The sequence below is a fragment of the Sapajus apella genome, unplaced genomic scaffold, assembly GCF_009761245.1.
Source record: "Sapajus apella isolate SASKATOON/1434 unplaced genomic scaffold, GSC_monkey_1.0 scaffold1, whole genome shotgun sequence".
NCBI lineage: Eukaryota > Metazoa > Chordata > Mammalia > Primates > Cebidae > Sapajus > Sapajus apella.
In genome coordinates, this window is record NW_022436941.1 from 10,104,532 (window position 1) to 10,176,620 (window position 72,089).

Sequence of the window (72,089 nt, forward strand, 5' to 3'; positions counted from 1 at the left end):
AGATAATGTCCTTTGCAGGGACACGGATGAAGCTGGAGGTCATTATCCTTAGCAAACTAACGCAGGAGCAGAAAACCAAATACCACATGTTCTCCCTTATAAGTTGAAGCAAAATTATGAGAACACAGGGACACATAGAGGGGAACAACACACACTGGGACTTTTCAAAGGGTAGAGGTTAGGAGGAGGGAGAGGATCAGGAAAAATAACTAACGCGTACTAGGCGTTGGTTATTTTTGGGTGATAAAATTATCTGTACAAGCCCCCATGACACAAGTTTACCTATGTGACAAACCTGCACATGTACCCCTAAACTTAAAATAAAAGTTTAAACACTTATATTTCAATAGCACACCCTTGAGTTATCAGATCCTGGTCCTACTTACTGTCTTTTTGGTATTTTTCTCCCCTCTGTAAATTGCATAGCTTTGTTACTACTTGTCATTTGGCACAATTGCCAATCCTTACCAAATTTTAAATTTTTGAAGTTTCCTTCAATATCTGGTTACCTCCTCCAAAGTAGTGTTTCCAGTTTTTCTCCCACTCTCCTGACTTGGCATTATTGAGAACTAAAACCTGACTGCCAAGATTCTTATTGGGACTCTAGGTTGTTTCATAACTGGCTTTTTCCACCAAGATCAAAGAAGCCTCTGAGCTAAAGCTAGATGACTTGAAGTTTATATCACAGAAAATCCAATATGAGAAAACTTTGTGCCTGGAACTGCTGCTGTGTAGGTCACTTAGGCAGTTCTTTGGAATGCCTGCATCTTCCATACTGTGTTGCTGGAAACAACCACAATGGTGACAACCTTACTAAAGCCTCTCTGATTCTATTCCATCACTGAAAACATTCAGACTGCAAAGGGGGAAATACATTGGATTGCCACTGCCATCTTCATCCCAACATCTAACTATGCTTCAAGCTCAATTTCCAGGAATCTCACCTGACTGCTCTCTCATCTCAGAAACTGAGCTGAAAGTTGGCTCCTACCAAGAGCCTTTGCTTTTTAAACTTTTCTATAGGAATTCCTCATACCGAATGCCTGATTGCTTGTATTATTCATCAGATATATTCTATTGCCGTCTTGGCAGAAGGTGCAACTAGTCTTTCCATGACAGAAATCTACTGAAATAAACTATATGGATGAACTTGGTTTCCCTTGATCAAAAGGGGATCTGATCAAGGTGGCCTAAACATTCCCTTCAGCTTAACTAAATTTTAGACTAGCTTCTTTCTGCCTTTAATTCTATGACCTTCCTTTTCCTTAGAGCATTTACTTTAGAAAACTTGTAATTTAAAAATATTTCTCTACCTTTTTGAGATGTAAATCTTTTTTAGTTTTTAAAGTCTCTTGTCGGTTTTACACAATCCAGCACTCTTTCTCAAAAGCCTGAGAGACATTCCTTTGAAATGCATCAACAGTAAAGATAGAGCCCCTACCTTCTAGTTTCTGTGGAAGTGTAGGAACAAAGTTTAGTGGGTGACTTGATCCAAGTGTAAAGCTACTTCCCTTCAAACAGATAAGGGAAGATTTATTTTCCCTTTTTGTAAAGCCAATTAGCTTATTGATGACCTGTGGTCTCTGCTCCTCCCAGCATTTAAAAATCCTCCTGCTCTTTGTTTCAGTGGAGTTGAATTCACTATATTCTTGTCTCCCTCCCCAATTGGCAATAGCCTTAAATAAAGTTTTCTTCAATGGTCCGTAACATAAATATTGGCATTTTTGCTTTGATAATATGAAACCCACAAGAACTTTCAATTGTCTTCAGATATCCTTAGATTATATCAAATATATAAATTATTTTGGACTCACAAATCTAGAGTTTAAAATTAAGCAGACTTTAGGCAATACACTTTTTAAATCCAAATTAAAAATGTATACAACAATGCAGCCATTTAAAAAATTCATTGGTAGCTTTATATTACCAGATGGATTGCTGTTTTGTTTGTTCGTTTGTTTCAACCCAAACAAGATTCTTTGTAATTTGGCCAAGATATTAGTGGTTTATTTGTGATGCATTTTTTCCCTGAAGAGATAAATTTAGGATTTCTGAAAACCTGAATGCTGTTTCCTCCTGTTAGTATTAGCACCTACCTGAGTTCCTCAAAGCCTTATTAAAGATAAAGCTTTTATTGCAAACCGGGATACCTTGGCTAGCTGCAAAGGCATGCATGTGAGCCCTAAATTTTCCATTTAGCCTTTATTTTTACTCTTAACCTAGAGACAAGCTCATGAAGTTGGCTTCATGGGTTAGCATCAACAAAATACTTTTTAAAAAGGGGACAGAGCAGGTGGAATGATGCAAGGGAGAGCAGGGAGAGGACGTATACCCTAGAGACGAGTATGCCTGCGTCAGCTCAGTTCAATTTTTAATTCTTATCCACTTCCCAATAAAAGTTCTATGCCTTTTCCCCTTAACAACCTGGCATAATTTCTTTTCCTTAGGGGTGGACCTTCAGCAGTGTAGAAAGTGTCATGAATAAAATCTGAACAATTTTCCATAAGAAATTTCTTCTAAGAATCCCATAGTAATATTCATTTCCTGTTTTTAGTGTTTTTGCTGTTCTCCAATGTTTGATTTTCTCCAATGTTTGATTTTCTACCCCAGCTCTTACTTTTTTTTTTAACTTGTTCTAGGTCATCCTCTGAGTGTAAGATTTTTTACTTTTCTTTAGCTACCTTAATTTAATTCTAAAATTCAAAATGCTTTTTTCTAAATGTTATCTAGCATAAACATATATTTTGTATTTCCACAGGTTTTCAAAGGAAAGATCACATGATCAATGCTTTATGCATGAATCTCAACATAATCAGACTAAAATGCCAGACAATGCGAGTCTAGTAAGACAGAAACTTGGTCACAGTTATTTATTCCCCTGGAGCTAGACTGGCAGTACTCCCCTTGGCCCTGTGGTGATGGTAGTCATTGGATGAAGCTTCTCTGCCTATGGAAAAGGAAGGAAGTGTGGGAAAGACTGTTTTGTGGTTTGATTGCCAGCTTAGCCACAGTAGTAGCGAGTACCAGGTAGACTTTTAAGGTTTTTTTTACTCCAGTTTCTAGCTTCTGGAAAGCCTCTCTGTTGCTGCTAAGGGCCTGGGGGAACTTGCTGCCTTGAAAGGAAGGACACAAGGCTGTCTAGCATCACCACCTGCTGACTGGGAACCATGAGGACCTTGAGTGAACATAGGCAGTAACCAGAAAGTGGTTACAGTGTTCCAGAACAGCAAGACCCAGTGCTGAACTGGCTTCAGGTCTGATCCAGCACAGCCTCAGTGGTGGCAGCCACAGGGTTGCTTTGTTGCCCACTCCCAGCCCCAGGCAGCTCGGGAGAGAGAGGGGAGAGAGAGAGAAAAAGAAAGGCGGGGAGAGGAGAGAGAGAGAGAGAGAGACTGTTTGGTAAGGGACAAGAAAAAGAGTCTCTGCCTAGTAATTCATAGATATCTTTCAGATCTTATACGAGACCACCAAGGTGGTACCTCTATGTGTATGTAAGAACTACAGCATTACTGGGATTGGGATATCTCCTAATACAGACATAGCTTAGAACACAACATGTAAGTTGTTCCAAATATCTAGAAAGCCTTCCCAAGAAAGATGGGTGCAAACAAGCCCAGACTGCAAAGATTACAATAAATATTTAACTTTCAATGCCCAGATACCAATAAGCTATAGTATGCATCAAGACCATTCAGGAAAGCATGACCTCACTAAATGAACCAATAAGGGACCAGGAACCAATCCCAGGGAAACAGAGATATATGACCTTTCAGACAGAAAATTCAAAAAAGCTATTTTGAGGAAATTCAAGATAATGCAGAGAAGAATTAAGAATCATATCAGATAAATTTAACAGAGAGATTGAAATAATTAAAAAGAGTCCAGTAGAAATTCTGGAGTTGAAAAATAGAATTGGCATGCTGAAGAATGCATCAAAATCAGATAGTAGAATTAATCAAGCAGAAGAGAGAATTAGTGAGCTTGATGACAAATTATTTGAAAGTATACACTTAGAGAAGACAAAAGAATAAAAGGAATGAAGCATGTCTATAGGATCTGGAAAATAGCTTCAAAAGGGCAAATATAGGAGTTATTGACCTTAATAGGAGGTCAAGAAAGAGAGAGGGGTAGAAAATTTATTCAAAGGGATAATATCAGAGAACTTTCCAAAGCTAGAGAAAGCTATCAATATTCAAATAGGAGAATGTTATAGAACACCAAGAAGATTTAGCCCAAAGAAAACTATCTCAAGGAATTAAAGACTCAAAATTTCAAAGATTAACAATAAAGAAAAGATCCTAAAAGCAGCAAGATAAAAGAAGCAAATAAAACACAATGAAGTTCCAGTATGTCTGGCAGCAGAATTTTTAGTGGAAACCTGACAAGCCAGGAGACAGTGTCATGGGACATTTAAAGTGCTGAAGGAAACAAAAAAAACCCCTTTTACCCTAGAATAGTGTATCTGGTAAAAATATTCTTCAAACATGAAGGAGACATAAAGACTTTTTAGACAAACAAAAGCTGAAGGATTTCACCAATACCAAACCTATCCTACAAGGAATGCTAAAGGAAGTATGTGAATCAGAAAGAAAAGAACATTAATGAGCAATAACATCACTGGAAGGTATGAAACTTACAATAGTAAGTATACAGAAGAATACAGAATATTATAACACTGTAAGTGTGATGTGTAAACTACTGTCACCTTAAGTAGAAAGAATAAATGATGAACCAATCAAAAATAATAACCACAACAATTTTTCAAGACACAGACAGTACAATGATACATAAATTGAAACAATGAAAAGCTGAAAGGTGGGCACACGAGTTAAAGTGTAGAGTTTTTATTGGTTTTCTTTTTGCTTGTTAATTTGTTTATGCAAAGAGTGTTAAGTTGTTATCAGCCTAAAATAATGGATTATAAGATAGTATTTGCAAGTCTCATGGTAACCTCAAATAGAAAAACATACAATGAATACACAAAAAATAAAAATCAAGAAATTAAATAATACCACAAGAGAAAATAACCTTTGCTAAAAGGAAGACAGGATAGAAACAAGAAGGAAAAGACCACAAAAACACCAGAAAACAGATAACAAAACGGCATGCGTAAGACCTTACTTATCAATAATAACATTAAATGTAAAAGGACAAAACTACTTCACCTATAAAAACATACATAGACTGAAAATAAAGAAATGGAAAAAGATATTCTGTGCCAATGGAAAAGAAGTTGCTGTATTTAGACAAAAGAGATTTTAAAACATAAACTATAAGAAAAGACAAATAAAGTCATTGCTTAATGTTAAAGGAGTCAAATCATCAAGAGGATGTAACAATCATAAATATACATGGACCCAACACAGGAATATCTGGATATATAAAGCAAATCATAGTACCATAGAAAGAGATAGACTCCAATACAATAATAACTGGAGACTTTAGGCTGTCATTTTCAGCATTGAACAAATCTTCCAGACAGAAAATAAACAAAGAAACATCAGATTTAATCTGCACTATAGATTAAATGAATCCAATAGATACTTATAGAATATTTCATCAGTTGGTTGCAAAAACACACATTCTTTTTCTCAGCATGTGGATAATTCTTAAGGACTGATGATATGTTAAGTACAAGACAAATCTTAAAACATCAAAAATATTGAAATAATATTAACCATTATCTCTGACCACAAGATTTTTAGTTTTCTGAAAAAACTAGAAATTAATACCAAAAGGAATTTTGGAAACTATACAAACACATGGAAATTAAACAGTATGTTTTTGAATGACTGGTGGGTCAATTAAGAAATTAAGAAGGAAATTGAAAAAATTCTTGTAATAATAATGGAAACACAACATACCAAAAACTATGGAATACAGTGAAAGTACTATTAAGAGAGAAGTTTATAGCTATAAGTGGATACAACAAAAAAGAGGAAAAACTACAAATAAACCAGTGATGCATTTTAAAGAACTAGAAATATTAGGGCAAACCAAACCCAAAATTAATAGGAAAAAAGAAATAATAAAGATCACAGCAGAGATAAATGAAATTGAAATGAAAAAATACAAAAGACCAATGAAACAAAAAATTGATTTTTTTGAAAAGAAAAACAATTGACCAACCATTAGTCAGACTAAGAAAAAAGAGCAAAGACCTGAGTAAATAAATTCAGAGATTAAAAAAGAAGACATTACAACCGATACTGCAGAAACTCAGAAGATCATTAGTAGCTACTGTAAGTAACTGTATGGCAACAAATTGGAAAATCTAGAAGAAACAGATAAATTTATAGACATACACAACCTATCAAGATTGCACCAGGAAGAATCCAAACCAGAAGGGACCAATAACAAGTAATGAAATTGAAGCTACGATAAAATGTCTCCCAGCAAAGAAAAGCACAGGACCTAATGGCTTCACTGCTGAATTCTACCAAACATATAAAGAAAAACGAATACAAATCCTATTCAAACTATTTCAAAAAATAGAGAATACTTCCAAACTCATTCTACAAGGCCATTATTACCCTGATACCAAACCAGAGAAAGGCACACCGAAGAAAGAAAACTCTAGGCCAACATTACTAATAAATATTGATGCAAAAGCCCTCAACAAAATCCTAGCAAGCCACATTCAACAACACAGTAAAAAGATTATGCATCATGAACAAGTGGAATTTATCCTAGAAATGCAAGAATGATTCGAAGATACAAATCAATCAATGTGCTGCATCATATTGGCAGACTGCAAAGCAAAAACCAGATGTCATTTCAATTGATGCTGGAAAAGCTTTTTATGAAATAAACATCCCTTAAAGATAAAAACCTTCAATAAACTGGATATAGGGGGAACATACTTCAACATAATAAAAGCCATATATGACAGACTCTTAGCTAGTATCACACCAAATGAGGAAAAATGTAAAGCCTTTCCCACAGATGTGGAACATGACAATGATGCCCACTTTCACCACTATTATTCAACATAATGCTGGAAGTCCTTGGTAAAGTAATGAAACAAGAGAAAGAAATAAAGGGCATCCACACTGGAAGGAAGAAATCAAATTATCCTTGTTTGAAAAGATATGATCTTATATTTGAAAATACCTAAAGACTCCACAAGAAACTATTGGAACTGATAAACAACTCCATAAAAGTTGTAGGATACAAAACCAACATACAAAAATCTGTATTATTTTTGTATGCCACCAGGAAAGAATCTGCAAAAGAAATCAAGAAAGTATCCCATTTAGGGCCAGGTGTGGTGGCTCATGCCTGTAATCCCAGCATTTTGGGAGGCTAAGGCAGGTAGATCATGAGGTCAGGAAATCAAGACCATCCTTGCTAATGGTGAAATCCTGTCTGTACTGAAAATACAAAAAAAATAAAAAAATAAAAAAAAAATTAGCTGGACATGGTGGCACATGCCTGTAGTCCCAGCTACTTGGGAGGCTGAGGCACAAGAATCCCTTGAAACTGGGCGACAGAGGTTGCAGTGAGACGAGATTGTGCCATTGCACTCCAGCATGGGTAACAGCAAGACTCTGTCTCAAAATAATAATAATAATAATAAAAGAAAATATCCAATGGCTACAAATAAAATAAAATACCTAAGAATTAACCCAAGATTTGAAAAATATCAACAATGAAAACTATAAAACATTGGTGCAAGAAATTGAAGAAGACACAAAAAATTAGAATAATATTCCATGTTCATGGATTAGAAGAATCAATATTGTTAAAATGCCCATACTACCCAAAACAATATACAGGTTCAATGCAGTCCCTTTTAAAATACCAATTACATTTTTCCAGACATAGAAAGAAGAACCCTAAAATTTATATGGAACCACAAAAGATCCAGAATAGCCAAAGCTATCCTAAGAAAAAATAACAAAACTGGAGAAATTATATTACCTGACTTCAAATTATGCCACAGAGCTCTAGTAGCCAAAATGGCATGGCATTGGTAGAAAAAGAGATTCATACCAATGGAACAGAATACAAAATGCAGGTGTAAATCTATACATGTACAGTGAAGTCATTTTTTACAAAGTTGTTCAGAACATATATTGGGGAAAAGACAGTCTTTTCAATAAATGATGGTGAGAAAACTGGTTTATCCATATGCAGAAGAATGAAACTGGGTAACTATCTCTCATCATATACAAAAATCAAAAAGGACCTCAAACAACTATGTAGGAAAACATCTAATAATCCAATTTAAAAATGAGTAAGAGATCTGAATAGACATTTCCCCAAAGAAGACATGTAAATGGCAAACATGTATATACAAATGTGCTTAACATCATTGATTATAAAAAAAAAATACAAATCATCTCATGCCAATTAACATGGCTTTTTTTCCAAAAGACAGGCAATAACAAATGCTGGTAAAGATATGGAGAAAGAGAACCCTTGTACACTGTTGGTGGGAATGTAAATTTGTACAACCAATATGAAGAATAGTTTGGAGGTTTCTCAGAAACTAAAAATGGAGCTACCACATGATACAGCAATCCCACTGCTGAGTATATACCCCACAGAAAGGAAATCAGTAGGGCAGGCATGGTCATTCACGGCCTTTGGGAGGCTAGGGTAAGGGGATCACAAGGTCAAGAGATTGAGGCCAACCTGGTTAGCATGGTGAAACCCCATCTCTACTAAAAATACAAAAATTAGCTGGGCATGGTGGCATGTTCTTGCAGTCCCTGCTATTTGGGAAGCTGAGACAAGAGAATCACTTGAAGCTGGGAGGTACAGGTTGCAGTGAGCGGAGACTGGCCACTGCACTCCAGCCTGGTGACAGAGCAAGACTCCCTCCAAAAAAAAAAAAAAAAAAAAAAAAAGAAAGAGAGAAAGGAAGGGAGGGAGGGAGGGAGGGAGGAAGGAAGGAAGGAAATCAGTATATGAAAGGGAGGGATATCTGTATTCCTATGTTTATTGCAGTGGTATACACAATAGCCACGATTTGGAAGCTACCCAAATGTTCATCACCAAATGAATAGGTAAAGAAAATGTGATACATATACGCAATGAAGTACTATTGAGTCATAAAAACAAATGAGGATCCTGTCATTTGCTACCTCATAGATGGAACTGGAGGTCTTTATGTTAAGTGAAGTAAGCCAGACACAGAAAGACAAATATCACATGCTCTCACTTATCTGCGGGAGCTAAAAATTAAAACAGCTGAACTCATGGACATAGGGAGTAGTAGGATGGTTTCTAGAGCCTGGGAAGAACAGTTGGTGATAGGTGGAGGGAAATGGGGATGGTTAGTGTGTACAAAAAGTGGGAAGAATGTATAAGATCTAGCATTTGCTAGAACATCAGGGTGACTATAGTCAAAAATAATTTTATTGCCCATTTAAAAATAACTAAGAACATAATTTGATTGTTTGTAACACAAAGGATAAATGCTTGAGGTGATAGGTACCACATTTATCCTGATGTCATTATTAAGCATTGCATCCCTGTATCTAAATATCTCATGTAATTCCAAAATATATTCACCTAATATGTGCCCACAAAAATTAAAAATTAATTTAAAAATGCATCACAGGACTGAACTCATGAGAAGCTCAATTTATAAAATGATTTATTTATTCATAAGTGATGACATTCTTTTAGTTAAATATAATTTATATAATGTAATTTTTTATTATACTTTAAGTTCTGGGGTACATGTACAGAATGTAGAGATTTGTTACATAGGTATACGTGTGCCATGTGGTTTGCTGCATCCATCTCCCTGTCATCAACATTAGGTATTTCTCCTAATGTTATCCCTCCCCAGTCTTCCAAACTGCTATCCCTCCCCTACACCGCCCACCCCCTGACAGGCCCCAGTGTGTGATGTTCCCCTCCCTGTGTCCATGTGTACTCATTGTTCAACACCCGCTTATGAGTTAGAACATGTGGTGTTTGGTTTTCTGTTCTTGTGTCAGCTTGCTGAAAATGATGGTTTCCAGCTTTATCCATGTCCCTGCAAAGGACATGAACTCATCCTTTTTTATGACTGAATGGTATTCCACTGTGTATATGTGCCACATTTTCTTTATCCAGTCTATCATTGATGGGCATTTACTTCCAAGTCTGCTATTGTAAACAGTGCCACAATAAACATATGTGTGCATGTTTCTTTATAATAGAATGTTTTATAATCCTTTGGGTATATATCCAGTAATGGGATTGCTGGATCAAATAGCATTTCTAGTTCTAGATCCTTAAAGAATTGCCACAGTGTCTTCTACAATGGTTGAACTAATTTACACAAACACCACCAGGGTAAAAGTGTTCCCATTTCTCCACATCCTCTCCAGCATCTGTTGTCTCCTGATTTTTTAAATGATCACCATTCTAGCCATTCTAACTGGTGTGAAATGGTATCTCAATGTGGTTTTGATTTGCATTTCTCTAATGACCAGTGATGATGAGCATTTTTTCATATTTTTGTTGGCTGCATAAATGTCTTCTTTTGAGAAGTGTCCATTCCTTTGCCCCTTTTTGATGGGGTTGTTTGTTTTTTCCTTGTAAATTTGTTGAAGTTCTTTGTAGATTCTGGTTAAAGTCAGAGAATTTATTTCATTAATTGAACTGTGGTAAGGAATGTGAGAGACTGCTAACAAAATAGACAATGGCCAGGCTATATATGAAAATAGAACTCTGACCATCATCTCTGTAGCAACTAACCTGGGAAGAAAAACCACTGCTTCCATAGCTTTTGGCCTGACTCTTTAAGGGTAAAAGAGAGAGAGAGATTGAAAGGAAACTACAGGAGTTTTTTCTGGGGTGTGGGTGGGTAGTCTAAAAGGTACCTCTGATGACATTTGAGAATTAAAGAAGGCACCAGTGTAACATCAGGCTTTCTTCTCATTTTGTTAATAATTAAAGCTGAAATTAGAAAATAGAAATTAGAATGGAAAATCGTCATTCACCTGAACTACAAAACCTAGAACATTCTTTGATATTTCCAGAACAAAGCAAGACAGATCCCCAAATAAATTTATGGACCTACAAAACAAAAAGTGAGTGGCCCACTTCCTTATAGGCCACCTATTAGCAAGACACATGTAGATATTATAAACAAAAAATAGAGAAAAAAAGAATCGATCCATCTTAGAAAACCAAAGCAAAAAAAAAAAAATCCCTCAATTTAGATCAGTGAAGATGCTTATCACAAACTCTGGCAGAAGTTATTGATGATACTGGTTAATAATGATTTTAGATGAAGTACAGATCATCCTCATCTTGTTGGCATCAGTAGCTCTAGATTTCTTGCTGGCTGGTCATGGTGGTGTCCATGCCATTGTGAATATTTATTGCTGTATTTGGATGAATAAAACAAGCAAAATAGAATACGCTATACATCATCTTAAGGACAAAGCAATTTGCCTGTCTAAGTTTGGTTGATCCCGATGGCATAAGGGATTTATTCTTTTGATCTAAGTTGTACAATTGGGGTCCTCAGTTCTGAAGTATTTTACAAGGATTACTAATTGTTCTTCTTTTTGTCACAATGGTCATGATGCTTGTACATCATATTCTACCCAAAGTTGCAAATGTTTCTGTACTGCCACTCTCATCATAAGATGATCTACATGATGACATAACAACAAAAAAGGCCAAGAAGATTTCACAATTCAGCTGACTTTGGAAATAACTGGGTAACCCCGAGTGCTGTTTTAGCAACCAACTTAATTAGACTGCAAGCAACGTTTTTTCTTTAGTGGATGCCAGCTCACATCTCAGTTCAGTTTTTTTATTCTTCACTGGGTTGCTTATATTCCCCTTTCTATATTCAAGTTTCAAAGGTCAACTAAGGACTTACACAGAGTTTATATAAAGTACTATGGCTTACCTTCTCAGATTCTTTCATTTTTGGGGATTCCCCTCTCACTTTCAGTAGGCTGTGGTTGCCCTAGACACGGTCCTTTGAATGATCACATCACCGAAAAATATAGTTTCTCTGAGTTTTAGCAGTCCAATGCCATGCTGGGACTGTGCCCTGTCCTCAATCTAGTACTGTAAAAATGAGAATTTACTGCATGACCGCCTTTTTTCTATGATTCAATCCTCTCCAAAATCTGCTGGCTTTTCTTTTCTCTCCAGAAGCTTCATGTAGTTGCTTTTTATACTTTTTCTTCAGAGTTTACTGCCAGAACAGATACATATAGTATGATTAGAGAGGTCTAAATTTATTATCTTTCCATATGGTTGTCAATTATATATCTGAAATTTGGAGAAAAGGCCATTCTTTCTTCACTGCACTGGAATGACACTGCATGTAAAGTGGCTCTATGCATGTATCTGTATTTTAGTTTTTTATTTACCACTTTATTCTGTTCTATTGGTCTATTTATCAATCTTTGTTTAATATTATGCTGTCATTACTGTATCTTTGCAATAAGTCTTGATATTTGATAACCTTGATATTTCAAGTTTTATTCTCCTTCTTTAGGGTTATCTTTGCTATTTATTTTACCCACTGATTTTCCATATAAATTTTTGAATTGGCTCATCAATTTTTATTTAAATTTCTACTTGGATTTTGATTAGGATTATGTTGACTCTATAGATTGATTTGGGGATTATTGACATGTTTTCATTGTTGAGTCTCTCAATTCATGCTAGTCATCTAAGATTTCTGAAGTTTAATTTTTTTAACTACTTAGCTCTCTGTCTCCACCAACTTGCTCTTATCTTCCTTATTGTTGATTGATTTTTACATTTGTCCTCTATTGAGAGTTTAAAAAGCTGATTACAACTTCTGAACAAATGGGTTGACTTTTCGACTTTAGCCTATTTTGGTAGAGTGATCAGGTAGGTTTTGTTGAGGCACTCCAATTTCCAGTATCTTTAGATATTTTATTTCAGCTGATTGGTTTTCAAAAACATAAGGCTTTATTTTCTCTTCAGAGGTTAAAATTTTGTTTGTCAGCATTCTGAGAAGTGAGTAAAAGTAGGAAGTAGGGTGTCTCAGTATACAATCTGCATAAGGTCACTTAACTCACCTATTTTTGTAAATTAATAAATAACCTTAACTTTACCTTGTATTCCCCAGACTAGATATCCTATTATTTTATTCTATCCACTCCTGAGTTATTATAGGAAGGGTAGAATCAATTGCCTAGAAACATATGATAGTAAGGGGGGTTAGAAATAGGCTTTTCATACAATTTTCATCATATCAGTATTACTTAGCATTCCCTTTGAGCTACATTCCAAAGGTATTTGGCACTGCCAGTTTCTAAGCCTTTTAATACCCTCAGTAAAAATTAGGTTGTTCTAAGTTTTCACCCTTATTTGCTTAGTGTTCAGCTCTGTACTCTGCTAAGTTGTTTATCATTTATCTTTTTCCTTTCCAACTGCCAACATTTTGTGTGTTGTCTGTTTTCTGTTCTTACTCTTCCCAAAAATTAACTTTAAAAAATCCCTTTTTAAAATCCCTTACTGTAGCTTTAGTTGCATTTGGGAAGGAGTGAACTTGATGATTTTGTTCAATCGATCATGTTAATTTTGAATATGGTATCTCCAATTTCAGAAATGTTCCTACAACTCCTTACTAAGATATATTTAACATCATAGTTATGATAACATCATGCTTACAAATAAACAGTTAAATTAGCTATGTTTCAAAAATGTGCTATACACTGTCCATCTTATAGTAATTTTATGCTATATTGAAAGGAACAATTTATGATATTTTTCTAGAATTTCAGATATATAAGAATTAGATCATGTTTCCCTCAGCACTGTCTCCCCACCCCCCGCCCCGGCAACACATGTACACAAACACACACTGCATTTTTTAGTTTTGATTTATAATATTAGTATTGTTTTGGATTACAAAAAAACATTTCAGAGGTCACCTAAGTTTTTTTTTTTACTTTAATATTTTTATCATTATTATTATTTTTAATTGCATTTTAGGTTTCAGGGTGCATGTGAAGAACATGCAAGATTGTTGCATACGTATACATGTGGCAGTGTGATTTGCTGCCTTCCTCCCCCTCACCTATATCTGGCATTTCTCCCCATGCCATCCCCCTCAACACACCCCAGTGTGTAGTGCTCCCCTCCCTGTGTCCATGTGTTCTCATAGTTCAACACCTGTCTATGAGTGAGAACATGTGGTGTTTGATTTTCTATTCCTGTGTCAGCTTGCTGAGAATGATTGCTTCCAAGTTCATCCATGTCCCAACAAAGGACACAAACTCATCATTTTTGATGGCTGCATAATATTCCATGGTGTATATGTGCCACATTTTCCCTGTCCAGTATATCATCGATGGACATTTGGGTTGGTTCCAGGTCTTTGCTATTGTAAACTGTGCTGCAATGAACATTCGTGTGCATGTGTCCTTATAGTAGAATAATTTATAATCCTTTGGATATATACCCAGTATTGGGATTGCTGGGTCAAATGGAATTTCTATTTCTAGGTCCTTGAGGAATCGCCACACTGTCTTTCACAATGGTTGAAGACTCCCACCAACACTGTAAAAGTGTTCCTATTTCTCCACATCCTCTCCAGCATCTGTTGCCTCCAGATTTGTTAATGATCGCCATTCTAACTGGCGGGAGATGTTATCTCAATGTAGTTTTGTATTTGCATTTCTCTGATGACCAGTGATGATGAGCATTTTTTCATATGTTTATTGGCCTCATGTATGTCTTCTTTTGTAAAGTGTCTGTTCATATCCTTTACCCACTTTTGAATGGGTTTGTTTGTTTTTTTCTTGTAAATCTGTTTTAGTTCTTTGTAAATTCTGGATATCAGCCCATTGTCAGATGGGTAAACTGCAAAATTTTTTTCCCATTCTGTTGGTTGCCGATTCACTCTAATGACTGTTTCTTTTGCCATGCAGAAGCTGTGGAGTTTTATTAGGTCCCATTTGTCTATTTTGGCTTTTGTTGCCAATGCTTTTGGTGTTTTGGTAATGAAGTCCTTGCCTACGCCTATGCCCTGAATGGTTTTGCCTAGATTTTCTTCTAGGGTTTTTATGGCGTTAGGTCTTATGTTTAAGTCCTTAATCCATTTGGAGTTAATTTTAGTGTAAGGTGTCAGGAAGGGGTCCAGTTTCTGCTTTCTGCACATGGCTAGCCAGTTTTCCCAACACCATTTATTAAATAGGGAATTCTTTCCCCATTGCTTGTTTTTGTGAGGTTTGTCAAAGATCAGATGGTTGTAGATATGTTGTGTTGCCTCCAAGACCTCTGTTCTGTTCCATGGGTCTATATCTCTGTTTTGGTACCAGTACCATGCTGTTTTGATTACTGTAGCCTTGTAGTATAGTTTGAAGTCTGGTAGTGTGATGCCTCCCGCTTTGTTCTTTTTGCTTAGAATTGACTAGGCTATGTGGGCTCTCTTTTGGTTCCATATGAAGTTTAAGGTGTTTTTTTCCAGTTCTGTGAAGAAGGTCATTGTAGCTTGATGGGGATAGCATTGAATCTGTAAATTACTTTGGGCAGTATGGCCATTTTCAGGATATTGATTCTTCCTAACCATGAACATGGAATGTTTCTCCATCTGTTTGTGTCCTCTCTTATTTCGTTGAGCAGTGGTTTGTAGTTCTCCTTGAAGAGGTCCTTTACATCCTTTGTTAGTTGTATTCCTAGGCATTTTATTCTTTTTGTGGCAATTGTGAATGGCAGTTCATTCTTGATTTGGCTCTCTTTAAGTCTGTTATTGGTGTATAGGAATGCATGTGATTTTTGCACATTGATTTTGTATCCTGAGACTTTGCTGAAGTTGCTTATCAGTTTCAGGAGACTTTGGGCTGAGACGATGGGGTCTTCTAGATATACAATCATGTGGTCTGTAAATAGAGACAATTTGATTTCCTCCTTTCCTATTTGAATATCCTTTATTTCTTTTTCTTGCCTGATTGCTCTGGCTAGAACTTCCAGTACTACATTGAATAGGAGTGGTGAGAGAGGGCATCCTTGTCTAGTTCCAGATTTCAAAGGGAATGCTTCCAGTTTTTGCCCAATCAGTATGATATTGGCTGTGGGTTTGTCATAAATAGCTTTTATTATTTTGAGATACGTTCCGTCAATACCTAGTTTATTGAGGATTTTTAGCATAAAGGCTGTTGAATTTTGTCAAAGGCCTTCTCTGCATCAATTGAGACAATCATGTGGTTTTTATCTTTGGTTCTGTTTATGTGGTGAATTATGTTTATGGACATGCATATGTTAAACCAGTCTTGCATCCCTGGGATTAATCTTACTTGATCATGGTGGATAAGCTTTTTGATGTGCTGTTGCAATCGGCTTGCCAGTATTTTATTGAAGATTTTTGCATCTATGTTCATCATGGATGTTGATATGAAGTTTTCTTTTCCTGTTGAGTCTCTGCCGGGTTTTGGTATCAGGATGATGTTTGTCTCATGAAATGATTTGGGAAGGATTCCCTTTTTTTGGATTATTTGGAATAGTTTCAGAAAGAATGGTACCAGCTCCTCTTTGTATGTCTGGTAGAATTCGGCTGTGAATCTCTCTGGACCTGAGGTTTTTTTGGGTGTTAGGCTCTTAATTGCTGCCTCAACTTCAGACCTTTTTATTGGTCTATTCAGGTTTTCAACTTCTTCCTGGTTTAGGCTTGGGAGGAGGCAAATGTCCAGGAATTTATCCATTTCTTCCAGGTTTACTAGTTTATGTTCCTAGAGTTGTTTGTAATAATCTCTGATGATGGTTTGAATTTCTGTGGAATCTGTGGTGATATCTGCTTTATCATTTTTTATTGCATCAATTTGGTTATTTTCTCTTTTCTTTTTTATTAGTCTGGCTAGTGGTCTGTCTATTTTGTTGATCTTTTCGAAAAAGCAGCTCCTGGATTTATTGATTTTTTGAAGGGTTTTTTGTATCTCTTTCTTCTTCAGTTCTGCTCTGATCTTAGTTGTTTCCTGTCTTCTGCTAGGTTTTGAGTTTTTTTTATCTTGCTCCTCTGGCTCTTTCAATTTTGATGATGGAGTGTCAATTTTAGATCTCTCCTTTCTTCTCATAGGGCACTCATTGCTATATATTTTCCTCTAGAGACTGCTTTAAATGTGTCCCAGAGGTTTTGGTATGTGGTATCTTCATTCTCGTTGGTTTCGAAAAACATCTTTATTTCTGCCTTCATTTCATTATTTATCCAGTCAACATTCAAGAGCATGTTGTTAAGTTTCCATGAGGCTGTGCGGTTCTGAGTTAATTAGTTGATATAGATTCTTCATTGTGTTGATGCTCTTTACCATTTGGTTTATTTTTGGAGTGGCTGGTACTACTTGTTCCTCTTTATGTGTAAAGCCTCTTTCAGTAGCTCCTGTAAAGCAGGCCCGGTGGTGATGAAATGTCTGAGTACTTGCTTGTTCAGAAAGGATTTTATTTTTCCTTCAATTATGAAGCTTAGTTTGGCTGGATAGGAGATTCTGGGTTGAAAGTTCTTTTGTTTAAGGATTTGAATATTGGCCCCCACTCTCTTCTGACTTATAGGGTTTCTGCTGAGAGATCTGCTGTAAGTCTGATGGGCTTCCCTTTGTGGGTTACCTGACCTTTCTCTCTGGCTGCCCTTAGCATTTTCCCCTTCATTTCAGCCCTGGTGAATCTGATGGTTATGTGCCTTGGGGTCGCTCTTCTTAAGGAATATCTTTGTGGTGTTCTCTGTATTTCCTGGAGTTGAATATTGGCCTGCATTGCTAGTTTGGGGAAGTTTTCCTGGATAATATCCTGAAGAGTATTTTCCAGCTTGGATTCATTCTCTTCATCACATTCAGGTACATCTATCAAATGTAGATTAGGCCTTTTCACGTAGTGCCACATTTCTTGGAGACTTTGTTCATTCCTTTTTACCCTTTTTTCTCTAATCTTGCCTTCTTGTTTAATTCGTTGAGTTGATCTTCGACCTCTGATATTTTTTCTTCTGCATGGTCAATTCGGCTGTTGAAACTTGTGCATGCTTCACGAAGTTCTTGTGTTGTTTTTTTCAGCTCCATCAATTCACTTATATTCCTCTCTAAGTTGTCCATTCTCATTAGCATTTCGTCAAATCTTTTTTCAAGGGTCTTAGTTTCTTTGCATTGGGTTAGAACATGTTCTGTTAGCTCATGGAAGTTCCTTATTACCCACCTTCTGAAGTCTGATTCTGTCATTTCATCACACTCATTCTCCATCCAGCCTTGTTCCCTTGCTGGTGAGGAGTTGTGATCTCTTGTAGGAGGAGAGGTGTTCTGATTTCGGGTGTTTTCATCCTTTTTGCACTGGTTTGTTCCCATCTTTGTGGATTTATCCACCTGCCATCTTTGTACTTGATGACTTTCAGTTTGGGTCTCTGAGTGGATGTCCAATTTGTTGATAATGAAGTTATTTCTGTTTCTTAGTTTTCCTTCTAACAGTCTGGCCCCTCTGGTGTAGGACTGCTAGGTCCCCTCCAGGTCCTGCTTGCCTGGGGATCACCTGCAGCTGCAGAACAGTAAGGCTTGCTACCAGTTTCTTCTTCTGCTATCTTTGTCCCAGAAGGATGCCTGCTAAATGTATACCTGATCTCTCCTTTATGAGGTGACTCTTTGGATATACGGGGGTTAGAGAGCTACTTGAAGAGACAGTCTGTCCTTTACATGAGCTCAAGTGCTGAGTTGTGAGCTCAGTTTTTCATTCAGGGCTGCTGGGCAGGTACGTTTAGGTCTGCTGCAGCAGAACTCATAAACACCTTTTTTTTTTCCCCCGGTGCCCTGTCTCAGGTAATTAGGGCTTTATGAGTTTCCATTGTGCTGCTACCTTTTTTTCAGGGCTGCCCTGCACAGAAAGGAGGCAGCCTAGTCACTATCTGCCTGCAGAGGCTTTGCTGCCTGTTGTGGGCTCTGCCCAGCTGTTGTGTGAACTTCCCTGCAGTCCTGTTTATATGGGTTTAGTTAGAACCGTCTCATCATTGGTGGCCCACCTCTGTAATGGCGCATTCTTGCTGTAATGGCAGGTTGCCTTGGCAACGGCGGGCTGCCTCAGCAATGGCAGACTACCCCTGAAGTGGTGGAGTGCCTCGGCAATTGCGGACGCCCCTCCCCTACAGAGCTGGACCGTCCCAGGTTCAGCTGTGCTAGCTGTGAAACTCTCAATCTAAAGAGTTTCTGATTGCTGTTCTTTATGGGGGTGGGACCAGCCGAGCCTGATCACCTGGCTCTCTGCCTCGCAGCCTTTTGGTTTTTCGTTGAACGGTCGACTCTCTCCCAGGTGTTCCAGTCACCTGTTGAAAAGGCATTGGGGTCTTTGTGATTTCCCTATCGGCGACTCACTGCGCCGGCTTAAACAACGGCGTCGGGCTTTTTTTTTTTTTTTTTTTGCCTGGGAATCTCCTGGCTCTGTTTCAGACCCCTTTTTAGACAAATGAAGGGCGACTGCACCTTCCCAGGGTTCCAATCGCCTGCTAAAAGAGCACCCAGGCCAGTGTATTTTGTACGGAGAACTGCCGTGCCGGGGTGCCGCAAAGCAGCCGTGCAGGCCAAAATAGCCCCGGGACCGAATCGCCGGCGCCGGCCAAAACAGCCATGCTGGCGACCCATGTGGCTCCTCCGCCTGGGAATCTCCTGGTCTGTGGGCAATAAAAATCCGTCTGGAAATGCAGCGTGCACTCAGCCTCTGCACTTCCACTGGGAGCTGCAATCCTGAGCTGTTCCTAAATGGCCCCTAAGTTTTAATAGTACTAAAATAGCATTATTTTTGAAGTAAATGAGCAATTGATCAAATTCTCATTATTTATATTTATACCCAATGAGAGTACATAACATTGGGCTTTTATTGTTCCTAAAGTGATATTGTCTTGTTTTATAAGATAATTTTATCTTGGTTTTAAAAATTGATAGTATATTTACATAATAGGATCCTCTTGCCTTTTAGTCAGCAGTTCTCTATCCATATTCTCTATGCCATTTTTTCTGCTTAGAATCATATCATATCAGAGTTAAGGAATATTTTTAAAAAATGATCATATAGAGGTTCACATGGGGATATAACTTGAGCCAGGTTAGATGTTTATTTGCTTAGTAGAAAGGAGCCTTGAGTTTTGGGACCCAATTCAGGACTTTTTTCATTATACCAAAACCACCTCATCTAAGTCAGTCTCATGAGAGTTTTGTGCACTTAATTTTGTGTTCTCATCTCTATGGGGAAGGATGTATATAACACATAAAATCTTTTGCCTGTCTGAGGGACTGAACTTATTCATTCAAGAAATCATCCATTCATATAAATTATCGATTTGCCTTCTAGACAGTTTCCTAGGTACTGAGGCAATGGCAATGAATAAGATAGCTAAGACCTCTGTTTTTCTAACATGTATGTACTACTTGTACAATCAGAAAGTATATAAGAAACAAATAGGTAAGGTACTTTCAGATGAAGATAAGATATGGGAATTTTCATATTCAGGATGATCATCATGGCCTCTGTTAGGAAGGAAGGAAAATTTGATAGGTGTAGTGGTTGCTATGGAGCATCACCTCCATTCCTGCAGCCCCTTCTATTAGGACTGAAGCATTTATCTTCTAGCTTCTGGGAGCCTTGCCTGCTGACAGCCTTTAGAGAATGTTCATAGCTGAAAAGGACTGTCTCCTTTCAAATTTCAGCCTGTATTGATTGACTGGTTTATATGGAAGGATAAAGACTAAGCCACCTGCTCCACTTCAGTGATACCTTCATTCCAGAGCTCTTCATAGGCTTGTTTGAGGCCTTTGCTGCAACTGTTGCAGTTCCACTTCTCTCTCTGTATACTCCTGCTTGTTTTACTTCAACAGATATTGGTCCCAATACCACCCATATACCATGTACACACAAATCTCCATCTCAGAGTCAATTTCTTGGGAAAACTGACATCCACAAATGGTGACCATTTTCTTCTATGGGTACAGAAGAAAAGCACTGTCAGAATAGTGAGGATAAAGGTGGGTTGGAGTGGCTGGAGCATGATATGTGAGGGTTATGATGGTATGATTTGAGGTTAGAAGGAATGGCAAGAACATAGTGTCATTCAGAACAAGGTATAAAGTGTGGATTTTCTTTTAAATATTAGAGAAAATATTTAAAGGTTTTTAAAAAAGAATGTATTGATTGAAAGGTTGAAGAGTCCTTTCTTTTTGTATAGAATGAATTGTTTCAAGGGTGAGGTGGAGGGTGAAAATAAAACCAGGAAGATAAATTAGGCAGCTATTACAGAGATCTGGTAAAAGGGTGATTTTTGATAGATTATGATGATAGCTTTGGACCTAGAGAGAAGTGAACAAATTATAAAGTATTTTAGAGGTGGACACCGTGGGATTTGCTGATGGATTAAATGCAGAGGATGTTAGAACAAAATGATTCCTTGTTCTAAAAAGACACATGCACTTGCATGTTCACTGCCACACTATCATCATAATCAAGACATGGAATCAACCTAGGTGCCCACCAACAGTGGATTGGATAAAGAAAATGTGGCGCATTTACACCATGAAATACTATGCAGCCATTAAAAAATCAAAATTATGTTCTTTGCAGCAACATGAATGCAGCTATAGGCCACTATCTTAAGTGAATTAACACAGGAACAGTAAGCCAAATACCACATGTTCTGACTTATAAGTGGGAGCCAAACATTGGGTACTCATGAAAATAAATATGGCAACAATAGACACTAGAGACTACTAGAGCAGGGGAGTAGTGGGGGAGGCAAGGGTTGAAAAACTAACTGTTGATTACTATGCCCACCACCTCAGTATTGGTGATGCAGTACAGGCAAGCCCCAAAGCGGGGCTTGGCCTGAGAGCATTCTTCACTTTCAAACTTGAGGTAGAGAAAACAGCTTTATTGAAGAGGCAGTGTTACAGCTCTGAGTGCGCTAGCAGAGCAAGGCTACTCCATAGGCAGAGAATAGCATCTCAGGGCAGATTAGCAGCCGTATTAATACCCACTTTTAATTCCATGCAGATTACAGGACTATTTATGCAGAAATTTCTAGGCAAAGGGTAATAACTTTTGGGTTATCAGGTCATTGTTATGGAAAGGGATGGTAACTCCTGGGTGTTGCCATAGCAATGGTGAACTGACATGGCACACTGGTGGACATGTCTGATGGCAAGGGCTGCTTCTGCCCTTGCCCTGTTGTAGCCAGTCCTCAGTCAGGTCCAGTTGTCCAAGGCCTTCCTCTGGAGTCAAGTCTCACCCTACTTCCTCAGTGGGATCATTTGTACTCCAACCCTCAGCATCACACAATATACCCATGTAAAAAACCTATACACGTACCCTCAGAATTGGAAATAAAAGTTGAAATTTAAAAAAATTAGTTTGAGGCAAAATAATGAACAAAAAGACTAAGAAAGATAAAATTCTATAGGAAAAATCTAGGAGAAAATACTTTCTCAAAATCCTGGACACCCTAAAAACAAACTCAAGAATATATAAATGAAAGTTGAAAGTTGCTTATAAATTCAACTAAGATGAGAACAGAAAAATGACCAATATGATTTTAGCAACAAGGAATTCCTTGCTGATCATGGAATGAAGGGGATAAAAATCCAGTTGAGATGGGCTTAGGAAAAAATAGAGATTTGGAGAAAGTTACCATAGACTTTTAAGAATTTTTACCATGGAAAAGAGGCAGAAAAAGTGTTCCCTAGCTAAAGGAGAGATATTATGCCTATTTAATAAGTATACTACAATAGAGCAGAGAAATGTGTGAGGCAGGGATAGAAGGAAAAAGTGTGGAAATTAGGCTGTTAAGAAGAGAAGAGTAGGAATAAATTCAAAGTACTTGTTTTATTAGAAAGTGAAAGGCAGAGAGAATGGTTACAGATGTGGAATTGATGATACATCTGTTGTTTGGAAGATGAGAAAATTCCCATTTGATATTTTCTATTTACTCTTAGTAGTATTGAAATGAAGTTATCAATTCAGGTGAGTGAAGAGTGGGTCTTGCAAGTTTGAAGAGAGATTATGGTGGAATTATTTAGTAGGGTTGAGATTTGTGGTCTTAAGCCTACAGCAAAACCAGTAAACAGGTTAGTATAATATTCTTCACATTAATCATTAGTCATATGTAGGAGTGGAGTAAACAGATTATTGGGTTCAGTGAGCAGTGGGATGATGGAATGTAAAGAAGGTGGAGAAAGAGAGATATGGATCTAAGTTAAAAGTGTTTGCAAAGATCCATTGAAATAGTAAATTTTGAAATTTAAGCTGGTTAAAGAGAAAGGTTAGGTAGTGAAGAAGTTATGAATAGTAAAAAAGTAACAGGATCAATTGAAGTCTTGATCAGAAAAAAAGTTGTTGCATTTCGGTTAAATAGGAGAACTAAAAGGATTAGTAATAGAGAATATGATATAATTTTTTTTTTTTTTGAGACGGAGTTTCGCTCTTGTTACCCAGGCTGGAGTGCAATGGCGCGATCTCGGCTCACCGCAACCTCCGCCTCCTGGGTTCAGGCAATTCTCCTGCCTCAGCCTCCTGAGTAGCTGGGATTACAGGCACGTGCCACCACGCCCAGCTGATTTTTTGTATTTTTAGTAGAGACGGGGTTTCACCATGTTGACCAGGATGGTCTCGATCTCTTGACCTCGTGATCCACCCCCCTCAGCCTCCCACAGTGCTGGGATTACAGGCTTGAGCTACCACGCCCGGCCTATAATTTTTGATAAAAGAAACATGACCATGAGAGTGAGTGGTTGCGGTGTGAAATGAGTAGGAAAATAGCATTAATTGAGAAGAAATTAAAGGATAGAGATTAGTACTCATCAATACAAAGATGGGAAAAAGATGGGGTTTACTTGGATGGGGAAAGTGTAAGGAGGATGATGGTCCAAAACTGCCTATCAGGTACTATGCTCACTACCTGTATAACAAAATCATTCGTACACCAAATCCCAGTGACATGCAATTTATCCATGTAACCAATCTGCACAGGTACTGCCTGAACCTGAAATAAAAGTTGAGAAAAGAAAAAAGATAAAGTTTTAAAAGTTGACTTAAAAAATTTCTTTTTCAATAGATTTTTGGGTACAATTGATTTTTGGTTACATGGATGAATGGTATGATGGTGAAGTCTGAGATTTTAATACACCCATAACCTGAGTATCGTATATTGTACCCAATGTGTAGTTTCTTATTTATCAGCCCCCTCCCATCCTCCCCCCTCCTTCCATCTGAGTCTCCAATGTTCATGATACCACTCTGTATGTCTTTGCATACCCATAGCTGAGCTCCCACCTATAAGTGAGAACATATGGTTGTTGGTTTTTGATTCCTGAGTTACTTCACTTAGAATAATGGCTCCATCTAAGTTGTTTCAAAAGCATTATTTCATTCCTTTTTATGACTGAGGTGCATATATACCACATTTTCTTTATCTACTTATTGGTTGATGGGCACTTAGATTAGTTCCGTATCTGCAAGTGTGAGTTGTACTGCAATAAACATGTGTACAGGTGTCTTTTTGATATGGCTTCTTTTCCTTTGAGTAGATATTCAGTTGTGGGATTGCTGGCTCAAATGGTAGATATATTTTTATTTACTTGAGAACTCTTTATACTATTTTTCACAGAGGTTGCATTAATTTACATTGCTATGCAATGTATAAGCAAGCATTCATTTTTCACACATTCATGCCAACATCTGTTGTTTGACTTTTTAATAATGGCCATCTGGGTGAGGTAAGGTGATATCTTATTGTAGTTTTAATTTGCATTTCCCTGATGTCTAGTGATGTTGAGCATTTTTTCATATGTTTGTTGGCTATTTATATACCTTCTTTTGAGAAGTGTCTATTCATGTGATTTGCTTACTCTTTGATGCAATTATTTGTGGGGTTTTTTTTTTGCTGATTTGTTTGAGTTTCTTGTAAATTCTGAATATTAGTTCTTTGTCAGATGCATACTTTAAAAATATTTTCTCCAATTCTTTGGGATATCTGCTTACTCTGATGATTATTTCTTTTGCTGTGCAGAAGCTTTTTAGTTTAATTAGGTCCCATTTATTTATTTTTGTTTTTGGTGGATTTGCTTTTGGCATCTTAGACATAAATTCTTTGCCCAGGCCAATGTCCAGAAGAGTTTTCCTAGGTTTTCTTACAGAATTCTTATAATTTTAGGGCTTAGACATAAATCTTTAATCTAGCTGCAGTTTATTTTTGTATATGGTGAAAATAGGGATCCAGTTTCATTCTTCTACATGTAGCTATCCAGTTTTCCCAGCACCATTTTGCATGCTTTTTCAAAGATCAGTTGGTTTTAATTGTTTGGCTTTATTTCTGAGTTCTCTATTCTGTTCCATTGAGCTATGTATCTACTTTTATACTAGTACCATGCTGTTTTAGTTATAGTAGCCTTAAGTTAGCATAAATGCCTATAAATAGTTCTTTTTTTCTTGGGATTGCTTTGGCTATTTGGGCTCTTAAAATGTTGATTCTTTTTTTTTTAAAATTTTTTAAAATTGTACTTTAGGTTCTGGGGTACATGTACAGATCATGCAGGATTGTTGCATAGGTACACACATGGCCATATGGTTTGCTGCCTCCATCCCCCCATCACCTACATCTGGAAAATGTTTTATTTCTTTAAGAAGATACAAAAATTTTTCTGCATATACATAATTAATTAGTCTAGAATTATACACCTACAAGGAGAAAGAGACTAATCAATAATCATAGCAGGAGATTCTAATGTTTTAGTCATTAATAGAACAAGCAAAAATCAGTAAGGATGTGGAAATTATGAAGTATTGCTTTAACTACCTTGAAGACATGGTAATTCAATTTAACTCTTAAAAAGCATATCTTTCCCAATTTTATCCACTCAGTTTTGTTTATTAACCTTTTCTTCAGCAATTACATAATAAACAATTGCATCTCCTAGATTGAAAACAAAATGTTTACCTTATATCTTGTATTTTCTTTCTTATTCTTTTTGCCTTATGTGCTACCATATTTCCTTGAGTTTACTTTTTATACTTTATTGATGTATTTTTAATTTTATCACCATGTATATTTTCAAAAATTCCTTATTTTTAAAAAATATTTCTTTTATAAAAAGAATGTTGGTATTTTTATAGATACAATAATTTCTTGAAACTTTCTGAGGGCAATAATTTAATATATTTAAAATTATTTTCTGTTCCTTGAAACATTTCTGCTTCCTCTGAAGCCAAATTTTTTGTATTTATCATGATTATTTCCTTTTTTTAAAACTATGGTCTCTCCTCAAATATCTGGTAGTTAATAATTTTCCCATCACATTGAAGAAAAAATCAGATGTTGACTGATTGGATACTTTGAAAGAAGGTTTTGCTCTGGGTTAATAACAGTCACATTTCTGTAACTGTCTTCAGATAGTCTATTCAATGTTAACTTAGTGGAACCTGCTTATTGGCATTGTTTTTTATTGTTTGGTTAGGTAGTAAAGATCTAGATGGTAAAAACATTGTGCATGTCTTTGGATAAGTAGTCATATCTATGGGGAGGGATTTCTATGACTTTCATGTATGTAGACTTAAGACAATAATACCTTCATCTTCAACCACACTTATTTCTAACAATCATAACACTTGCTTCTCTTATTGAACCCTCTTCAGAATTCTGCCAGACAGACTGCCTTCCTTCAGTCTGAAGTCCCGTCCAAGAACATTTTATGTGGTGGCCTCTTCCACTGTGTTTTATAGGTATCATTGATGTCAGTTATTTAGTGATGCTTTTCTCTTTCCTTTTGGTTGTATGATTATACTTTTAATAATAATTACATGTTCAGAAGAAAGTGAATACAAATATGTGTCCTTTGTTTGTCCCCATGAAATGGAATCCAATTGACACTTGAAACTTAGGATGTTAGACTTTGAAAAAAGAAATAATCAAGATATTATTCAAAATTTGTCATTGTAACATTGGTTCATTGCTAATTTCTTGGATTTCTGTCCCCAAACCTTAACATGAAACTGAATGTAGATACGTGTCTATTACTTGTAATATTTCCTTCATATTATGAACAGGAAAATTTCATCTTTTTTAAACAATAATTTTCTTAGATTATATTTACTCTGAGTCTTTTATAGGTCCCTAATAATCTATAATCAGCATGTTATCAGTAAGTATAAGGGTCATTATAAAAAATCACACACAGAGATGACAACCTGAAATGAAAAACCTTTACAGAGAAGGGGATGACAGCAGGCAAGCAGAGAGGGAATGAGTTTAATAGCACAAGTACTAAATAGAAGTAAGTAATTAGTTTTAGGTGATGTGAAGAGAATGTAGTTGAAATGTTAAAAATCCATTAAAAGTACAAGAATGCCTCTGCAAGATGAGACTGTCAGGAGAGAGACCATGAAGTGTGTAATCTCCAGAGTTATTCCAGGATGACAGGTGACACCTGTCTACCCAGGGAGTAATTAAAAAGCAATGACATTGATGCTGCCCATCTACCATGAATGATGAGTCTCCTGAGAAGGCTTACATGCCTGAAATGATTCTATATTTATTCACAATTGTCACCTTTCTTCCCCTTTAGAGAATCTCAGGTCTCAATGGCTGAGCTATGTCAGATCAGATCAGCTGTTGATTGACAAATGCCTGTGGTGCTGCTTATGTTTCCATAGATGGAGGAGAAATGACTCAGCAGGAAGTGCTAGTCCCTGAGTATAGAAAGAGCTGAATGAGGTGTTCTACTGTTCCAAAGTGAAATCTGTAAAGTGAGGTGTTTCTATTTATTTTCTTCTCATTCTCCTCCTCCTCCTCCTCCTTCTCCTCCTCCTCACTCTCCTTCTCCCTCTCCCCCTCCTCCCCGCCTTTCTCCTCCTCCTTCTCCTCCTCCTTCCTCTTTTCCTCAACTACCAGCAGCGTAGCTATGACTGAAGAAGAATTTGAATGGTAGTTTTCTGGAATCCATTTTAGATGAAATTATCATCTGACTTTAATGAATCATCTTAAAGTACAAAAATGAAGTAGTAATTTTGAAATTCTCCTCACCCTAGTACTATATGGTTCTGTATAAAAATTACAGCCAAATGGTCATGAAAACAAACATTAGCACCTTGTATTTAAAACAAGTATGTGAATTAAGAGTGACCCAAACATGTATGTGAAAAAATTAAAGTTTATTAACTACTTTTTAAATGAATGATTTAAAATTGCATTAAAGCAAATGCTTAAACAATATTTCAGATCCAGTTGGTGGTGATCTAGGGTTCAAAACCAAATTTGCTAATATTGTATGGACCTGAGATTTTAGATGGCTCTCATATCAGCGCTTTGCAGTGGATGTAAAGGATAGTAAAAAGGATTGGAATTCCGGAGGTTAGAAACAAAAGAAGGTTTTTACAAAATGAGGAAGACAAGACTGTTAAGGAATGCTTGGAAGGAAATGTTGAAAGCTTTACAAACTGTGATAGTAAGTGATTATAAGTAATTCGATTATATATGGCCTGTTCCATGATACTTACTCATAACCTAGTGAAAACTAAATGTAAATTTTGTGTAAAGCTAGATTGCCATACACAAAGTAAAAATCATTTTTTCTGGAGTAATAAATGAGGAAATCTTGTGAATCAGGTTTTGTAAAGTAAAAGAACGTATCAGCCAGATGCGGTGGCTCATGTCTGTAATCCCACCACTTTGGGAGGCCGAGGCAGGTGGATCATCTGAGGTTAGGAGTTCGAGACCAGCCTGACCAACGTGGAGAAACTCATCTCTACTAAAAATACAAATTAGACAGGTGTGGCATGTATACCTGTAATCCTAGCTACTCTGGAGGCTGAGGCAGGAGAATTGCTGGAGCCTGGGAGTTGGAGGTTGCCTTGAGCCGAGATCACGCCATTGCACTCCAGCCTGGGCATCAAGAGTGAAACTCTGCCTCAGAAAACAAACAAACAAACAAAAAACATATCTTTATATAATTAGTGGTCATAGTAGAAAGTAAACCAAAGGCAAATGGTAGGAAAACTCTTGTATGAAGGCTTCTCGCAAGTCACAATGATGTCAGTGAAGAAAGTGCTAGGGGACTCTGATTGATGATATGATATAACTGGAAAAGAGTGCTATAAATTGATGGAATGTATGTCAAAGTTCTGCTAGGTAGAGTAAAAAATGAACATTAAATTAGAGTCAGAAAATTACTTTTTGTGTCTTAACACGTGTTTCATCACCTTGAGCAAGTAATGTAATTCTTTGACACTCAAATTCTTAAACAACCATAAGACATGGCAAATGGTATCTGTACTATTTACCTCATAAAATATGAGTAGAAATTACCTCCACCATAGTTCTATAGGAGATAGACTTTTCTTGTTTGTGCTTTCTTCAGATCATGGCAAATGTTTATAAATACAGACCAATAAATTGATATTTTAAAAGTATTGCACACAGGCAATCAGTAGCCACAGATGCGTATGTATGTGTTAGGTCTGTGTTTACATTGGCAAGACTACCTCTTTTAAAACCTTGCTCAACAAAGTAATCATAAATGCTTGAGATGATGAATACCTCAATTACACAAATTTGATCATTCCCCATTGTATGGTTGAATCAAAATATTAGATTATCCTGGAACTATGTTCAACTGTTACACATCCATAAAAATTAGAAGTTAAAAATTAAAAAGTAAATAAAACCTTGTTCAAGCTTTTAGTTATTTTCTATAGGGTATTGCCCAACTTAATCTTGTACCTAGATTTCTATGTATTTCTGCATGTGCATCAAGGACCCGTGATAAATTTTCTTAATACTAAAGTGCAGGTTTACAAGCTCAGTAGTGCATGCCAGTTAAGAAAATTAATATGTGCCTCATTTAGTTACATGATCAATGAAGATAACAAATAGAAAACACATTATTGGAAGCAAGTGATCATTGGAACCTTCATTTTTACAGGTTTTCTTCTTTTCCTCATACTAAAATATATCGAATCTAGCCTTTACTTGGGTAAGATAGGGCACTCCGTCTGCATAACATAAATGAAATAATTTTGTCCTCATGTCATTGACGTGACACTTGCCATATACACTAAATTCCTTTAGAGTCAACTCCATTACTGAGCAGCAGTAGCTGGTATGTTTCATGAGCTACTGAAGGCTACAGATGCTTCCTCAGTGGTGGTTTGATCTACTTCAGGGGAAGGTCAGTCCTGCAAAGACACACACACACACACACACACACACACACACACACACACACTCACACACACACCCCTCTACAAAGGCACACACACAAACACACATATATGCAAGCACACACCACTCTGATCTAAACTGATCTTGCATAAAATGCATAGGGAAATACAATTCCAACCTCTTAGTTTCACGGATAATGATGCCAGGATCCAGAAAATGTTTTTCCTTTTTCTAGGGTACTGAGTTAAATAAGGTCTAAAATAGAAGGAAAATATAAACAATAATTAGCAGATTACCCATATGGAAAGAAAATAATTTGAGGCTTCATAAGTCACATGTTGTACAGATATTAAACCTATTCTTCATTTTAAAAAATTTTCACTGCTCATCTGAATAAAATTACCACCAATTGGACAAAATATTTTCTATTCGGAAATCATATCTATAAGAAGCATCAGAGTCATAGACAGTGTTTCATGTTAACATTTGCCATGAGTTTATCAAATCTATTTCCAAAAATAAGGAAGGAACATGAAATATGGTTAAAGAAGAATCAGTATTCTTAACTCTCTTGCTTCAAATCATCTTTAGTCCCCTGCAGACACTTTTAATCACCAAAGTATATTAGTAGTATTGCAGGCTGAAACTTCTAACCAGTAAAGCCTGAAATAAATGGCAAAGTTTGGCTTGTATTCTCATCGTTGCCTGTGCTACCATTTATCACACCTCTGTGGAGGCCCAATAGTTTATCTTCTCTTGATAATATCTATAAATATAAAGATGTTAATAGACTCTTAGGGAGCATATTTATGAGAGAATATAAACTGCTTGCAAAAACATCCTACATGTATTACTTTAATTGTACATTTTTTTTCTTTAGAATAACTTTATCCCATATGGAAGGCACCCATGCCTTCAGATTCATTTATACTAAGGACACAAATGAGGTGGGGGTGGGGGAAATGAGGTGCGGGGAGGAGCCAGGTTACAACAGCTGCCCTAGATTGCTGTCTTCAGGTTAAATGCACTTTTGTGTTCATTAGAAGAGCTAAATAGAATGTTACTTTTGCAAGTCAGCTTCTCATCTCTGAGGTCTAGAAAACTTCTTGAACCTAGGATCATTATTACTCATGTCAGTATCTAGGAGAAAATTCAATGTTGATAATTTCTGTCAGAATCAAAGTAAAGTTACCTAACACATTTTTAGACACGATGAACTCTTACATCATAAATAACGTATTGCCTAGCTCCCTAAAATTTTGAAAGTGAACTTTAATAGGTGCCTGAAGTGTATTTTTGTAAATGCATACCACTTAGTTTGATCAAGAATTTATAGAAAAACAATAAAGACATTTTTGAGATGACATTTTATCCTGGATATTGATTTTCACAAGTCTATTGGATGATGATGAAATTTCTATGAACTTGTATTGGCAAATGATATGTCAGCTAATGTCAAGAGATAAGCAAATTCACGGACTTTGGAACTGAATCTTGAAAGAGAAATGGCTTATAAAATTTTAGAATTGTAACAAGCTTAGAGACAACTGGACTCAGCTCCCTGTTTATATAGATGATGAAACTGTGAACATGATCACCTGAGCACAGCCAATGAACAGAAATCAGGTTACTAGACTTCAAATCAAACACATCCTCTCCATGGTGGTATAGGAATAGGTATAGGAATACAAAAACTGCTGGGCATTGGTTCTTTTTTTTTTTTTTTTTGAGACGGAGTTTTGCTCTTGTTGCCCAGGCTGGAGTGCAATGGCGCGATCTCGGCTCACCGCAACCTCCGCCTCCTGGGTTCAGGCAATTCTCCTGCCTCAGCCTCCTGAGTAGCTGGGATTACAGGCACGCGCCACCAGGCCCAGCTGATTTTTTGTATTTTTAGTAGAGACGGGGTTTCACCATGTTGACCAGGATGGTCTCGATCTCTTGACCTCGTGATCCACCCGCCTCGGCTGGGCATTGGTTCTTAAACTGTGGTCTTTAGACCAACAGCATGAGCATTGCCTGGAAATTTGTTAGAAATGCTGACTGGTAGATTCCCTACCAGACCTCCTGAATTAGAAACTCTGGGTTTGGAGTCGTGTAATTTGTCTTTTAACAGGTAATGTGATCCATGCTAAAGTTTGAGAACCACTATGGTAGGAGATTTTTAGTTCCAGAAAGGATATTTTAATTTTCTCTATTCACATTTACAGTGCATTAAAAGTAAAAAGATAATTGAAATGGAAAAATATTCTGATGATTTTATTTAGGGATTTATTATTCTGTTGATCAGATTTTTTTTCATAAAGCCATGATATGCTAATTTGATTCACAATTATTTGCTAAAAAAAAGTACCCTTAAGGAAACATACAATTTAGTAGATTGCAGACAGAGCAAGACATCAATCTTTTTTAAAATACTTATTTTCTGTTGGAGACTTACTTCTCAACTGAAGGTTGTGGTTTATTTTATTGCATCTGTATTACTTTGATCTTTTGCTTCCCTAAGAAGTCTGTTTTGCTACATCCTACATTTACCAGCTGGGCAGAGGTGCATTAACCAACTCTAACATGTTATTTTCTGTTTTTGTCAACTAAAAGAGCAAATATATACAAATGTCCAAAATATTAAGTAACTTTAAATTTCATCATATTTATTGTGCCAAAAAAATCAGAAAATGTGGTACTATATAAAATTTTTAAAGATTTGTTTATATTGTACATGTAGAGATAGGTCTTTTTTAGTGTTGCATAGTATTCCAGGGTGTAAGTATATTATAATTTATTTATCTGTGCTTCTGTTGATAGGCACTTTGGTTATTTCTAGATTTTTCTCTTACAAATGCTGTTATATTGAACATTCTTCTCTATGTCTCTTTGAATTTATACTTGAAATTTTCTTTTGGATACATGTCTAAAACTGGAATGACTGAGTCATAGAATATATGAGTATTGAATTTTACAAAGAAGACCAAACTACTTTCCAAAGAATTTGTATTAAATTATATTCCAATAGCAATATAAAAGAAAGACTGTTAAACCACATCTTTTTTTGAAACTTATTGTTCATATTTCTCAATACTATTTTAATGGGTATCACATTGTGGTGTCTATTTGCATTTCCCTGACTTCTATTAAGGTTACACAACCTGTTTCAATGCTTGTTGAGCATGGATTTTTTCTTCTTCAAAATGGATGATTATGCATTTTACCTGTTTTCAGAAAAGACTTTCTGTAGATCTTCTATATTCTTTTTCTTTCAAATAAGCATGATTTCATTTATTTCCTCACTGGCATTGAACTATCATAAAGTAAAATTTTCTCTGGACTCAAATATCCTTTTATTTCCTAAAAAGGAAATACTGTAAATTCCTATTCTGGATTTCTCATTTTTGTTGTTGTTGTTGTTAAATTTTTTTTTTCTATAATGGAATGTGGTATTTGTTCACCCTCTGCAAAATTTTTTGCTGCATATTCACATGGACTTGTCAGTAATAAATCTAATACAAACAGAAGATGGGCACAACTTTTGGGTGAGTTGTTTTAATGTTCCTAAGTTTTGGTTTGTCCACATGTAAAATTCAGGTCAGTAAAGATTAAAATGAGTCAATTATGGTAAAACAGGCTGCTGTGGACTAAATGCTTGTGTTCACTAAATATTCATATATTGATGCCTAGTTTTCAGTGTGATAGTATTTGGAGGCAGGTCCTTTGAGAAATAATTAGGTAATGAAGTCAGAGCCCTCATGAATAGAATTAGTGTCTTTATAGGAAGAGATAGGAGAGAGATGATATTTCTCTTTGTACCATGTGAAGATACAAGAAAACGGCCATCTACAAACCAGGAAGACAGCCCTCACTAGGAAGTGTATCAGATGGCACTTCAATCTTGAATTTCCTGGCCTCCAGAACTGTGAAAATTAAGTGTTTGTTTTTAAGCCACAAAATTAAGTGTTTGTTTTTAAGTTCATAGTATTTATTATAGCAGCGCAAATTGACTTAGACATGGGCTTAGTACAGTGAGGGCAAAATAAAAGATACTTATTATTTTAACATGAGTGAAATTGAATTTCATTTTTAAATTTGGATTTTAAATTTAATTTAAATATAGTTCCTTGTTGTAGGGTTATTATGTTAAGGTGTTAGTATGTAAACATTCTCAATGAAAAAGTATATTTTATGATGGATAAAACCCAGAAAAAATTTTCAAAGACATTAAAAATAAGAACATGGTGATGGGGTGGGAGGCAACACATTTTTTCCCCTCACAGTGCTGTTACACACAATGTAACTGTCCTCTAAAACAGATTGGAAAAGAACAGACAGTAACTCAGAAACAGAATGACGCTCAGTCTTGGCTCTTTAGCTTTTAATGCCTCTAAAAATGTGGTGACCATAAAGTGCCTTTTTTAGAATAGGCAAAGGAAAATACATTCAATTTGAATTTTTAGTCAGTTCATGGCGAGGTACACAGTTGTGGGAATAGACCCAGTTGTTCCCATTCCAGTCATAATGCTTGGGTCCACTAGATGGAAGTGACAACCAGATTTGCTTATTTGAGTTTTGGTTTTTCATCCTGTAGGCTCCTCTATCTCCACACAGTTCAGTTACTAAAATACTACTCCCAAAATTAGATATCTTAGATTTCAACTGTGTAAGATTTGTTTGCAAGGTTTCAAAAATCAAATAGCCAATCTGCTAACAAATTTGTCATCTCCTCTGCCAGTCATTTATAGGTGGTCTTACCTAGAGAGCTTTGGCCACCCCAAGTTACCATTTTCTTCATATTTATCAAATAGACTTTTTGCTTTTTTTTCCTTTTATTTTTAGTTGACATGTAATAACTGTATATATTTTTGGGATAGAGAGCAATATTTCAATACATGTGTCCAATGTGTGATGATCAAATCAGGTTAATTAGCATATCCATAATCTCTAACATATATAATTTTTTTGTGTTGTGAAGATTCAAAATTCTTTCTTCTAGCATTTGAAAATATATTATAAATTATGGTTAACCATATTCACCCTACAGTGCTGCAGGACATCACAACTCATTCCTTCTATCTAGCTGTAATTTTCTATCTATTAACCAACCTCTTCTCATCCTCTGCTCATCACCCTTCCCTGCTCCTAATACCTATAATTCCATGCTCTACTTCATAGATTATTTTTTACATTCCCACATATGAGTGAGAAAATGCAGTATTTATATTTCTGTTTCTGAGTTATTTCCCATAACATAATGTCCTCCAGGCTTATCCATGTTGCTTTGAATTACAACAGTTTATTCTTTTTTATGTCTAGTATTTCATTGTAAATACATAGAATATTTTCTTTATCTCTTCATCTGTTGCTGGATATTTAGGTTGATTCTATAGAATAGCTATTGTCACCAATACTGTAATAAACATGGGGGCACAGATATTCCTTTGATATACTAATTTCATTGCCTTTGACTAAATATTCAGCAGTGGGGTTGCTCAATTATATGGTAGTTCCATTTTTAGTATTTTCAGAAACTGCCACGTGTTTTCCATAGTGTCTATAATAATTTACATTCCTATCAAAAATGTTTAAGAGTTCCCTTTTCTATACATCCTTTTTAGGATTTGCTTTTTGTCTTTTTGCTAATAGCCATTTGTATTAGTCAGAGCTCTCTAGAGGGACAGAATGAATGAAATATATGTATGTACACACACACATATATATACATATATAATATATTATATATATATGAGTTTATTTATATTAACTCACACAATCACAAGGTCCCACAATAGGTCATCTGCAGGCTGAGGAAAAAGGAGAGCCAATTCGAGTTCCAAAACTGAAGAACTTGGGGTCAGATGTTTGAGGGCAGGAAGCATCCAGCACAGGAGAAAGATGTGGGCTGAGAGGCTAGGCTAGCCTCACTTCTCACATTTTTCTACCTACTTATATTCTCGCTGAGCTGACAGCTGATTAGATTGTGCACACTCAGATTAAGTGTAGTCTGCCTTTCCCAACCCACTGACTCAAATGTTAATCTCCTTTGGCCACACCCTCAAAGACACACCCAGGATTAATACTTTGTGTCCTTCATTCCAATCAAGTTGACACTCGGTATTAACCATCACAAGTCCATCCCGTGTCAATTTGAACCCATACACATCTCCTGAGATCATACATAGCCTTCAAATAAAGGCAATAATAAGGTCATAATTATCTCTAATATAATACAACTATCCTACGTACAACTGTAAACACACCAATCCCCAACTCAAATACTGTTACATAAAGCTAACAATACTTAAATGCTGATGTGAAGTCAATAAATCTTGTGTCACATAATAAAGGAGAAAGGACATTAAAATGAAGATTTTTTTAGTACAAGTTTATACATGCATAAACATGTTTTTAACAAAAGAAGGAGGAAATATTCATGACAAGTACAGCTCTAATTTCTGCAGCTGGTCACATGGTTGTAGTTGGTATTTCTTCTATTACCTATTCTGTATTCTCTTGGCCTTCAGGAAGCATCTCAGCAGGTTGTGGTTGTTTTCCTGTGGAGTGACCCAAATCTTCATTCCTGAAAGGTCTGGGTCAGCTGTAGTCCTGCCTGCATTAGGTTATTGTAGTTTCCCGTTGACCTTAATCACAGGACACGATAATACTAAGAGATGTCCTAACGGATTACCTGTATTTCATGCACACCCTTTCTTACTTCCGTTGTGAAGAAGTAGACTGATTTCATCTTGATAGTCCAGGTCAATCACTCCAGCCAACACTAACTCTCCTCTTAGCCTGTTGACTTAAATGTAGGAGGAGCCCTAAGTGTCCAGGTGACAATCTTAACTTTCAGTTTAATGGAAACATTTTTGTGTCTCCTGGTGGCACTGTTCCTTTCTCTGGAACTAAGACCTCTAGACCAGCAGGACATAATGTTGTGGGAACAGGAAGCAAAAATTTTGTTAGTGGATCACTAGGGGTGATGGTGATGGTGCCACTTCCACTTCCACCCCTTGATTCCGGGACCTGTGAATCCTGGCTATGGGATAAAGAGTACCATATATTTGATGCTAATTCAGAGCATACATGGCCTTCTGGAGAACTTTGCCCCTGCCCTGAAAAGTATTGTCAACAAGTTGGCATTGTAATTGTGACTTCAAAAGGCCATTCCAGAGTTCTATCAATCCAGCTGCTTCAGGATGATGGGGGAACATGGAAAGACCAGTGAATTCCATGAGCATGAGCCAACTGCCACACTTCTTTATGAGTGCCTTGGTCTGAGGCAATGCTGTGTGGAATATCATGACAGTGGATAGGATTCTGCGAGTCCACGGGTGGTAGTCTTCGCCAGAAGCATTGTGTTCAGGATAGAAAAACCTATCTCTGTAGTAAGTGTCTATTCCAGTGAGGACAAACCTCTGCTTTTCCCATGATGAAAGAGGTCCAATATAATCAACCTGCCACCAGGTAGCTGGCTGATCACCATGAAGAGTGGTGCCATATCAAAGGCTCAGTGTTGGCAAATTGGGCACTCAGCAGTGCTAGCCAAGTCAGCCTTGGTAAGCCAAAATCCGTGTTGCTGACCCTATGTGTAACCTCCTGTCTCTGCCACTATGACCACTTTGTTCATGAGCCCATTGGGTGATGACAGGGATGGCTGGGGAAAGAGACTGAGTAGTGTCACAGAATGGGCCACTTGATTATTAAAATCCTCCTCTGCTAAGGCCACCCGTTGGTGAGCACTCACATGGGATACAAATATCTTCACAGTTTTTGACTACTCATAGAGGTCCATCTACACCCTTCTCTCTCCAATTTCTTTTTCATCAATTTTCCAATCATGCTTCTTCCAAGTTCCTGACCATCCAGACAAACCATTGGCTATAGTCCATGAATCAATATATAATCGCTCATCTTGTCTTTTCTCCATCCATGCAAAGTGCACAACCAGGTGTACTGCTCAAAGTTCTGCCCACTGGGAAGATTTCCTTCACCACTGTCCTTCAGGGATGTCCTAGAAAGGGGCTGTAGTGCTGCAGCTGTCCACTTTCAGGTGGTGCCTGCTTATCATGCAGAACCATCTGTAAACCAGGTCCTAGTCTTACCTTCCTCTGTCAACTGATCATAGGGAACTCCCCATGTGGCCATCAGTGCAGGTTAGGGGGGAGAAAGTAGGGTGGTAGAAGTGGATACCATGGGTATTTGAGCCACTTCCTCATGTAACTTACTTGTGCCTTCAGGACCTGCTTGAGCCTGATTTCGTATATACCACTTCCATTTGCTGATGGAATGCTGCTGTGCATGACCCACTTTATGGCTAGATAGGTCAGAAAACACCCAGTTCATGATAGGCAGTTCAGGTGCATGGTGACTTGATGACACATAGTCAAATGTTCAGTTTCCACCAAAGAATCACTAACAGACCAAGAGCTGTCTCTCAAAAGGAGAGTAGAAGATGGCAGGGCTTTGCTCCAAAATCCTAGAGGCCTCTCCTGTGATTCACATATGGGGGCCTGCCAGAGGCTGTAGACAGCATCCATATTTGCCACTGACACCTGAAGCACCATTGGCTCTGTTGTGTCATATGACCCAAATGACAAGGCAGCTTGCACACCAGCCTAAGGTGTTGCAGAGTCTTCTCCTGTTGTGGAACCCACTCAAAACTGGCAGCCTTTCAGGTCACTTGATAAATGGAGTAAAACACCCAAATGAGGAATGTGCTGCCTCCAAAATCCAAATAGGCACAATAGGCATTGTGCCTCTTTCTTGGTTGTAGGAGGCACCAAATGCAACAACTTATTCTTCACCTTAGAAGGAATATCTTGACAGGACCCACACCACTTGAACCCTAGGAATTTTACTGAGATAGAAGGTCCCTGAATTTTAGCCAAATTTATTTCCCATCCTCTGGCATACCAATGTCTCACCAGTAAGTCCAGTATATTTGCTACTTTTTGATCACTGGATCTAATCAGCATAATGTCATTAATGTAATGGACCACTTTGATATCTTACAGAAGTGAAAAGCAATCAGGTCTCTCTGAATAGCATTATGACAAAAAGCTGGAGAGTTAATATATCCTTGAAGTAGGACAGTAAAGGCATATTGCTGGGGCAAATTGTTCTGGTGGCCCTTAAGGACAAGAATAGAGAAAAGGCATTTGCCAAGTCAATGGCTGCATACCAGGTACCAGGAGATATGTTAATTTGCTGAAGCAATGAAACCACAGCTGATACAGCAGCTGCAATTGGAGTCACCACTTAGTTAAGCTTACAATAATCCACTGTCATTTTCCAAGGTACGTATGTCTTCTGCACAGACCAAATGAAAGAATCGAAAGGGATGTGGTGGGAATCACCACCCCTGTGTCTTTTAAGCCTTTGATAGTGGTACTAATCTCTGTAATCCCTCCAGGGATGTAATATTATTTTTGATTTACTATTTTTATAGGTAAAGTCAGGTCTCATGGCTTCCATTTGGCCTTTCCCACCATAGTAGCCCTCACCCTACCAGTCAGTGAGCCAATGTGGGGTTCTGCCAGCTGCTAAGTATGTCTATGCCAATTATGCATTCTGGTACTGGGGAAATGACCACAGTATGAGTCTGGGAACACATTGAATTCACTGTAAGTGAGATGTGAGCTAGAACTCTATTAATTACCTGACTTCCATAAGCTCCTACTTTAACTGGAGGACCACAATGATGTTTTGGGTCCCCTGGAATCAACTTCAGCTCAGAGTCAGTGTCCAGTAGTCCCAGAATGTATGATCATTTTCCTTTCCCCAGTGCACAGTTGCCTTGGTAAAATGCCAGAGGTCTCCTTGGGGAAGGGTGGGAGAAAGATTCACTGCATAAATTGGAGGTAATGTAGTGGGGTCCTTCCTCAAGGGGACCTGGCCTCCCCTAACTTCAAAGGGTTTCTGGATCTGTAAACTGGCTCAAGTCTGGAAATTGATTGAGGGGCCATGATTCTCTGCTTTTGTACTTCCAATTAGTCTTTTGGTCCATTTGACCTAGAAGTTTTCTGCTTTTAGAAATTAAGTAGGAATGCAGTAGGCTACTTATCAATTCCACTTGTAGGACCACTGCGATTAATTAGTCAATGCCAGAGCTCTACACAAGTCAAACTATTCTGATTAGTACTTCTTCTCTGACATCCATTATGGTCTCTATGCTCACCTTGCCTTTGATGTTTGAGGGCCACCACTTGACCCCTGCCACCTCGGAATCCAATTATTCCCATTGTATTTAAATTATGTAGTTGAGTGACTGCCATTGTTAGATCTGACATGCGGAGAAGAGAAGGGATCTTCAAAGATGGAGGTACTTTTCTCACAAATCTATTTCTCAAGTCATTGGTCAAGGTATACCTTCTGGACTCTCCCAGCTGGGATGAGTAGGTCTAAAGTGACTAACCCACTCCATTATCCCAGTCTTCCTAAGTCTTTGGATCCCTTCCTCTACATTGAACCGAGGGTGATCAACCATTTCCAGCTTGCTCACAGTGGGGCATCTTTTAATCCATATTTCAGCTAACCAAGCAAATAAACTATTAGAACCTTTTATAACTCCCTGAGCTGCAACATTAAATGCAGAATCCTTACTTGGTAGGCCCAAATAAGTAAATTCAGCCTTATCCAACTCTGTGTTTTTTCTACCATTATCCCACACCGTTAATATCCATTCTCATGTCTGTTCTCCAGACTTCTGTTTATATAAATTAGGAAACTCAAGCAGTTATTTTTGAGTGTAGCACACCTCCGTATAGGTCCATTGTCAACTTCACCTCTAAGGTCCCTCTGGGACTTTAGTCTAGTTGTAGATCTGGAAGCGAATAGGGTGTTGAGGGTAGCTCATGAGGAAAATCATCATTATCTTGCCTGGAAACTGCCTCAGGGAAGAGCATCACTGTTGCCTCAGGTAGAATAGGGTTTATCTTCTCAGACAAAGGTGGAAAGGCTGATGGCAGCACAGGTTGGGAAGGGGATGTTGCCACTACTGGGGATGGGGAACGTGTTTCTTCTGGCAAAAAAGGCTCATCAGAGTTTACAAACTCAGTGTTCCCAGCTTCATCAGGGTCCTCTCATATGTCCTCATTCCAAGTTGCAGGGTCTTATTCTTTTGCAATTAATGCCCTCACTTTAACAATAGACACCTGGTGAGGCATGCACCTTTTGTTGCAGGTCAGCCACTCACATGATAAGAGCTTGCGTCTGTTTTTCCACAATTTCAGCTCTTTCTCTGCAGGAGATTAGTCTCTCACTCAAGACAATCTTAGCAGATTTGAGGCTCAGTATCTGCTTCTGAAGCTGGGAGATAGAATCTCTGAATTCATCATTTTCTTTCATCACTTTGTCCACTGAAATTAGGAAAAATCAACCAGCTTCTTATGTTCCTTGGTTCTCCACATATGGTCAAAGGTGTCATGTATAGAGTCACTAAACTCCTTGCCTCTCATGAGTGATGAATTAGGAGTGTCAAATGCCTTTATTTTGCATAACTCTCTAAACAGTTCATGCCAAGGACTATCAGTTTTCTCCTTACTATTAGAAGTGCAGTTCTTAGCATTTTTGGGTCTAATTACATTAAGCAGCCAACTCCAGAAAACCCCAAATCAATGAAAAAACTCAATTCTTAATATTCTGTTCCTCTAGAACCACTCCTAGTACCAAACTCTATATTAATTAACCAAACTCTGTAGGAGGACAGGACTAATAGAATATCTGTCTGTCTGTCTATCTATCTATCTTATCTATCTATCTATCTATCATCTATCTATCAATCATCTATCTATCTATCATCTATCTGTCTGTCTGTCTTTTTGTCTGTCTTTGTCTGTCTTTCTGTCTGCCTATCTATGTGCCTATCTATCTATCTATTCTCTATCTATCTATCTATCTATCTATCTATCTATCTATCTATCTATCTAGAGGAGTTTATTAAGTATTAACTCACATGATCACAAGGTTCTACAATAGCTGTCTGCAGGCTGAGGAGCAAAGAGAGCCAGTCCAAGTTCCAAAACTGAAGAACTTGGAGTCAAATATTCAAGGGCAGAAAGCATCCAGCATGGGAGAAGGATGAAGGCTGGGAGGCTAGGCCAATCTCTCCTTTCACATTTTTCTGCCTGCTTATATTCTAGCTGAGCTGGCAGCTGATTAGATTGTGCCCACACAAATTAACAGTGGGAATTTGCATTGCTTCTAAGTCTTGGCTATTGCAAATAGTGCTGCAATAAACATAGGGGTGCATGTGTCTTTGTAGTAGAATGATTTATAATCCATGTAAAATGTTTTAACTGCTATGGAGAAGAATAGGCAAAAATGGAAAATTCCTAAATGTACATTTATCTTTTGACTCTACTTTTAGAGATTTGCATTTAAATTATAGCTTCAACAATATGAAAATACATAAATAAAGACTACACATTGTAGTGTTATTTGTACTTGTAAAATATTAGATAGAAACAAACTAAATGCCCACACATTTGGTACTTCTACAAATAGGCTATTATGAAGCTACAAAAAAGAGTAAGAAATCTCTATGAACTAACATGATTTTTGATGTATTGTGAAGAAAAAGAAAATGCAGAGCATAAATTGAATGATATCTTTTGTGTAAAAAAAGAGGGAAAATATACACACACACTTTTGTAAAACAGAACTCAAAAAAAGATAAACCAGAAAATTATGAAGATTTTACCTTGTTTCTCACATTAAAAGGAATATTGTTGACATTACCTCATTTAATATAATGTTTATGGTAATATTTTCTAAGTACCTTTTTTCAAAGTAAATATTCCATTCCATGCTTAATTCGTTAATAGTTTCTTTCATGGATGGGTGCTAAAGTTTATCAATTTTTTTCTGTATTTGCTGGAGTGATATTTTTGGTGTGTTACCCTTCTCCTACATTTTTGGAGTTGGTTTGCTGTTATCTTGCTTTTGATTTTTTCATTTATATTCCCTAAAAAAATTTACTAAAATTCTTCCTCCTCATCCTTTGGAATGAAGGCACTGTTACTTCCATGCCTTTAGAATAATTATTTCCTTAACCTCTGGTAGTTTCCTGACATGCACCCACTGATTAATATTAAGCTGAATAATCTAAGAGGTAAGAACAGTGAACATGAGATCTACCTTCTTAAGGAAGTAGTTTTGTGTATACCAATTACATCCCAAGTAATCTGAAATAAAATACTCTGGGCATACTTTTTCAGATGCCCAGAGTTCTGTCTCTCCCGTTACCTAAGAGAGGTCTATTTTTTTTTTCCATCTCTCTTTTCTTGCCTTCTTTTAGATTGGCTGAGTAGCTGAGTAATGTCTTTTTTTTTTTTTTTTAACTTTAAGTTCTGGAATACATGTGCAGAATGTGCAAGTTTGTTACATAGGTATATACATTTGCCATGGTGGCTGCACCTATTGACCAGTCATCTAGCTTCCCTCCCCTTGTCCCTCACCCCCCAATGGGCCCTAGTATGTGTTGTTCCCTTCCCTGTGTCCATGTGTTCTCATTGTTCAACTCCCACTTATGAGTGAGAACATGCAGTATGTGGTTTTCTGTTCCTGTGTTAGTTTGCTGAGGATGATAGCTTCCAGCTTCACCCATGTCGCTGCAAAGGACGTGATCTCATTCCTATGCAGTCAAAAAATGGAATATTTTGCCATTTGTGTCCTCTCTTATTTCCTTGAGCAGTGGTTTGTAGTTTTTCTTGAAGAGGCCCTTCACATTCCTTGCTAGTTGTATTCCTAGGTATTTTATTCTCTTTACAATTGTAAATGGGAGTTTATTCATGATTTGGCTCTTTGCTTGTCTATTGTTGGTGTGAAGGTTATTTTTACATACTGATTTTGTATCCTGAGACTTTGCTCAAGTTTCTTATCAGCTTAAGGAGTTTTGGGGCTGAGGTGGTGGGGTTTTCTAAATATAGAATCATGTCATCTGCAAATAGAGACAAATTGACTTCCTCCCTTCCTATTTGAATACCTTTATTTCTTTCTCTTGCCTGATTGCCCTGGCCTGAACTTCCAATATATGTTGAATAAAAACTGTGAGAGAGGGCCTCCTTGTCGTATACTGGATTTTGTCGGGAATGCTTCCAGGTTTTGGCCATTCAACATGATACTGGCTGTGGATTTGTCATAAATAGCTCTTATTATTTTCATATAATACCAACATGAAGGGATGATGAATTTTATCAAAGACCTTTTCAGCATCTATTGAGATTATCATGTGGTGTTTGTCTTTGGTTTTGCTTACGTAATGGATTATGATTATTGATTTGCACTTGTTGAACCAGCCTTGCATCCCAAAGATGAAGCTGACTTGATTGTGGTGAATAAGAGTTTTGATGTTCTGCTGGATTTGGTTTGCTAATACTTTATTGAGGATTTTCATGTCAATGTTCATCAGGGATATTGGCCTGAAGTTTTCTCTTTTTGTTGTTTCTCTCTGCCAGGTTTTGGTATCAGGATGATGCTGGCTTCATAAAATACACTGGGGAGGAGTTCCTCCTTTTCAATTGTTTGGAATAATTTTGGAAGAAATGGTACCAGATCCTCTTTGTACCTCTGATAGAATTTGGGTGTGAATCCATCTGGTCCTGGGTTGTTTTTGGTTGGTACTGCCTCAAATCCAGTACTTGTTATTGGTCTATGCAGGGAATAAGCTTATTCCTGGTTTAGTCTTGGGAGGGTTTTTATGTCCAGGAATGTATCCATTTCATCTAAATTTTCTAATTTATTTGCATAGAGGTATTTATCATATGCTCTGGTGTTAGATTGTATTTCTGTGGGGTCAGTGGTGATATCACCTTTATCATTTTTTATTGTGTCTATTTGATTTTTTTTTTTTTTTGAGACAGAGTCTTGCTCTGTTCCCAGGATACAGTGAAGTGGCATGATTTTGGCTCACTGCAACCCCCTGAGTAGCTGAGATTACAGGCATGTGCCACCATGCCCAGCTAATTTTTGTGTTTTTGCATTTTTAGTTGATTTATTGGAGGGTTTTCTGTGTCTCTATCTCCTTCAATTTTGCTTTGATCTTAGTTATTTCTTGTTTTCTGTTAGCTTTTGGATTTGTTTGCTCTTTCCTTTGTAGCTCTTTTAATTGTGATCTTAGAGTGTTGAGTTGAGATTTGTCTAGCTTTCTGATGTGGGCATTTAGTGTTATAAATTTCCTTCTTAATACTGTGTTAGCTGTGTCCCAGAATCTGGTATGTTGTCTCTTTGTTCTCATTGGTTTCAAAGAACTTCTTGATTTCTGCCTTAATTTTATTATGGGCTCAGGAGTCATTCAGGAGCAGGTTGTCCAATTTCCATGTAATTTTGTGATTTTGAGTAAGTTTATTAATCCTGAGTTCTAATTTGATTGCACTGTGGCCTGAGAGATTCTTTGTCTCAGTTTCAGTTATTTTGCTGAGGAGTGTTTTACTTTCAATTATGTGGTCAATTTCAGAATAAGTGCCATGTGGTACTGAGAAGAATGTGTATTCTGTTGATTTGTGGTGGAGAGTTCTGTAGATGTCTACTAGGTCTACTTTATGGGACCTGAGTTCAAGTTCTGAATATCATTGTTAATTTTCTGTCTCATTAATCTGTCTAATATTGACAGTGGGTGTCAAAGTGTCTCAATATTATTGTGTGGGAGTCTGAGTCTCTTTGTTGGTCTCTAACTTGTTTAGTGAATCTGGGTGATCCTATATTGGGTGCATATATATTTAGGGTAGTTTGCTATTCTTGTTGAATCGATCTCTTTACCATTATGTAATTCCCTTCTTTGTCTTTTTTGATCTTTATTGGTTAAAGTCTGTTTTGTCACAGACTAGGATTGCAACTCCTACTTTTTCTTGTTTTGCATTTGCTTAGTAAAATTTCCTCCATCACTTTATTTTGAACCTGTCTGTGTCTTTGCACATGAGATGGGTCTCTGAATACAGCACACTGATGGGTCTTGACTCTTTATCCAATTTTCCAGTCTGTGTCTTTTAATTGGGGCATTTAACCCATTTACATTTAAGGTTAATATTGTGATGTGTGAATTTGATCCCGTCATAATGATGCTGTCTGGTTATTTTGCACACTAGTTGATGCAATTTCTTTATAGTATCATTAGTCTTTATAGTTTGGTGTGGTGTTGCAGTGGCTGATGCCAGCTTTTCCTTTCTGTATTTAGTGCTTTCTTCAGGAGCTCTTGCAAGGCAGGCCTGGTGGTCACAAAATCCCTTGGCATTTGTTTGTCTGTAAAGTATTTTATTTCTCATTCACTTATGAAGCTTAGTTTGGCTGAATATGAAATTCTCTGCTGAAAATTCTTTCTTTAAGAATGTTGAATATTGGCTTCTTCCTCTCTCCTGACTTGTAGCGTTTCTGCCAAGAGGTCTGCTCTTCGTCTGATGAACTTCCCTTTGTAGGTGACCTGGCCTTCCTCTCTGGCTGCCCTTAACATTTTTTCTTTCATTTCAATCTTGGAGAATCTGGTGATTATGTATCTTGGGGTTGATCTTCTCATGGAGTATCTCAGCAGTGTTCTCTGCATTTCCTGAATTTGCATGTTGGCCTGTCTTGCTAGATTGGGAAGGTTCTCCTGGATAATATCCAGAAGTATGTTTTCTAGCTTGTTTCCATTCTCCCAGTCTCCTTCGGACACTCCAATCAATCATAGGTTTGGTCTTTTTACATAGTCCCATATTTCTTGGAGGCTTTGTTCATTCCTTTTCATTCTTTTTTCTCTAATCTTGTCTGCATGCCTTATTTCAGCAAGGTTGTCTTCAAACCCTAATATCCTTTCTTCCACTTGGTCGATTTGACTATTGATACTTGTGTATGCTTCATGAAGTTCTTGTACTGTATTTTTTCAGCTGCATCATGTCATTTATTTTCTCCCTAAACTGAGTATTCTAATTACCACTCCTCTCACCATTTATCAAGGTTCTTAGTATCTTTGCATTGTGTTAGAACATGCTCCTTTAGCCCAGTGAAGTTTGTTATTACCCATCTTCTAAAACCTACTTCTGTTAATTTATCCATCTCATCCTCCGTCTACTTCTGTGGCCTTGCTAAGAGAGGCGCTGTGATCATTTGGAGGAGAAGAGGCACTCTGGCCTTTTGAGTTTTCAGCGTTTTTTTGTTGTTGTTGATTCTTTCTCATTTCCATGAGCTTGTCTAGTTTTGATCTTTGAGTCTGCTAACCCATGGATGAGTTTTTTGGGGGGAGATTTTGGTTGTTGTTGATGCTCTTGTTGTTGCTTTCTCTCTCTTTTTTTTCCCCAATGGTCAGGTACCTCTTCTGTAGGGTTGCTGTGGTTTGTTGGACTTTCATTTCGGGCCCTATTCATCTAGTTCACTCTTGCATCTGCAAATGTCACTCAAGGAAGCCGGAGAACAGGAAAGATAGGTGTCTGCTTCTTCCTCTGGGATCTCTGACCTCGAGGGGCACCAACCTGAGGCCAGTAGGATTGCTCCTGTATAGGGTGTCTGACAACCCCTTTTGGGGTGTTTTACCAAGTTTGGTAGTACATGAAACAGGACCCAATAATGTTCTTTATAATTTCTTTGTCCCTTTGTTTGGAAATGTGTTTTCTTCCTAAACCCTTTTAAGAATTAAAACATGAATATTTGCTTGCCAATTTCCAAACCAATCAATAGTTCAAAATACAAAAACTAATAATTGATAGTATCAGAATCTCAGGGAGTGGAACCTAGAAACGTGTATTTTAATCAAGTACCCTGGGTGATTTTTATTCATGATAAACTGGAGAACTAGATTAGAAAACAATTATACCAGAAAAATAGCCTAAATTAGGCGAAGGCAATTAGGCTTTAATTTTATCTATTTGTTACTTTATAGTCAAGGCAAAATGGAAGCAGGCATTACTGAATTCTCATTATCTAACAAAAGAAAATATAGCAGATGATAAGAAGAGATATATTTTATGAGAACAATGAATATGAAGAGTAATTTTCGCTGTCTGACTTTAAATATTCTTTCAAATAAGTTTTTAAATAGGGACATTGATCAACATAATGCACTGTATCATCAGGAGCTATACTACAAAAAATAAAGGTTTTCCTACCTTCTGTTGCTAAAGCCAAAACCATTATATTTAAATCATATTTCTGCAAATAATTTTTTTTCAGAGCTAAAGTAATTGTTCATGTGTATACTATTTTGAACATGCACAAGCATAAAAAATGCAGAAGAACTTTTGCTTTTCATGTACTAATGGAGCAATTTCATGATTTACTCTGTGCTCAATACTATGTATGCATTAAGCATACAGATAAGGCTAACATAGAGGCTTGGTCCTCAAGGAATTATAATCTACAGGGGAAACAGATCAGTACGCAAAATGGTACACTATGCTGTAATTTGTTTTTCTTTTTGAAACAGGGTCTCTGTCACCCAGGCTAGACTGCAGTGGTGCGATCTTGGCTCACTGCAACCTCTACCTCCTGGATTCAAGCAATTCTCCTGCCTCAGCCATCCTATGCTGTGATAAATTTTTACTTAAACATGTTTATAGTTATCTCAGGGGAACAAAGGGGGAAGGCTGCATAGAGAGGATGACACCCATTTGTACTTAAAATTTTTTTTAAATAAAGAAATGCTTTGCCTGTTCTGTCTTCATTTGCCCTCTTTGTAGTAAGAATTTTTCTTTTTTTATTGGAGCCACTCCTCTTCCACTTAGTTAGACAATCACTGGGGCATGCCTCCCTGACACAGGAGTTATCATGAGATAACAGCTTCAATGAGAGTGGTATATTTACATGTATTCAGTCCAGAGGTGGGCACAATCCAGGCAAGGCCAAGCAGAGATTTTTGTCCTAGAATTATTTGGCTGCATGGGAGAGTGAAAGTAGCTCTCTTTCTGAAAGTTCAAGAGCACTAAAAAGACATTTTTTTTCCCTAGAAATGTCCAGTGCTATCTTTGCTGCTATTTAGAGACAGCCTGCTTGAGAAGAATAGTGCAAATTATCTGGAACCAAATTCCCAGGTTCAAGTTTCACAAAGATGAGGAGAAAGAACACGCCAAAACAGATAACAGTTTATATATGACCCTTTGATATATTTAGTTTTGGGGACTGTATCTTGATAGGACAAGCAAAATGATAGTGCCAGAAAAAACATTCACAGATAAATAGAGAAAGTTGTGGAAAGGACTTGTTAAAGTATGATCCATTTGGAAGTGAAAGGATGAAAGTCACAAACAATGGCTTGAGTCTGGCATAATTTATACAAGAGTATTTTGAATGACAATTAGCTGTGTGCCACATGAGCCGTGTTAACATATGATACAAAGCTTATGCTCTGTTTACCACATCAGGAAAGCATGTATTATAGAAAGTTTATCTAAAGTTGTATCAACTATTTAGATGGAAAGTAAAAAATAAATGTATTTGAGATGATTTATGTCAGGTTATGATGTACAATATAAAGATAACTTTAATATAATAGAGAATTATTTGACTGCTAATTGGTGTCTTAGTCTGTTTTCTGTTTCTTATATTACCTAAAACTAGGTAATTTATAAAGAAAAGAGAAAGGGAAACTATTTCTTGTAGTTTTGAAGGCTGAGAAGTCCAAAGTTGAAGGCCTACATCCTGTGAGGGCCTTTTTGCTGGTAGAGGTTCTCTGTAGAGTTCCTGAGGCAGTACAGTGCATCATATGGCGAGGGAGCTGAGTACAGTAGCTTAGCTTTCTCTTCCTCCTCTTATAAAGCCACTAATGACCCTTCCATGATAGCCTATTAATTAATTATGTCATGAATCCATGAGTGGATTAATCCATTCATGAGGGCAGAGCCTTCGTGACCCAATTACATCTTAATAGCGCCACCTCTCAGTACTACCACATAGGAGATTAAGTTTTAACATGCATTTTGGAGGGGACAAATATTTAAACCATAGCAACTTGTAAAAATTCCCTGCTTTTGAAACACAGATATGACTTTTATTGTCATTTACACTCTGTCCTCATGTCTGAAATGGATATATTTAAGCTTACCCCAGAGGTTTATTGTGAAGCTTAAAAATGAGTAATGATATTAAGTAAACTATAAATTGCTATAAAGTATTAATATTTTTATTAATATATTACTACATAATTCTCCATATTTTAATAGCGAATTGATGATGCTGGATAAAAATTGATGTCTTCCCTTGAAGTTTGAAATAGCAGTTTCACTTTGCTTTTTAAAAGTTAGCACAGAAAGTTTTATTCTTTTTTGCTTTCCTTTTCATCTTGCCTTGACAAATCATCAGAGCTTTACTGGGTTATGATGATAATTATTTAACAACAAATTGAATAGAAATTCAAAATTTAGTCAGTATTCAAATGTTTAGATAGTCATAGAAAATATAAAGCTTGATATTATATTTGCTGTGGCACTCAGTGATCACTGTGGGTCTTGGTTTGTTAGAAACTGCAGGTCAGTCACAGGATGGGAACATTAACAAGATTCACAAAACCATTAAATATTATTTACTTCATAAAGAATTTTTAATTGGCCAATATACATTTCAATAAATCTTAGTTAAATCATTTACATAAACAATGCTGATTCGGAGACTAAATTTTTTAATGTATATTTCAGTGAGAATTATTAAAGCACAAATTCTCATTAACGAACAGGCGATCTATTCTAAACTATGTTATTCTGAATTCCATTTCTTTCTTTTTTTTTTTTTATTTTTTTATTATACACAAATACTTAACATTGTGTTATAATTGCCTGCAGTATTCAGCATGGTAACATGCTGTAAAGGGTTGTAGCCTAGGTACAATGGGCTATACCATATAGCTTAGGTGTGTAGTCGGCTGTGCTACCTAGGTTTGTGTAAGTACACTCTATGATGTTCTCACAACAACGAAATTGTCTGATGATGCATTCGTCAGAACATATCCCCATTGTTAGGTGATGCATGAGTGTAGTTGAAACAAGAGGAGAAGAGGGGTAGCAAAGGAGGAGAGGGGAGAAGAGAGAATAGGAGAGGAGAGGAATAGAGAAATGCTTTTTACTAGGGGAGTAATACACATGTTATTAGATTGCTTGATGAATGGGGTGTGGTGAAGGAAACTAATGTAGTTTGAGGATAAGATAAAAGAATCCAGATAAGATGAGGACAAAAATCAAGGGGAGAATAACTTCTGAAGAGCAAATAGTTGAATGATTTGGAATCAATGCACACATTCATACCAAGTGACTTATTGTGATAGTCCTGATAAATTGGGGAATTCTTTATCTTTTAATAATATCTGGTTTTTAGTGGTGGCCACTTTTCCATAATAAAGAATCATAAATATATAACATATTTTTTACTGAGTCACACTGGATTTTTCTTAAAGTAGCACTATTTTTGTTTATTGCTCAATTCTATTTCTCAGGATTATGGAACTTCAGTATGACATAGGTAAAGCCTTAAGGTTCATAGAACAGCAGTTTGCTGTTTCACAATATCTTCTGTAGCATCATTGGTCGGTCGTTATGCCAGTGGTCTCCAGCTGTGATTACACAGTTCATCACAGCTGCTTGAGACATTGAGTAGAAGTCTTAGTTTCAATGACAAAGTTTTTAAGCTGGCCCCATAGAGCATCAGATCCCATTTCCTGCTGCTCAATTCAAGTGATTCTTTGTCATGGAAGACAAATTTTCTGTTACTTACACATATGTTTTATAGTGAGCATGTCATGTATTTTGTTGCTAATTTGGGGACATGCACAGATGAACATCTGAATCACACTTGATGAGTTTAAATCATACAAGTTCCCCCCCTCCCTCAAATAATATGCTATAATTAGTTTAATGCTTTTATTCAATTTAAGATTAAAAATGTTAAAAATTAAGAGTCATAATAAGACTTTATGGCACAGGCAGGGCTGATAATATAGCTGTAAGGTTTTTTGAATATAGTAAATCATTTAAAGTACAAAACTTATAAAGAAACAAGAGAGATAACAAAACACTCATGGTCCTATCACTTGCAGGTAAATATAGTTAGCATTTAGACATATTTGTTCTTTAACCTTTTGTTTTCAATTACTTATATACTTAAGATCATGCTGTATTTACTATTTAAGCTTTTTAAATATTGTAAATTATTTACCTGTATAAAAAACTGTCCTTAAACATTATATCATCTTTTTTAATGACTTTGTAATATTTAATTGCTTTGTATACATTTTCAATTGTTTATTGAATGCATATTATAGGTTATTCACATTTTTCTTGCTCCATTATTAAATTATTATTATTGCATACTTATTTTCTTCTTTGTTAATTGTTTATATGCTCTGCTTTTTATTTTTGTGGTGGGTGTTTTTGTTACGGTAATACTCCTCTATCTTTTGGGCATTATATTTCCTTTTTAAAGCCAATAATAATTTGTCTTTTCTCATTTTTGATTAAGTTTAACAAAACTTAATTTTATTTACATACTTCTAAAATATGATTTGGGCTTTATGTTATGATTTTACTGATTAAATATTAAAAGTTATTTTTCTTATTCTTTAACCTCTAGTTTCCATCTTATTGTGCTTTTTTAGAGTTCCTTCTTTAAAAAAAGTTTAGGAATTCAGTAACTAGACCTTTATTTTTTAACAGTAAAAAATGACATTATACCTGTAATCTCAGCACTTTGAGGTGGGAGGCCAAGGCAGGCTGATCACTTGAGGTCAGGAGTTTGAGACCAGCCTGTCCAACATGGTGAAACCCCATCTCTACTAAAAATACAAAAATTAGCTGGGTGTGGTTGCGTGCGTCTGTAATTCCAATTCTGGCTACTTGGGAGGCTGAGGCATGAGAATCACTTGAACCCGGGAGGTGGTGGTTGCAGTGAGCCGAGATAGCACCACTGCACTCCAACCTGGGCAACGACAGCAAAACTTCATCTCAAAAAAAAAAAAAAAGATATTGAAAATACAAACAATTTTATAATAATGTTTCAGGACTCACCATCCATATTTAACTAAACTAGATATTTTGTCTTATTTGCTGTAAATACGTTATTCATTAAAAAAAATCTAAATAGCTAAATGCCACCAACATTCTTTTATTCTCCAGTGTTCCCAAAGTAAGCCAGTACTAGTGTCCATATTTATTTCCACACGTTTTTTAAAAGTTGTAAAGAATATATGGTTATACATTATACATAGTAACCATTTGCTCATTTTTGAAACTCATATATATTATTTATATTTTCCCATTAATCTCTTGTAATTGATGTTATACTTTTGTAATACAGTTATGTTGATGCATAGAAATATATCATTTAAACCAATTTCTCAATCTTGGAACTATTGACATTTAGGTCAGACAATTTCTTTGATTTGAAGAAGACAGTCCTGTGCACTGCAGGATGTTTAGCAGCATCCCTAGTCATGACCCACTGAAAAAATGCTTACAAAGGTGCTCATTCTTACCTTACTGGTAACCATGGCAAAGAAGCGTCTTCACTCCACATGTGAAAACCAAAAATGTCCCCAGATATTGCAAAATGACCCCTAAAGGATAAAATTACCCCTGGTTGAGAGCTGCTGCTTTAAACGAATGTAGTAATACATTGTAAGAAAGGTTTATCAATTCCTGTTTGATGAACAATTAGACTATTTACAGCCTTCAATATTGAAAATGCTACAAAGCACAATGTAATGCATGTGTTCTGTGCACTTACGCTACAGTTTTCCTACGGTACATATCTAGTAGTGGATTTGCTGCATTATAAAGAATGTGCATCTTCCAATTTAAAAGATACATCAATAACTTGAAAACAGTTAAACAAATTTAAACAAGCACCAGCAATGTAAATGCTTCTTGTTGTTCCACATTTGGCCAATATTTTATTTTATCAGTATTTTGACATTTTTTTATCGGTCTCTTATGTACAAATAGTAGCTCATGATCATTTTAATTTCCATTGCCGTAGTTACCAGTAAGGGTGAGCATCTTTTCAGCATTTTACTAAACACTTTTGATTTCTGTTCTGTGAATTGCCTACTCATATCTTGTTTCCATTTTCAAATTAAGTTTTATTTATTTATAACTTTCACAAATTTAGTTTTACTTGACATGTAAAATTGTATGTATTTATTATGTACACCAAGATGTTTTAAACTATATATATGTTTTGGAATAATTAAATCTAGCTTTTTTTTTTTTCAAAATTCACGGTAGAAGGTAACTTAGAAACCAGCTTTATATTTGCACAGTCTTTGCCTTAGTTTATTTTGACTTCTGTTCAACAATTAAAAATAATATAGTTAAAATTTCCAGCTTTCACTTTTATGATTGTCCTTTGTAGGTTTATTTTTAAAAATTCTAAACCACAAAAATATCTTTATTTAAATGTTGAAACTTTGCTGTTTTAATGTTTTGGCTTTCAATTCAACTGAATTTATTTACTTTAAAATATTATTTAAATATAATTGACAACCTGTAATAAGCTGCTAAAATTTAAGGTATGCAATTTATAATTTTTGATATATGTATAGACCTGTGACACTATCACTGCATTTAAGAAAATGAACATACCTTTCCTTCTCAAATGTTTCCTTGTATTTTTTTAAAGTCTCTCCTTCCCTCTCTTCCTTGATACTCACCCCTTCCATCTCCAGGTAGCCACTAATCTGCTTTCTGTCACTAAAGACTCATTTGCATTTTCTGGAATCTTATGTAAAATAAAAGCATATAGTATGTATTATTATTTGGCTCTTTTCACAGAAGCATAATTATTTTGAGATTTATCTATGTTGCACACATCAACAATTCATTCTTATTTACTTATACTTCCATTGTATGTATATATCACAATTAATCTGTTCACCTGTTGAATATTTGGATTATTTTTAGATCTTAGCTATTAAAAGTTGCTAGAAACATGTACAAGTATTTGCACAGATATAATCTTTCACATTTCTAGGGGTGAAATGGCTGAGTCATGTGATAGGTATACATATAACTTTTTAAAACCACCAAATCATTTCCAAGTGGTTGCATCATTTTCCAAGCCTACTAACAGAGACTTCCAGTTGCTTTACCTTTTCAGCAACCTTTAGTTTGGTCAGTGTTTTAAATGTAAACTATGTTTTTTTATAAAGACATGTTAAGCAGCTCAGATATTAGTATTATTCCATTTTTCTACATTTCTAAAATATATTGTATAAATTCATTTTCTGTGTGCTACATACTCAGGGATAAAACATATCCATATGCTGTGTTGATGTCTATTTATAGGTCTCACAATTGTTTGAGTTTTATCCAATTTCATGTTAAGCTGAAATGAAAATGTTCAAGTACTACATTTGTTTTAACATTTGAAGAGAGTCAAGTATACATATTCTCTTACTAATTTGAAGTCATTATGGGGTAAAAAAGTAGAGGAAAATTGTAAAAAAAATTATACCCATGTTAGGAAATATGAGCTATATTTCCAAATTTTACATTTGCCTATAACATTAGATAGATATCTGCTTCTTTGGATCATGTCTGAAAATTAGACATAAAATATTTTCTTTATATCTTTACATACTCCCTGAAATACATTTTTTTAAAGCATGTTCTTATTACACAGGTTTAGCAAATGTAAACTGTAGTGTCCATTTTATCTAAATTAATTCCTGTTACAATTAAAGGATGCAAATTACGGAGGCTTCACTGTTCTGATAATTAAGAATTATAAGATATTTATGTAGCTCACAATTCTACTGTGAAGGATTATAAAAATAATATAATTTTTTGAAATAATAAATTGATAAAATTTATGGGCAAATGGAAACTTTCTCATTAATATTGATTGCTGTGCAAGTTTAAATATTAATAGTTAATTTCTTTAACATTTTCTAAACTATGATGTGTTATGAGATATAGCTTTGGGAAATATTAGCACCAAGTATCTAAAAACTAAGCAAGAACCAAAATGTTGATAATATTGCAAACAAGAGGAAAAACTGGTTTCCTATGCTTTTATTTGCATGTAGGTCATATGTTATATTTGCAAAGCAAGTGTCCACTGGAACATAGTTAAAAAATAACTTAGAAACCTAAACCTAAACACACACACACACGCGTATGTATATATGTGTGTGTGTGTGTGTGTATCTATCAATCTATCTAAAGACAGATACATTCCATGAAGAAGACAATGAATCTTTTTGTGCTGTTGTATTATAAATGGACTATTATATGTTAGTACTTCATATTAAGTCATAAAATTATAGCTATGTTTAGAATAACTTATATTTTTTGTTTTTGTATTTCAAAACTTAAATTTTACTTGTGAGTTATTTTTGTAAATATACAGAGATGGTAGATTATAATTAATGAAGAGAGTTGTGAAACAAAGTTATGAGAATCAAATTGCATGCAGTTATTGTTAGCAGCCCCAGAGTATACTATTATGATATGGTTACCCAACTTCCTTTTTTTTTTTTAGGAAACTTACATGATTTATTTTTTATATTTTTAATTTTTTTATTGTTACTTTAGGTTCTGGGGTACATGTGCAGATCAGGCAGGAGTGTTGCATAGGTACGCACATGGCAATGTGGTTTGCTGCCTCCATCCCCCCATCACCTACATCTGGCATTTCTTCCCATGTTATCCCTCCCTGACCTCCCCACCCCCCCCACTGTCCCTCCCTTGGTTCCCTCGAACATACCCCAGTGTGTGATGCTCCCCTCTATGTGTCCATGTGTTCTCCTTGTTCATCACCCGCCTATGAGTGAGAACATGAGGTGTTTGATTTTCTTGTGTCAGTTTGCTGAGAACGATGATTTCCAGATTCATCCATGTCCCTACAAAGGACACAAACTCATCATTTTTTAAGGCTGCATAGTATTCCATGGTGTATATGTGCCACATTTTCCTTGTCCAGTCTATCGTCGATGGGCATTTGGATTGGTTCCAGGTCTTTGCTGTTGTAAACTGTGCCGCAGTGAATATACGTATGCATGTGTCTTTATAATAGAATGATTTATAATCCTTTGGGTTTATACCCAGTAATGGGATTGCTGGGTCAAATAGAATTTCTATTTCTAGGTTCTTGAGGAAGTGCCACACTGTCTTCCACAATGGTTGAACTAGTTTACACTCCCACCAACAGTGTAAAAGTGTTTCTATTTCTCCACATCCTCTCCAGCATCTGTTGTCTCCAGATTTTTTAATGTTTGCCATTCTAACTGGCGTGAGGTGGTATCTCAATATGGTTTTGATTTGCATTTCTCTATTAATCAGTGATGATGAGCATTTTTTCATATGTTTTTTGGCCTCATATATGTCTTCTTTTGAAAAATGTTCATATCCTTCTCCCACTTTTGGATGGGTTTGTTTGTTTCTTTTTCTTGTAAATCTGTTTTAGTTCTTTGTAGATGCTAGATATTAGCCCTTTGTCAGTTGGGTAGATTCCAAAATTTTTTTTACCATTTTGTTGGTTGCTGATTCACTCGAATGATTGTTTCTTTTGTTTGCCCTTTTTTCATCTCCCAAAATAGTCTCAAGGAACCATGATGACAGTGGTTTTCTTCTTTGAAGCATGAAGAAGGAAGGAGAAAACATAAAGGGACACATTTCAAACATAGTGAGGCAACTCTGAAGAACATTTCTCTAAATAACTGTTTACAATTCACTATCTGCTATGAGCTCATTGGCTACTACCATTTCTTAAAAAAGCTGAAAAATATAGGTTTAAATGCATGTGGGTGATGTTTTTAAAAAGAGTTCTTAAAATTTTTTTTTTCTTTCCAACTTGTATTTTACATTCAAGGGATACATGTGTAGATGTGTTGCATGAATAAATTGTGTATCATGGGGGTTTGGTGTACAAATAATTTTGTCACCCAGGTAATCATCATAATATCTGTGAGGTAGTTTTCCAGTGCTCACCCTCCTGTCATCCTACATCCTCAAGCACACCCAAGTGTCTATTGTTCCCTTCTCTGTGGCCATATGTACTCAATAGTTAGCTCACATTTATAAGTCAGAACACATGATGTTTGGGTGTCTTGTTTTCTGTTCCTGCCTTAATTTGCTTAGGATAACGTCCTCCAGCTCCATTCATGTTGCTGAAGAGAACATGATCTCATTCTTTTTTATGAATACATAGTATTCCATGGTATATCTGTACCACATTTTCTTTATTCAGTCCACCCATTGATAAGCATCTAAGTTGATTCCATGTCTTTGCTGTTGTAAACAGTGCTACAATAAACATATGTGTGCATGTGTCTGTATGGTAGAATGATTTATATTCCTTTGGGCATATACACAGTATTGGAATTTCTGGGTCAAATCGAAGTTCTATTACAAGTTCTTTGATAAATCTTCAGTCTGCTTTCCACAGTGTCTAAACTAATTTACATCCCCACCAGAAGTGTGGAAGAATTTTCTTTTCTCTGCAACCTTGCCAGCATCTGTTATTTTCTGACTTTTATTAATAGCCATTCTGAGTGGTGTGAGATGGTATTTCATTATGGTTTTGATTTGCATTTCTCTAATGATTAGTGATATTAAGCATTTTTTCATATGCTTGTTGGCCACATGTATGTCTTCCTTCAAGAAGTGTTTCTTCATATCCTTTGCCGATTTTTAAAAAACAGGGTGGGTTGTTACTTGTGGATTTGTTTAAGCTCCTTATACATTCTAGATATTAGACCTTTGCATGCATAGTTTGCAAATACTTTCTGTAGGTTTTCTGTTACTCTATCATTCTGTAGATTATCTGTTTATCAATGGTTTCTTTTGCTTTGCAGAAGCTCTTTAATTTAAATAGGTCTCACTTGTCTATTTTTGTTTTGTTGTAATTGCTTCTAGAGTCTTTGTCATGAAATTTTTGTTAGGCCTGATGTTAAGAATGGCATTTCCTTAGTTTTCTTCTAGGGTTTTTTATAATTTTAGGTTTCACATTTAGGACTTTGATTCATCCTGAGTTGATTTTTGTATATGGTATAAGATGGGGGTCCACTTTTTTTCTTCTGCATATGGCTAGCCAGTTATCCCAGCACCATTTATTGAATAGGGAGTCCTTTCCCCATTGCTTGTTATTGTCCACTTTGTTAAAGATCAGATAGTGGTAGGTTTTTGGCTTGCTTTATTTCTGGGTTCGCTAATCTGTTCCATTGGTCTATGTGTTTGTTTTTATACCAGTACCATGCTGTTTTGGTTACTGTAGACTTGTCGTATAATTCCTTTTGCTTAGGGTTGCTTTAGCTATTCAGGCTTTTTTTGGTTTCTCACTAAATTTTAGAATATATTTTTTTCTAATTCTGTGGAAAATGTCATTGGTAGTTTGATAGGTATAGCACTGAACCTGTAAATATGTATAATTTGCTTTTTGCAGTATAGCCATTTTAACAATATTGATTTTTCTTATCCATGAGCATGGAATTTTTTTTCATTTGTTTGTGTCATATCTGATTTTAGTAAGCAGTGTTTGGTCATTGTCATTGTAGAGATCATTCACCTCCCTGGTTAGCTCATTTCCTAGGTTTTTTTTTTTTTTTTTTTTTTTTTTTTTTCCATTTTGTAGCCATTGTGAATGGGAGTGCATTCTTGATTTGGCTGTCAGCTTAGAGGTTATTGATGTTATTGATGTATGGAAATGCTACTGATTTTTGAACATTGATTTTGTATCCTGAAACTTTGCTGAAGTTGTTTAACAGAACTAAGAACCTTTGGGCAGAAACTATCAGGGCTTTTTAATATAGAATCATATCTTTTGTGAAGAGGGATAGTTTGACTGCCTTTCATCCTATTTATACTATTTGTATGCATTTTATTTTTCTTTTTACTGCTTGTTCTGCTAGGACTTCAAGTACTATGTTGAATAGCAGTGGTGAGAGTGAGCATCCTTATCCTATTCTAGTTGTCAAGGGGAATCTTACAACTTTTGCTCATTCAGTATGATGTTGGCTGCAGGTCATTCATAGATACCTCTCTTTATTTTGAGATATGTTCCTCTGATGCCCAGTTTCTTAAGAATTTTTAACATGAAGTGATGTTGAATTTTATTGAAAGCCTTTTCTGCATCTACTGAGGTGATAATATGGTTTTTTCTTTAGTTTTGTTTATGTGATAGATCGCGTTTATTGATTTATGTTGTATCCTAGGGATGAAACCTACTTTAACATAGTGGAATAGCTATTTTATGTGCTGCTGGATACAGATTGCTAGTATTTTATTGAGGATTTTTGCATCTATGTTCATCAGAAATATTGCCTTGAAGTTTTCTTTGTATTTTACGTCTCTGCCAGTTTTGGTATCATAATGATGCTGGCCTCATAGGATGAGTTAGGTAGGAATTCCGTCTCCTCAATTTTTTTTTTTTTTTTTTTTTTGGGACGGAGTTTCGCTCACATTACCCAGGCTGGAGTGCAATGGCGCGATCTTGGCTCACTGCAACCTCCGCCTCCTGGGTTCAGGCAATTCTCCTGCCTCAGCCTCCTGAGTAGCTGGGATTACAGGCACGCGCCACCATGCCCAGCTAATGTTTTGTATTTTTAGTAGAGACGGGGTTTCACCGTGTTGACCAGCATGGTCTCGATCTCTTGACCTCGTGATCCACCCGCCTCGGCCTCCCAAAGTGCTGGGATTACAGGCGTGAGCCACCGCACCCGGCTTGTCTCCTCAATTTTTAAGGATAGTTTTGGTAGGCCTGATACAAGCTCTTCTTTATACATTTGGTAGAATTTGGCTGTGAATCTATGTCAACTAAAGCATTTTTAGTTGGGTAGGTTTTTTATTACTGATTCAATTTTGGAATTTGTTATTGATCTGTTCAGGGTTTCAATTTCTTGGGAAGAAATTCAATCTTGGGGTGTTGTGTGTTTCTAGGAATTTATCCATTTCTTTTAGGTTTTCTAGTTTGTGTGCGTAGAGGTGTTTTTTAGTAGTCTCTGAGGGTTTTTTGTATTTGTATGTGGTTGGTGGTAATGTTGCCTTTTCATTTCTAATTGTGTTTATTTGAATCTTCTCCATTTTTTTTCTTTGTCTAGCTAGCAGTATATCTATTTTATTTATTCTTTCCAAGAACCAACTTTTAGTTTTGTTCATTTTGTATGATTTTTCTCATCTATATTCCATTCAGTTCACCTCTGTTTTTGGTCATTATTTTTTCTTCCACTACCTTTGGAATTAGTTTGCTCCTCTTTTTCTAGTTCCGCTATATGTAGTGTTAGGTTATTAATTTGAGATTTTTCTAGCTTTTTAAAGTTAGCTAGACCATTTCTGGGGAGATAGTGCTGTCCTTTGGATGTAAGAAGAGACTCTGGCTTTAAAATTTACTGGAGATATTGTGCTGGTTCTTTGTAATCTGTGTGAGCCAATGTTCCTTTAACTGTGGTGTAATTTGAGTATAGCCAGTTTGCTTCGTTTTTTGATGTTTTCAGAGGCTGAGGCTTTGTGCAAGGTCTTTATTTGTGGCTGAACTCTTGCACCTGCATTCATCGGAGGGTATATTAGTAAAGTACTTGGTGTTGAAGTTTGGGCTGTGATCCAGTGGATGTCACTTAAGCATAATGGTCAGTAGGCAGGATCTTAGTCATGTGGCTCTTCTGTATTTCCTCATGATTGCAGCCATAATCCCTCTTAGTGCTCTGAGAGTGTGGGCTCCTCTGCCATGTGAGTGCTGACCACGGATCTTAGATTGGACTTTCAGGCTGTGCGCTACATCCCTGAGCGAGTTCAAGCTTTTTGTTTCTTCCCCAGCTTGGGGGTTGCAGAGGAAGGGCCTTTGGCAGGGCAGTGGCAGAAGGCCTTTCACTTTCCCTTGGGGGTCCACCACAGAGAAATACAGAGCTGCTGCCTATTCTTATTAGAATGATAAGCCCAGGGTGGGGCAGCTGTTTTGTAGGCCTACACCAGCGGGTCCTGCATGGTGAAGAGCAGGGTAGTAGAGGGGTTACAGGAAATATAATCTGGCCTCTTTGTTAGCAATGAGGAATCCATATGGGTCTGCCACAACTCGATTCTTGCCTTCTTGAGGAAAGAATTCGTCCAAGGGTCATAAGGCAAAGTGAGAGACAGAGGCAAGTTTTAGAGCCAGAGTGAAAGTTTATTAAAAAGTTTTAGAGCAAGAACGAAAGTGAGTAAAGTACACTTGGAAAAAGATCAAGCAGGTGACCTGAGAGATCCAAGTGTGCTGTTCGGCCTTTGACTTGAAGTTTTATACATAGGCATGGTTCTAGGGTTTGCATCGCTTCTCCCCTGATTCTTCCCTTGAGGTGGGCTGTTTACCTGTGCAGTAGCCTGCCAACACTTAGGAGGCGCGGCCACATGTTCAGTGTATTTACTGAAGTTGTGTGCATACTCAGTTGAGGAGTTTTTACCTTACTAGTTGAGTGTTCCTAGAGGAAGGTCATACACCGGTTAAGCTCCTCCATTTTGCCTCTTAGTGCACATGCTTGAGCCCACTCACCCAACTCCTGAGATCTTACTGGGAAGCTGCTGATCCCCAGCTTCAGGTGTTTTCTATCTATTGAAAATTTCTTTCTTTGTTGCCAGCTGCAACCAATTATTATTTTAGAGCGACAGTTTGACAACCACCTGATCATCACCTGATGGCTGCCTGACATCCCTTGGAGGTGCCCTCTCCTGCCCTTCTCATGTCTGCCTAGCTACCTACTCTAATATCTTCTCTGTAAAGCAGCCATGGCTTGCTGGATGTGTGGGTAAAGCACCCAGGTTCTTTGTTCCTTTCTCAGCCTGGTTACAGTGAAGGTGAGGGCCAGTATAGCAGCAGTGGCAGAGGGGCTGTCAATTTCCTCAGAGAATTCCCTCCCAGAGAGACACAGAGCCACTGCCAGTGGGAATGTTTAGCTAGGTGTGGGGCAACTGCACTGTGTACCTGAGCTGAGGGCCCTGCCTGGTGAAGAGCAGGGGTGGCAGGGGCTCACAGGGAAGAGAAACTGGACTCTGCTCTGTATGGCAGCTACTGAGTGCTGGAAGGGCTAGCAAAGCAATCAGGTCTTTGTTTCCCAGAGTGCAGTGGGGGTGGTATGCCTACATATGGCAGTTGTAGAAGGACTTTCAGTTGCCTCTGGGATCTCCACCACAGTGAAACCCAGAGCCGTATTAATGGTAATGTTTAGCTGGGGATGGGGCAGCTGCACAGGCCTGAGCCAGGGGCCATGCCTGGTGAAAAGCACAGGTTCAGAGGCTCTCAGGAATGATAGACTGGGCGGATTGGTGAGAGGTGTTTCAGCAGCGGCAAAAATGGCAGGCTGGTCTGTTACCTTTAGGAGCTCCATCTCAGAGAAATGCAGAGCTGTCACCTGCCTAAGTGCTGAGGTGTGGGTAGGGTGACTGTGCTGTGGCCCTAGGTCAGGAGGCCCTGACCAGTGAAATGTAGTAGAGCAGAGACTCACATGGTAAACAACCTAGCTGCTTTTCCATAAGGCAGTTACAGCAGAAAAAAAAAATGTGTTCTAATCCTAGGGAAGGAACAGAAGAAAAATTCAGTTAGCAACTAGTGGTCTCTGGGACAATACGATGGAGGATAATCAGTATGGGTAATTAATGAGAGATATGCTGTATGAAATGTTGATATATAGTTGTCCTCAAATTGGAAGTTGATGCAATTGTCATGAGGCAAATTTTCATTTCTTTGCTTACCAAGTGAATGGTCTACCAAAAGAAATAATTATTTATTTAATTATGTTTAACTTCTCAACTATAGTATGACTAGAAAAAATATTGTGAGTATAATAATTTAGGTTGTATTCTGTTGAACCTTCTTTTTGAAATTAAATCTGACTGAGTGGTGGATTACTAAGCATTGCTGTCTTCTGTACCTTCTTTTTGAAATTTCTATTTGAGATCCAATACTCATCTGACCTTTAGTTGATCCACTTTCTCACTTTACCTTTCTTCTTTATGGCCAAGACATCAGTAAGTGACAACCAGGAGAAAGAAAATGCACAGCAACAAAATCCAGTAGCATATTTGAAAGAGGAATTGTAATCTACCAAAAGTATGATGTGTAATTAATGATATTATAAATGAATGTGAATTAATCACATATCATTTCACAATTTAAAAAGCCCTCAAATTGGAGCTTACCCAGCAGTTTTCTTGGTTTCATCTGGTGATATAGTTTGGATGTTGTCCCTGCCCACATCTCATATTGAATTGTAATCCCCAATGTTGGAAGTAGGATTGGTAGGAAGTGATTGGATCATGGAGGCGATTTTCTCAGGAATGGTTTAGTACCATCCCTTGGTACTATTCTTGCAATAGTAAGTTTTCACAAGATCTGGTCATTTAAAAGTGTGTAGCACTTCCCCCTGTCTCTCTTGCTTCTGCTCTGGCCATGTGATGTACCTAATCCCCCTTCACCTTCTGCCATGGTTGTAAGTTTCCTTTGGCCTCCCCTGAAGCCAAGCAGATGCCATCATGCTTCCTATACAGACTGTGAGCCAATTAAACCTTTTTTCTTTATAAATTACCCAGTCTGAGGAATTTCTTTACAGCAATGTGAGAAGGGACTAATGCACCAAGGAAAAAAACATAAGGGTTAACAAGTAGTGTTAGACAGCAAATTTTTATTGATTGGTATTGTTTCTTGCTGGACAGGGTTAACTCCTTAGGCAGTGTGCCCAGAGTTGGCAGTGTATGGGCTTTTGGCAACTGTATTTATACTCGTGTAAATCCACTTTCACTTATAGGCAAATTAAGGGGTGGATCAATGCAAATCGAAGGGTAGATTATTTAGAACTTTTTAGGAAAGGCGTAATAACTTCTGGGTCATTGCCATGGAATGTATAAACTGTCATGGCACTGATATGACTGCCCTATGCTAATTAGTAATGAGGGCAGCCAGGGATTGCTTTCCCCATTTGCTTGTTTCTGTGAGGTTTTTTTTTGCTTTATTCTGTCTGGACCAGATCTGGTTTTGATCAGCAGATTTGTGACCAGATAACAAGTCCTGTTGGTCTCCTACCTCATTCCTCCCCTGGAGATTAGATGCTCCTTCTTAATCTTAAAGGGTCTGCAGAATGGTAGAGGCCTATCTTTTGTAATTGCTTTTTGCTGATTTTATGTATGTAGACCCTGCCTAGCAATTGAAAGAGGGTTTTCCTGAATATAAATACAGTTGACAAAAGACTACAATTGCTGCCGTCTTTGCTGTCTTACTGCTGTGTTGGTCACTGCCTCTCACTTGCCGTCTTCATCCTTTCATTGTTTACAGATGATGCAACACAGGTTAACCCCAAACTGGGGCTTCATCAAGGAGTATTCTTGGCTTCACTCAGGAAAGATTTCAAGGTGTTAGACAACAACATTTTATTGAATGGTACTGTTCTTAATTAAGCAGGGCTAACTCATAGGTAGTGGGCCCAGAGTTGGCAATGTGTAGTGTTTTAACAACCATATTTATACTCATGTAAACCCACTTTCAATTGTGTGCAAATTAAGGGGTGAGTCAATGCATATTGAGGGGTAGATTACTTATAACTTTTAAGGAAAGGAGTAGTAATTTCCAGGTTGTACCATGGTAATGGTTGGCAACTTCTAGATTGTTGCCATGGCATTTATAAGCTGTCATGGAACTGGTGGTATTGTCTTATGCTAATGAGCAATGAGGGCAGCTAGGGATCACCCTCATTGTTATGGTTCCTGCCAGTTTCTTTACTTTATCCTGTCTGGACAAGATCCTGTTTTGGTCAGCAGGGTTGTGACCAGAAAACAAGTTCTGTCAGTCTCCTACCTCGGTATGCTTCTATTCATTAAAAGAAAAAGGCAAGTCTAATCCATGATATCAGAAGTAGGATAGTGGATATATTTCAGGAGATTAAAGGAGAGGTGATTGGAGGAACTATGACCAGGGCTTTGTGGATGTTAGAAATGTTCTGATTTTTTCACCTGAGTACAATTCATTTGTGATAATTCACTAAGCTGTACCTTTATGATTTTGTACCATTTTGTGTGTGTGTAATTCTTTAATGAAAATAAAATAAAGTGTGGTTTTATTTATTTTAAATTTTATTGTACATATTTAAGGTATAAACCATGATGTTACAGGATACACATAGGCAGCAAAATTATTACTACACTGAAGAAAATTAACATATTCATTATCTAACATAGTTATCCACTTTAGTTTTGGTTTGTGGCAACAGTAGATAAAATCTACTCATTTAGAATAAATCTCATATGTGGGATAATTTTAGTACCTGTAGTCTTCATGTTGTACATTAGCCTCTAGACTTATTCATCATACATATTTGCTACTTTATGTAAATTGATATTTTAATACAAAAGAATTTGACTTAGAATTTTGTATTTGGCCATATTTTTACTCAAATGTTTGTATATAATGAAAATATTTGTAGGCATAAAAAATCCACATTAAAAATTCTTTTGACAAAGTTTTGATGCTGGAAGAGAAAGAAACCTGGAGATACTGTAAGAAATTATGAGTAATAAAACATCTTGGAAAAGTTTATTATTCCACAAAACAAACAAATTAACATGAAAATAAATAAAACTGAGACCACATAAAACACATAAAGTGAACATATATTCTTAGTAAACTAAAACTATTATTGTAGACATTATAAGCATAAGGCTTTGCAACTAAGAAGACCTGAGAGTGAGAAAAGTACTTATCTTGTACTTTTATTAATTAAGAAATTAATAATTTTAATAGATTGATGTGAGTTAGTATATATGATTATACATTTATGTTAAAGACAGACAATATAAAGGAAATTAGTATATACAAGTGATGCAGGACAGGCAAGCCCCAAAATTGGGGATTAGCTTGGGAGAGTTCATGATTTCACCTAGAAAAGAATTTGAATTCAAGCCACTGGTGTTAATCAGCAACTTTGAAGTGGCACTGTACAGCAGCAGCAGACACATAACTCCTTGTGGAGCAGGGCTACCCTATAGGCAGTGTGTGCAGAATAGCAGTTCAGAGGTGGTTTTGCACTCAATATTTACACCCACTTCTAATTATATGCAAATTAATAGATAATTTATGCAGACTTTTTTAGGAAAAGGGTGCCAGCTTTCAGGTTGTCAAGATCATTGCCATGGAAAGGGACAATAACTTCCCAGTGTTGCCATGGCAATGGTAAACTGACAGGCATACTGGTGTGCATGTCTTACAGAAATCTGCTTCCACCTGGACCTGTTTTAGCTAGTCTTCATTTTGGTCAGGTGTCTGAATCCTGCCTCCCCTACTTCATAAGTGTTAAATAGACAGAAAATAACTCAAATCTATTCAATAGAAATGAGGAAAGGAGAAAAAAATGAATAAAAAGTACACAAAACATAAAATTATATAAAAGTACCAATATCAGACTACTAACATATATGTAAAAAGGTCAAATTTACCAATTAAAAGATGTATCTTCTGAATGAATAAAATGAAAGGCTGGCAATATATTTTCTACATTACACATAGAAAGTGTGAAAATAAGGCAATCTTAATGCTATGAAATATAGGTAGCACAGGCATAATTAGTAAAAGAACACACAGACAATCAGAAGCAAATAAATAAGCTGATAGACAAAAAAGTAGACACAATTAGCAGAGATGGATGTATTATATACTGTATATAAAAGCTGAAATCAGGACCATAATGTTTGTAGAAGTCAGAAGAATATTTTCATGAAAGGTAAGGGTAGGCTACATTTCTCAGCAATTCTAATAAAAAGCACTATTTATGAAAGGAAAAAAAGATAAATCTAGGCTTCATCAAAATGAAAATACATATTTTTTTCAAAGAACAACATTCATGAAATAAAAAGGCAAGCCACTGAATGTAAAAAATATTTGCAGAAATTGTAGTTTGCCAAAAAGAATTATATCTAGAATATGTAAAGAAGTCCTACAACTCAATTAAAAAAAAAACCTCCAAATAAGTGAAAGATTTGAATAACCACACACACACAAACACACACACACACTAGACAAATCATCAGTAGCGCACTTGAAAAGGCACTCGACATTAGGAAACTGCAAATTAAAACCACAGCCATCACAATCTCCTGTTCAGCAACCTCTGTTCCTGCCTCAGTCCATTCCAGTTAGGAATCCATCCCCACCACCCATTGAAAACACTTCTGTCAGGATAATCAAGTTTCCAAATCCAATGCTTATTTCTCTGTGCTCATACTTCTTTGAACATAATTCTATGGAGTTGTTTACTCCTTCCAACTTGAAACATTTTCTTCTTTTAGTTTTTCTTTTTATAACACCAGTTCAGACTTCCTCACTGAAGTGAGAAATAATGTAGCCTAACTGCTCACTTGATACATCCACTTAGACATTTCCTAGGCAGCCACACTGAAATGCCCCAAGAAGAAAGCCTGATTCTCTTCTCCATCCAACTTTCCTGTTTCTGTTGATAAGCCAGCTCTCCACCCAGTTGCTCAAGCAGAAAGTCAAGAGTAATCCTTGATTCTCTTTTTAAATCATCACCCACACCCAATTTATCAGCAAATCCTGTAGATTTAGCCTTCAAAAAACATATTGGGTCTGGTTGGTTCTCAGTTTTCACTGAGTTCTAGCCTCAGTTCTTTTTGCTTGGGCTATTAATATATCTTCCCAACTGTCTCCTTGCTGTCCCTTTTGCTCCTCTTTGAAAAAACATTTTAACTGATCCATTTTCAAGGCATGATAAATCCAAGTGCTGGCAGGCAGCCTGCGGTTGTGACTAACAGCGTGGCTCATGCACCTGGAAGGTCAGGATAAGAAAGCAGAATGTAGAGGAGGTATCTGCCCATAAAAAGGAAGAAAGTTTCATTATTGGGAAATTGAAACTTAAGTGGAGAAGGAAGCCAGGTTATATCCTTATAAAGGGCATAATGGAACTTGGGTGACACCAGGAAGATTGCAATCTCATAGTCCTCGATCAATGAGGAACTGGGGGACGGATTTGTATGCTAGGAGATAAATTACCTGCTGTAACTGTCCCAAGTGTTCCTGCCTACCAGACACCTGATCTTGCAACTGCCATTAAGTCTCCCTTCTGCTGTTCTTCATGTCTCAGAGTCCATTCCTTGGGTTTGGATGGTTGAATGCATTTCTCACAAACTTGGGGGCCCACCTGGGATCTCTCTGCCTGCACGGAGTGGGACTCTGGCTGAGAGGGGAGACACATCCCACCTGATTTAGGTGGCCCACTCTGTTCAAGAATCCCGGCTCCCTGCAGAGACCATAGATAAACCCGAGACTGTTATTCAGGAGGCAGCAGAGGTGACACAGGAAGAAATGTAGGCACCATGGCAACCAGGCAAACTCGTGCAAGAAACAAGGTAGAAAAATGGACTATAAGTACTGCCTTGGTGAGTTGGGCATTTTCAGAGGTCGAGTGTGTGTGACTGAGATGTATCCTAGATATGGAACAAGTGTGGAGTCCCAATCTGTGGTTCCACTCTCCCACAAGGAAAATGGCCAAAGATGAATGACGTGATTCTCAGGGTGTACAAGAAACCTCCAATGGGCAGGGGGAGATTGAGTACACTGGAAAATCCTCAGACACAGAGACTGAACAAAGATTGGAAACAGAAATTCTAGCCTAGGAGACAACAAGGAAGCCAAAGAGACTTTGGCATTTCCCGGAATAGTCCTTTGGGGCAATGCTGCAGGATTGCCAGTGACAAGGCAAAGAAAAAAATTACCAAGCATTGCTGTTTTATCTAGTCCAAAGGCCCCATTCATAACCCTTTGGTCTTTTGGCCTAGGTTTTGCTCAGATGAGAACTGGGCATGCCAAGCTTTAATTGTCTGTATGAATGATAAAACCCCATCCTCGCAAGAAGAGATAGGTTATGCTTTCTGCTGGATCAAGGAATTAGTCCCCATGTTTCCCTTCAAAGAAGAAGAAAAGGAGCCTGGTAAAAAGGCTTTGCCCAGTGAAAAGCCCTGGGACCCCCTATCGTTCTTGTCTCCTCCATATGTCTCTCAAAATAGGAGAAAGGAAGATCAAGGGGCAGCAGGAGGGTTTGAGGAAGAAAGACCTGGAAACCATGGGGGAGTTGGAAAAAACACTCCTTTAAATCCTTATCCAAATTTAAGAAAAGAATTAGAACAGTTTAAGAGGGATATTGAGAACTTCCCTATCCCTTCCATACAGCAGGCATCTGGCATGTTCTCTCTTAGGGAAGTTCCCATGGGACAGGGAGAGATCAGCTTTGTAAATGCTCCTTTTGCAAGTACTGAAGTTAGGAATTTCAAGAAGGAAATGAAACCACTCCTAGGAGATCCACTTGGTTTAGCAGACCAGCTGGACCAATTCCTGGGACCCAGTTTTTACACCTGGGCTGAAATGATGTCTGTCATGAATATCCTGTTCACAGAAGAAAGGGGAATGATTTGGAGAGTGTCCATGACCATCTGGGAGAGGCAACAGCTTTCACACAAGGAGTCTTGCCATCCAAACAAACATTTTTAAATGTTGATCCCAAATGAGACAATAATGATCCCAGGGATGAGGCCCAAATGCAGTACCTCAGGGAATTAATTATTAAAGGGCTCAAAGAGTCCACTCCTAGGACACAAAAAGGCATTTGAGATTCAACAAGCAAAAGAGGAAACTCCCTCTGCATTCCTGCAGAGGCTTAGATATCAGATGAGAAAACACTCTGGATTAGATCCAGAGGACCCAGTAGAGCAAGGCCTTTGATAGTTAACTTTGTAACTAACAGCTGGCCTGACATTACAAAAAAATTACAAAAGATTGATGGATGGAATGAGAAACCAATTCAGGAATTACTGAGGGAAGCTCAGAAGATCTTTGTAAGGAGAGAAGAAGAGAAGCAGAAATGGAAAGCAAAAATCATGGTTTCCACTGTGGAAGAGGTAGTCAGATAAAGGTTAGATCAAGATTCCCCTCAAAGGAGACAATGGAATGATAGATTTTGACACAGAGAAAGAAGGGAAATGCAGAGAAAAGCTCCTAAAACTATGAGTGGATGTTATAAGTGTGGAAAGCCACGGCATTTTAAGACAGAATGTCCTGAATGGAAAAAAGAAGACAAAGTGATCCCCCTCATAACCGTTGATGAAGACTAGGTGGGTAAGGGGTTCCCTTCTGAGTAGGTCCTACCGGGAACCCTTGATAAATTTGAAGGTGGGAGCCAAGGAAGAAAAAGTGACATTTTTAGTTGATACTGAAGTGGCTCACTCTTCCCTAATTCACCAACCAAGGGGTACGGAACTCTCTAAGAAAAAATTGACAGTATTATGAGTAAAAGGGGAGGTATTTCAGGTTCTGATATTCAAGAAAATGTTAATTAGACTGGGACCAGAACAAATGGAGGGGTCCCCCTTACATGTTCCTGAAGCAGGACCTAACCTCGTGGGTCAAGACCTGATTGTGAGATTGGGTATGGAGTTAGGAAAGGAAGAAGGACAAATAAGAGTAATGATTGGCCGCTTAACAGAGGAGGGGGAAAGAAAAGTTAATCCCCTTGTGTGGGTTAGGGAAGGCAACAGGGGAGAGTTAAAAATTGTAGTTTGCAGAAAACAATATCCTAATTCTATTGAAGAGAGAAAAGGTCTGCAATCAGTAACAGAGGAATTGATTAAATATGGACTATTAGAACCCTGCCTGTCACCATACAATACTCTAATTCTCTCTCAACTAGACATGATACTTGCAGAAAAAGAGGCTGTATATGTTATGCTGGGTGGGAAGTGTGCTTTCATTCTCAACAATACTGCCCCGGATGGGACCATCATGAAAGCTTTACAAGGACTGACAACTCTAGCCAACAAACTGGCAGAAAATGCTGGAATTGATAATCCATTTATGGGCTGGCTAAAAGGATAGTTTGGAAAATGGAAAGGCATGGTAGCTTCAATCCTTACATCTCTCATAATTGTGGCAGGAGTCTTAACAGCGGTGGGGTGTTGTATTATCCCTGTGTGAGCAGACTAGCACAAAAATTAATTGAAACAGCTATTAATAAACAAATGCCCATGATTTACCAGCAAAATAACCTGCTACTATTAGAAACCAAATTAAACTCACTGTCTTATGAGGAAGAAAGTAAACAACT

General features: G+C 37.0%; 1 long non-coding RNA gene across 1 annotated transcript; it reads right to left on the minus strand.

Moving 5' to 3' along the window:
* Positions 1-24,132: 24,132 nt before the first annotated feature.
* Positions 24,133-43,649, minus strand: LOC116559476. Its single transcript, XR_004272480.1, has 2 exons — positions 43,618-43,649; positions 24,133-24,222 (listed from the first exon to the last, which is right to left on the minus strand). It is a non-coding gene; the product is annotated as an uncharacterized LOC116559476 (long non-coding RNA).
* Positions 43,650-72,089: the final 28,440 nt, after the last annotated feature.